Here is a 72089-nt window from a genome sequence, read left to right on the forward strand (position 1 = left end):
GAGCAGAACATAGATGTGGTTGAAGTTGCGGTTGTGGCAGCGCCGGTTTGAGATGCCGGTAGGGGGAGTGGCGAGGGAGGGGGGATACTGAGGGGAAGGGGATGTGGCTGGAGGAATAAATTCTGAAATCACATGCCTAATGAAAATTTCTGTGCGGAACTTGAAACTTCGGTGGGGGAAACACACAACGCAGACGAAGTGCATACAATACTTGTGTGCGAGAAAAAAGAAAATTGGCAGATCCCGTCTCCAAAAAAATGTACATGTGTACTTGATTTTTTCGGTCAATGGTATGCCTAGTTTATTTGGAAATATTGCAAAGATAACTGACTTATGGGTCATTAACGCAAAAAATGCAGATGGGTACTGAGGGAGTCCTGGATTAGGGGGTCTCTGGACAGCCGGACTATATCCTTTGGCCGAACTATTGGACTATGAAGATACAAGATTGAAGACTTCGTCTCGTGTCCGGATGGGACTCTACTTGGCGTGGAAGGAAAGCTAGGCAGTATGGATATGGATATCTCCTCCTTTGTGACCGACCTTGTGTAACCCTAACCCCCTCCAGTGTCTATATAAACCAGAGGGTTTTAGTCCGTAGGACAACATACAATCATACCATAGGCTAGCTTCTAGGGTTTAGCCTCTCCAATCTCGTGGTAGAACAACTCTTGTAATACTCATATCATCAAGAATAAATCAAGCAGGACATCGTGTCCCCTGCCTCCTGTTACCATCCGCCTTAGATGCACAGTTCGGGACCCCCTACCCGAGAACCGCCAGTTTTGACACCGACATTGGTGCTTTCATTGAGAGTTCCTCTATGTCGTTGCCGTTAGGCTTGATGGCTCCTACTATCATCGATAGCGATGCAGTCTAGGGTGAGACTTTTCTTCCTGGACAGATCTTTGTGATCGGTGGCTTCGCACTGCAGGCAAACTCACTTGGCCATCTGGAGCAGATCGAAAGTTACGCCCCTGGCCACCAGGTCAGGTTTGGAAGCTTAAACTACATGGCCGATATCCGCGGAGACTTGATCTTCGACGGATTCGATCCCCTGCCTTATGCGCCACGCGGTCAAGACGAGTATGATTTAGCTCTACCATCGGACAGTGTTCAAGAAATCGCACCGATAGCCGCTCCAACCCTTAATTCGGAGCCAGTTGCGCCATCCATGGACGGGCGGATAGACCCCGCCACGGAGGTCGTAACCTCAGTGGCGATCAAGCCGAATATCGACCTTACCCCTCACGAGAGCCGTGTTGCCAAACTGTCGGATCCTTCTCTGGCCACGGACTCCGAACCGCCTGCGCCCGTTCCTGTCGAATCCGATTGGGCGCCGATCATGGAGTTTACCTCCGCGGATATTTTTCAGCACTCGCCCTTCGGCGTCATATTGAACTCATTAAGGTCTCTCTCCTTGTCAGGACGGTCCTGGCCGAACTATGTCCGGCAGGATTGGGATGCGAATGACGAAGAAATTCGCCACCCATCCACCACCAACTTAGTAGCCACTGTCGATGACTTAACCGACATGCTCGACTTCGACTCTGAAGACATCGACGGTATGGACGACGATGCAGGAGATGAACAGGAACCAGTGCCCACAGGGCACTGGACGCCCACTTCATCACATGACGTATACATGGTGGACACACCCAAAGAAAACAACGACGAGGAACGGACGGGCGTAGGGAAGGGTTGTTCCCTCCAGAAGCAGTCAAAGCGGCGGTGTAAACGCCGCTCCAAATCCCGCCTCGACAGAAATAACGATCATATGGACCCAGCGATAGAGCAGGGTGAACCATCGCCCGACCAGGGCAACACGGGGAGTCAAACCGAACAACCCGACTCTGTCGAAGATAACAGTCCGGACGACACCACACCGGACAGGCGCCAGGAGCAACATAACGCCCACCAAAGGCTTGTTGCCACAGCAAGGAGCCTGAAAAAACAGAAGCAAAGGCTCAAGGCTGCACAAGACACACTCAAGATCAAATGGAGTGAAGTACTCAACACTACAGCGAAGTACGGTAGTAATCACCACACCAAGAGCTATCCGAAGCGAAAGTTGCTACCTGAATTTGATGAGGAGGCCTTAGATCCTCTACAATTAAAAAATAAAACGGCCATCCGGTCGGATAGACGACCACATAGCCAACATAAAGCGGCAAACGACGCCGCATATAAACCAGTACGCGATCCGCATAAGGGCTCGCATCAAAAAGGACGGCGCAACTAGATCCATCTATGGACCACGCAAGCGTGCTCCAACATACAATGCAACACAACAAACATCCGAACACCACGGTACACCCAAATATAGGGGTGCCGCACACCCTCTATGTTTCACCGACGAGGTGCTGGATCATGAATTTCCAGAGGGATTCAAACCCGTAAACATAGAGGCGTACGACGGAACAACAGACCCTAGGGTCTAGATTGAGGACTACATCCTCCATATCCATATGGCTCGAGGAGATGATCTCCACGCCATCAAGTACTTACACCTCAAGCTCAAAGGGCCAGCTCGGCACTGGCTTAAAAGCCTCCCCGAAAACTCCATCGAAAGCTGGGAAGAGCTCGAAGACGCCTTTCGGGAAAATTTTCAAGGGACATATGTCCGACCACCGGATGCAGAGGATTTAAGTCATATAGCTCAATAGCCCGGCGAGTTAGCCCGAAAACACTGGAACATGTTCCTCACTAAAAAGAACAAAATAGTCGACTGTCCGGACGCCGAAGCCTTAGCAACTTTCAAGCATAGCGTTCGAGAGGAATGGCTTGCCAGACACCTCGGTCATGAAAAGCCGAGAGCAATGGCAGCATTAACAAGCCTCATGACCTGTTTTTGCGCGGGCGAGGACAGCTGGTTAGCCCGATGCAGCACCAGCGACCCAAGTACATCTGAAGTCAGGGATGGAAACGGGAAATCACGATGCAGCAAGAATAAGCGCCGGAATAAGGAAGACAGCCCGAAGAGCACGGCGGTAAACGCCGGATTTAGAAGCTCTTGGCCAGGCCAATAGAAGCCGCCCTCCAAAGGCAACAAAGACGAACTATCCAGCCTAAACAAAATTTTGGACCAAATATGTCAGATCCATAGCACCCCTGATAAACCGGCAAATCATACCCACAGAGAATGTTGGGTCTTCAAACAGTCCGGCAAGCTCAACGCCGAACACAAGGGGCAGGATACACCAAGTGAAGACGAGGACGAGCCTCGCAAGCAAAGCATAGGGGAACAGAAGAAATTCCCACCAGAAGTCAAAACAGTGAACGTGTTACACGTGATAAAAGGGAGAAACAAAGCGGCACCTTTAGAGAAACATGCCCCAGGGCCTATCACCGCGGAGCTCCGCCACTGGTCGTCCCAACCGATCACCTTCGACCATCGGGATTACTCAGCAAGTATTCGGTGGGCAGGATGGGCTGCCTTGGTACTAGATCCAATAATTGATAGATACCACTTCACACGAGTCCTGATGGACAGCGGCAACAGTTTAAACCTGATATATCAGGACACAGTCTGCAAAATGGGGATAGACCCAACAAATATTTGCCGCAGCAATGCTACCTTTAAAGGAGTAACGCCAGGCCCGGAGGCTCATTGCAGGGGCTCCCTGCTACTAGAGGTTATATTCGGCTTCCCCGGTAACTTCCGCCGCGAAAATTTAACTTTCCACGTTGCTCCGTTCCAAAGTGGTTATCAAGCACTACTCGGACGCGAAGCTTTCGCTCGCTTTAACACAATACCGCATTACACTTCCCTCAAGATCAAGATGCCCGGTCCACGCGGCATCATTACAGTAAATGGAAATATTACAACGGACGGTGCGGCAGCCTTGGCCGCCGCACACTAAACGGCCTCACCAACTCAAGCATTTGACAGGTCGTTAAGACCACGGTCGCGGTTAGACGAGTCCGGCGTAGCTATACGTAATTAATACAGGTTTGATGGCTATACCCCTATTATAATACAAGGGGCTCAACGTGCGCGCAAAATTGGCAATAAGGCTCACCTTTACTCAATTTCAACTATATATTGTTTATTTAGTATAACTTATCTTTTGCACGGCAATTAAGTTCCTCTCTTTTTTAGATGACCATTGTGCTACACCTGTCTACGATACGGCACAACGGAGACACAGGCGTAGACGTGCAACAGGGACCCGTTCCAAGGATTCTTTATAGATTAAGACCCTGCGTAAACATTTTTTACTGTCTCTTGTTGATTTACATCCCTCGGTTTCTCAGTAAAATCGAGAAGGATACTGACGTCTTGGCATGTGGCCATGCTAGAATAATGCACGTACCTGGACACCAGGGGTTTATTACAAAGGGTACTGTTTAGACCCGGTTTACACCATAAAGACCGAGTACCTTAGGGAGTGTCCGGCGTCGGGAGTTTGGCCTTATATGCATCAGCTACGAATCATGTCTTTGGTCATATGTTGGGTTTGCCCGGCTCCTGTGTTTTTCTGCCTTACGTTCTGCTGCCTTACGTTCTGCTCTATCGGCTAAGGCGGCACCAGGAGAACTACTGCGATTGTTCCCTGGTTCATCCGGACGAGCACCTCAGTAGAGAAAGCCGAAAACTAACTGTCATGATATAACGTGAGACTGGTCAACCACTCGATGACCTCGGGATTCCTCTGCATTAAGGAAGGGCCGTTTCCCGGCCAGTCTTGTATGCACCCCGAATCTGGATGAGTGCGGAGCCACCAGGAGCTATATAGTAGCCCCACTGTCAAACTCCTTTGCTAAGTGAAAGTGTTAAAGCATTATAGTCCGGTTGCCTAGTTCTCTGCGCTATTACCTCCTTAATAGGACCAAGACATTAGATTAAGTGTGAATACGCGTCTTCTGCGAACACCCCCACATTATATGCGTGGGGGCTGAAGCCGACGACTGCAATCTTTCAGGTTATATACATGTATACATAAACGGCCGCACAGGAGGCATCACAATACTTTCGGGCAAAAGTATAAATACAGCCTTGATAAATTCAATAAAATATTGTTTTTACAATAGGAATACATATCACTCAAACATAACATTCTTCGAGCACTGGGCCTCTATCAAACGAGCGCCCTCAAGAACTTCTTCAAAATAGTGCTCGGCAACCACTCGGCCTATGGCCGAACCCTGCGCCGCGATAGTGGTGGCATCCATCTCCGCCCAGTATGTTTTGACATGGGCAAGGGCCATCCGCGAGCCTTCTATGCACGCCGACCTCTTCATCGCATTAATGTGTGGCACCACACCAAGGAACTGCTACACCAAGCTAAAATAGCTATTCAGATTTGGCCTTTCCAGCCACAGATGATCCACGACAGACCTCATGGTGAGTCCGGACAATCTATTGAGTTTGGCCCATTCGACAAGTTGATCAGTCAATGGAAGCGGGCGCTCTGGAACGTTAAATTGCGACCAGAACAGCTTGTCCACTTCACGATCTGTTTGATCTCGGAAGTATTCGGCCGCATCAACAGCGCTCGCCGCTAAGTCCAGATATGCGTCGGCCGAACTCCACAGCCGATCGAGAGGAGCATACCGTGGATCGCCGAACTTCCTCCGCAGCATAAAGAGCTTCCCAGCCACAATGTCCCCGGCTACGTGCAGTTCCTCCTTCTTCGCTCTCATTGCAGAGCATGTGTCTTTGGCCGCCATTGTGGCCTTTTCAAGGTCCGTATCCTCCGCCCGGTTTTCTTCTTCAAGAAACTAACAGCAGTCGGCAGTGTCTTTTAATTTCACAGCCATTTTGGCCATTTTGTCTTTGCTCTTGCTATGAGCAGCCTTCTCGGCCCTCAACTCTTCGGACGCCTTTAAAGCGGCCACATTACTACTCCTAGCTTGCTCCTTGGCTCGGGCAAGCTCCGCCCGCAAGGCCTCCACGGTGGCAGCTCCATCTACACTCACAACATATTAAAGATACTGGCATCGCGCTGCTCTTACTATGTGACATCCACTATAAAAATCACCTACCATGTGCCTCGTCAAGCCGCTTGTTAACAAGCTCGATGTCGGCATCCACCACATCCAGTTGCCGCTTTAGTTCGGCAACCCCATAAGTCCGGCTAGCCACTGGAGCTCCATCCACCTACACATAAAAGCGGATTGGTTATTACCTGGGACTACGATCCTCTGATCGCCGCCGTTCTCGACGACAACCAGAGTCTCAGGAATTACTATCTACACAGGGCACACCTAAAAATGTACGGTACCATCACAAATGTATATCATTTCACGTACCTCAAAGCCCGTCAGTAGACTCATAAAGGCTTCATGCAACCTACTTTCGGCGGGCGAAATCCTTTCAATCACAGTACACATTAATGTACGGTGCTCTTCTTGAGATAGTCGCTTGCTCTCGCAGATCCTTCAGTACGTCCGGCCGCATACCAGATGGTGCCGGACTCTTTTGATTGCTCTCTTTAAGAGCCGGATACTGAGGGCTTCGGGTGACCATGGGATTACCTTCTGGCCTTGCCAGATCCGGAGAAACTCTCCATGATGACACTTCGAGGTCGCCCGCTTCTTGAGCCGGGGGAGGCGTTTCGCTCTCCATCATCTCCGGAAGAAGATCCCCCGAAGACGAGCTCTGCCGAGAAAGGCTCAGATCCGGACTGCAAGATAAATGCTTCGGCTATCTTCCTCAGAAGTAAGGTAGTATATCTTCTCTATTAAGTACTTTTTGATTACTTACAGCTCATTAGAGGACTGATCCACGCATGGACTTTGTGCAGCAAGAGCACCCTCCGAGGCGGGACCCTCTAGTGGAGTTTTCTTCTCCTGTTTGGAAACCTTGGTTTCCGGATCATTAGAGGTAGTCCTCTTCCTCCCCTGGGGCGAGGGAATGTCAGATTCCTTCCCTTGGTTATCCTCCCTCACAGAGGCGCTCGTTCCCTCGGTTGGAATAGGTAGCGGTGGAGGCCCGCTTTCGCCCTCTTTATTCCCCCTTCACCTTCCTTTGAGGGCACCGGGCAAGGTGCTGGCTCGAGCATTTTTTCCAGCACTGGATTGTCCAAGCCTTTGGGAAGGAGGGCCGAACACCGGATCATCTTCGCCTTTGTTATCCAGTCCTGGTCAAAAAGCGATTCTTCAGAATGACGTCGTGATAAATGAAAGAAAGTGTGTTCGGCTAAAGGATTACTTACTTGGGCCGCGGTGCGGTTGCTGCTCAGGCCCACGTCCTCGGAGGTGTCCGGACAGTCTATTTGGGGTCCGAAGAACGACTTGTACATCTCCTCGTACGCCATGCCGAGGAAATTCTGAATAGCGAGCGGTCCTTCTGGGTTGAATTCCCACAAGCGGAGGGGCCGGCGTTTGCAAAGCTGGACTCGACGAACCAGCATGACTTGCACTACCATAAACAAACTAAAATCTCCCTTGAAGAGATCTCGGATGCGGCTCTGCAGTATGGGCACATCCTTGGCTGGAGCCCAGCTCAGCCCCCTGCTGATCCATGACATCAGTTGTGGTGGAGGGCCCGAGCGAAAGGCGGGGGAAGCTACCCACTTGGCACTTCTGGGAGCGGTGACGTAGAACAACTCCCGTTGCCATAATCCGGACATCTCTGGAAAGGAACCCTTTGGCCACGGAGCTCCAGCGATCTTGCCTATTAATGCCCCTCCGCACGCCGCATGTTGCCCCTCAACCGTCTTCGGCTTCACATCAAAGATCTTGAGCCACAGGCCGAAGTGAGGGGTAATGCGGAGGAAGGCCTCACATACGACAATAAATGCCGAGATGTGGAGAAAGGAATACGGGGCTAGATCGTGGAAATCAAACCCGTAATAGAACGTCAAACCCCTTACGAAGGGATCCAGAGTGAGGCCTAGTCCTTGGAGGAAGTGGGAGACGAACACGACGTCTTCATTGGGTTCAGGAGTAGGGACAACCTGCCCTCGGGCAAGCAGCCGATGCGAAACTTCGGCGGTCAGGTATCTTGCCTCCCTCAACTTCTTTATATCCTCTTACGTGACGGAGGAAGGCATCCACCGGCCCTAGAGGATGGATCTAGACATGATTGGAGATCCGAAGCACCTGACCTGGGCTTTGGGTGTTAGAACTCGTGGCGGGGAAGGATTCGATTGAGCACGGGAGGGCAAAAGTAAAAGCCTTGTCCCTTTATAAAGAGGGTGAATATCAAGAGTCCTCCTCGTAGCCGTTTGGGACTTGCCTAAAATCTAGGAGTCCTAGGAGCGGTTGGGTTACCCACGACCGTATTGATGAGAATCCCGTAATAAGGGGGACACGATCTCTGCTTTGACAAGACGTGTCAAGAAACTGCCTCGCGTTATGTGCGGGGCTAGTTAAAGAAAAACGGTCCGAATAATCGCCGAGCCATGGCATGATGTCATGTTGCCAAAACGTGTCAGTAGATTAGATTTGTGGACATATTATTCTCTCTACGGTGGTATGAGGAACTTATTTTGCATGGTCGGACACTATCCTTTCATTCAAACTCTTCTGTGGTGTATCCGAAGGAGGAACCCGCCTTGCAATGCCGAAGACAACACTGTGCGCCGGACTCATCATCATTGAAGCCTGGTTCAGGGGCTACTGAGGGAGTCCTGGATTAGGGGGTCTCCGGACAGCCGGACTATATCCTTTGGCCGGACTGTTGGACTGTGAAGATACAATATTGAAGACTTCGTCTCGTGTCCGGATGGGACTCTACTTGGCGTGGTAGGCAAGCTAGGCAGTACGGATATGGATATCTCCTCCTTTGTAACCGACCTCGTGTAACCCTAACCCCCTCCGGTTCTATAAACCGGAGGGTTTTAGTCCGTAGGACAACATACAATCATACCATAGTCTAGCTTCTAGGGTTTAGCCTCTCCGATCTCGTGGTAGATCAACTCTTGTAATACTCATATCATCAAGAATAAATCAAGCAGGACGTAGGGTTTTACCTCCATCAAGAGGGCCCGAACCTGGGTAAAACATCGTGTCCCCTGCCTCCTGTTACCATCCGCCTTAGACGCACAGTTCGGGACCCCCTACCCGAGATCTGCCGGTTTTGACACCGACAGGTACGACATAGAAACCGTTTGTTTTGTGATCTTCTAATGATTAACGCAAAAAAACGCATACGGGCACACATGCTAATCAACGCTCAAAGCCCTCAAAGGATGTTCTTACTGACATTGTATGTTAATACTACAAACTTAAAGTACTACTGGTAATTTTCTCTAATACTACGAACTTAAACTACTTCTTACATGCTGCCATTAGGGCATGTTGGCCAGACGCCAGCGTTCTCCTTCCCGGCCTTGTAGGCGGTAGCCCACCATCCTTCGATCTCCACCAAGCTCTCCTCACCACAGCGTGCGGCCTCTTTTTTCTTGAGGTGGCGGGACTCTCTTTTCTTGATTCTTTCTGCCTTTTTCGCTCCTTCTGTGTCCCTTTGTCCGCCTCTAGATCCACCACCCATTCGGCCATGGCAGCCTCAAAGTCCGCCCATGTAACTGTCTGGCCGCCGGCGGTGATGAACTTGGCACGGCGAGATGCCATCGCTTCCTTACCATGTGTGCGATCGCGAGTGGCGAGGAACGCGGCACGGCAGCATGCCATGGATTCTTTGCCAGTTACTGTGTGCCACGGTTCCATGGACGACGCCTGGAGAGAGCTCTGGGACGGAGGGGCCGAGCAGCCGTACAGTGCGGTGGTATTCCAGAGCTAAACGACAAACGATAACAGAAATTTGGCTACCCTTACAATTTTGCTCGTTCATTGCACATGGTTCATCTTCGTCGCTTTCGGAAACACTGTGCGCTTAGCCTATTGTGTGTTGCGTTATGATTGGACGGAACCCCAGCCACATAGATCACGCGTGTGCACCATTGTATGCGCCGCGATCGAATGACAATCCACGTCCCTCACATCACACCCATGCACCTGTAGCTGGAATGGATTTATATGTGCTAAATGCCTACAAAATGCACATAATCCCCTGAATATGGTAAATGAGCCCAGAAAAATGCCAAATTTGAACACGGTGATTTGCAGGGTGTATGTTTGTCGTAGGAAAAAACTCCAGGGCAAAGAACGAAAAAACTTGGATTCCCCTTCAATCTTCAGTATTTCTGTCTCGAAAGCATGGAACTTCCTAGGTGATGGTTCGATTTATGAAGGGCGTGCTTGACAACACAAGCCAAACCTTCTCAAATTTTTACCAGGGCATGGTGAGGTCATACCATGGCACCATGCCAGGCGTCATGTTTTTTAAGAATTTATTTCATTTTTTCTATAGTTGAAAACCCAACAAACAAACATTTGTGGTTCACTATTGCCACACATTTCATCGAAAAATCTGTCCATTCCTTGTAAAAGGCATGATAATTTACTAAATGGCACGAGTGATGCGGAGCATCCCACATTCATCCCCATGTACACTCCGACTACTCTCCAAGCCCCAAGAGGACATATGACGAGACCTCGAACATACGCATTGAACACAAGGTGAACTCGCTCCTCTCCAAACTTTCACTTCCTACATGTGAGACATGGCTACTACCTCCAACGTGTGTGCTATGCATGATTAGATACTTAGGGGGAAGCCACGGAGCCACCCATCCAACGGACGAGCTAGCGAGGACGCCAAGTACAAGGACCAAGAGAAGAAGCTGCTAGAAATCTACAACCACCGGACGACCGGTCTGGACCGAACGTCCGACGCATGGAGTCTTCACCAGCCAGCCCAATTCCCAGCCAGCGAGACCTACAGTGGTTGGACGACTGACGCTGACCGGACGTCCGGCATCCTTTAGCGCCCGAATGACCAGCCCCGTCCGAAAATCCGAGGATGGCTTTCCCGAGCCAAAACGCCGGACGTTCGACAAGTACCGGACGACCGGACCCTCATAAGCCACCGTACGCCCGATACCCATCGGATGTCCGACGCCTTCTGTGCATAGTGTATCGGGCCGAGCCCATGTATCTCTTCGCCCTCACTTACCCCTTTGTGGCCCTAGACTATATATACTCGTCCACCTCCACCATTTGAAGGTTAGCAAAGGATTAGCTCATATTTTGTGTGAGATCTTTGCTCATCCACTTGGTTACCTTCTCCTCGGAGATAGCGCCTCCTCGGAGAAGATCCCCCGAGCGGATTCAAGACCCCTTCACGGGAAGAACCTCAAGACCTCCTCACGGAGAAGAACCGGTTACCTCTTCTATAGTTTGTTGTTGACTTTGGATCTTGTATCTCCTCTCGTGTTCCGAGGATCTAGCACATGTGTGATCATACTTGTTGGTTTGAGTGTCTCTCTTGTGTTTTCCACGTGTTTTCACTCGTTTCCCTCTTCGTGTTCTTCATATTCATCGCGAGATCCGCTCCTTTCATGAAAGATCGGCCAATTAGGGTTCCTACCTACATCATCTTGGTATCATGAGCCACGTTGATCACGATTTCAGAGCCTCCCCTCGTTGTTTTGTACCCTAATTTCGTTGTGTTCTTCCCCAATTTCGAGAATCCCCATCAAAAATAGCCCCATTTTTTTTGTGATTTGTTGGTTTGAGGAAGTTTTGTTGATTTTGATCCATTGATTTGCTTGGTTTCGAGTGGATCTTGCATCTCCCCAATTTTCTCCACTTTCCATCCACGAACTCTCATCAATTTTGACCCCAAAATCATCATTTTCCGCCCAAAATCGCACCCCGGATCTCACATCTCGCGTTGTCCCTGACCCACCGGACGACCGGCCCTTTACGGACGTCCGGAGCCCCTGGACCGACCGGACGTCTGACCTATCGGATTTCGGGTTCCGGCAGACCCTTGAGGTTCGAACACTGGGGTTCGGACGGAGATTTCGCCTTCTACCTACCTGCACCCCTCCGCCTCGCTAAGATCTAAGCTATGGAAATAACAACACAAGAGACACAGGGTTTATACTGGTTCGGGCCACCGTTGTGGTGTAATACCCTACTCCAGTGTGTGGTGTGGTGGATTGCCTCTTGGGCTGATGATGATGAGCAATACAAGGAAGAACAGCCTCGCGAGGGTCTGTTCTTGGCTGGGGCGATGAACTGCTGGGAGGAGTTCAATCACCCTTCTCTCTCTCTCTCTCTCTCTCTCGATTCTCTCTCTGATTCGATCTCCTCCGATCGATCTTGAACCCCCCGGGTCTCTGACCCCCTACCCTGGGGGTGGCTAGTCCTATTTATAGGCAAAGGCCATGGGCCTCTTCCCAAATATTGAGCGGGAAGGGCGCCAATAATTGGCCATTTTGAAGGGGAACATCTAGTACACTTATCCTTACTAAAGTTGGTCCTCGCCTGCCAAAGACTCTGGTGGTGACGCTGGCTTGGGCTCCACAATGACTTCCTCGCTGCCGTTGGACTGGTCTTGGTCTCGTTGCATCGAAACAGGTGCCTTTGCTTGATGCTCTCGCCTGCGCTTGCTCCCTTTGCACCAAAGAGGAAAGGAGGACACTGCGCGGCTGGCGCCCGCCTGGCGCCTTTGGTCGTCATGGCTTGCGTCACGGGCACCTCGTGAGGTACCCCACCTTGATCTCTACGCCTCCTCGCGAGCCAGCCTGATGAGGCCGTGCCTAAGGAAGTTCCGTCTCGTCCGCCCCGCGAGGCTTGGCCCCTCGCGAGGGTCTTGAGTCTGTGTTGATGAAGATGGGCCGTGCTGGGCCCCCTTTCGAGCCACGCCGCAAGCCGCAGGCAGGCAAGTCTAGGGACCCCCGTTCCCAAAACGCCGACATGACCTTTTCCGAACGACCAGAACCCCTAATCCGAGCCAAATTTACGGATTTCCGAGCCCGCCCGGACGTTCGGTCCCCGGACATCCGACCACCTTCGGACGTCCGAAACATGTACATTCCCATTTCGGCTGGTTTTTGTTTTGTCCATAACTAATTCATCTGAACTCTGATTTTTGACGTTCTTTAGCTCGTTTTGAAGCTCTTGATATCCCTCTTCCCAAAAAAATACCACCAACATCTTTTGACACCATCAAATTTTGACATTTTTGGCATCTTTGCCTAGGGCTTCCACCACATCATCCGCTACACCACCACCGACTTCCGCAACCTAACCAATTTTGTTCCCCATCGCATTAGTGGTTGCTTGAGTAGTGATTTGAGTCTCCTAAGGTGTCTAGGCTACTTAGGGATGGTTGCTTCTTCATCAACCACCACCAACACCATTACTTCCGCATAGGCTTGCCCACCATACACTTCCGCCACCCCAACTTAACCCAATTTTGTTTGTGTTGTGAGTTCTGTCTCCTAAGGTGTTTCGGCTACATAGGGACCGTCCTTTCAACTCCGACACCCGTGTATAGTCCACCACCATACCCTCCATTTCCGCATTGCCTACTCGCACAACCCATCATTGCATTTCCCCAATCCCATTGAGCTTCCGCAACCACCACCGCATTCCCGCTACCACCATTTGACATTTGAGATTTCGAGTTTGCGGTTTATCCGTTTCCTAAGGTGTTTCGGCTACTTAAGGACGAGTCTCCATCATCTTGGTATCTCCATCAAGATCACCGCCACTCATCATCGACACGGACGATAACCTTCATATCATCTTGCTATCGTGGTATCCCTCCATTGTATATTCCCTTGCCATTGCATTGATAACCCCTAGCCATTTTGCGTCACTTGCCTATCAAGACTAGCCTTTGAGTATTGCCGGCAACGTTACTTGTGCACATTAGTGATCTACACATCCCATTGCATACATACCATACCATATCATATTGGTATCATATCATCCCTTGTGCCACAAGTTTGTTCCCGTATATACCCAATTGCTATCTTGGTTTGTGCATTGTGCAAAAGTGGATATACAAAAAAAGAATAAGATTTTAAGCAAAAGAGAAAGAGCAAAGAAGCTGGTAAGCAAGTGCCATAACATCATACCAAATTGCATATAAGATTGTCATATCCGATCATCTTGGATCATACCACCGGAACAACATACATATATAGCATACTTGGGATAGAAAGTCGATACATTTTGCATATCATAGGTTGTGCACAATTGTCGTATCCGTCTATATAGCAATCATGCTAGCGTCTCTCTTGAGTTGTGCAAGACGAGCATTTTCCGTGGATTCCACATTTTGTGCTCATTCCTTGGTTGCACGACCCCATTTAACTATCCGTGTGTGTGTTCCCGTGTTCCATTCTTTGCTATTGGTCTACTTGTTTGACTTGTGAATTTGTGAATCTCTTTCAACATTATTGACTCTTGCTAACTTCTTGCATAAAATTTTTGTGCCACTATCCTCACCGAGCCCCACTATAAGCCTTCCTTGTGTAGGTGTGAGAAACCGAAAAGAATTGGTACCAATTGTGCTATTTCCATGTTACACATTGGAGTGATCATTGATCCATCTTCAACTTCCTTCAAGGTACATTTGGTATTCGTTCTTCTCTTTCTCCCACTCATATTTGCTCGAGTATTGTGATGGATAGGCAAGGCATTTCATCTCCGGTCTTCCACAACAACGACAGCGTGAACAACTACATCACCAAAGTGTCAATCTTCGACCTACAACGACAAATGCAAGGCGCACAATCAAGATTGAGAGAGCGCATCGAGAACCTCTGCATTGACATTCGCCACTCCGAAGAGAGGAAAAGCAACTACATCGACAACAAGCTTTCCGCACAAAAGGAGGAGCAAGATGCAAGGATGGAGGAGATTCTGGCCTTGATCAAGTCTTCTTCCCCTTCATCATCCCGAGGGCGGGGATGAACAAGTCACAAGTCTTCGGAGCGCAAAAATGATGCAAGCGGAAGTCGTCCACGTCCACATCTCCATGGCAACCACCGTCACCTTCGTGATACACATCGTCATGAAGGGCAAGTCACCTCCAAGCATCTTGTGCACGACGACGACGAAGGACGTCTACTACGAGCTCAAGTGCGACAACACCAACATCATCATGACAATGCTCACCAAGTGCAAATGCACAAGTCCCAACAAGCCCTACTTTATGCCAAGTCCAAACTTCATGAGCACAAGAGAAGACCGCGAGACAAGCACCACCACGACGGAGCTATGGCTACACCAACCACTTCGGCATCTTCACCAAGTGTTCTCAAGGCATCTTCGCCTTTGAACATACGACATCTTTGCCCACTTCCCATGATTTCTCCTACATCGACATCTTCACCAACGAGGCGACCACCAACGAGCGGGGGCGACAGTTCCATCTTCGGAAGCCCCTCAAAGAAGATGGCCGAGCATGGGAATTTCCCTTCGGTCATGGAGAAGAGCCATGAGGTGCCACATCATATGGGCCTCCAACAATAATACGGCGACAAGACGGTCGAGCTAGGGCCATCCCCTTCGACCACGGCGACGAGCATGAACATCTTCAACAACATGAAGACGGTGCCCATATTGGACTCATACTCCGAGTTAAGCTACGAGACCGCATATGAGACCTTATCTCTGGTCTTAGAGGAGAGTGATGATGTGCCATCTTCGGCCTTCATCCACGGCTACAACTACGACATGATTGAGCATTGATACATTTGCACCAACATCTCTCTTACACCCACATATAAAGAGATGCCCCAATTCCCATGTCAGGAGAGCCACCCCACCATGAGTGATATGAATGGCTCCACATTTGTGACATTGAGTGCATTTCCTATGAGAGGATGAGTGTGACCACCACTAGCCCCACACTTGAGAGCATCCAAGAGGGAGTGAGTGAGCCATGACACTTAGTGAGTGAGGTAGTTGACACCGCACGTGAGGCCACTATGATTTCTAACAACTTAACCTCTACTCTGAGTGTGTTTTCTTCTTTGGTGCTAGGTTTCCTACATGACGACATGCCTATCCTCCACGAGTCCATATCTCCAATGGAGACAAATATGGCCATGGTGGAAGATGATGCACCCCCCACATGGTCCCATCAAGATGAAGATGATCACGACTTCGTCTTCGACACCTCACCTACAACAAATGAGCGATGCTCCAAAGGTAACATAGGTGACGGTGCTGCTCTTGTCCCACTAGTGGACTATTTTACAAATGATTGCTTGCATGATGTTGACACACCTATTCCCATGCTTCATGCTAGTGCGACTTCCTCATGTCATGACTTACCTATTTATGATGAATATGATGAGGAGCATGTTGAGTTTCCTAGTTGTGATGTTATGCTCCATAGGATATCATGTGAAAATTCTTTTGGTCACATCATGTTTGACAATCCATTAACCTTGTCATATGCTACGAGTGAGATATCCCATATTGCATCTTTCCAATCTCAACATAGTGACTATGCATGCCCAATTACAATAAATCCCATTTGCACTTATGGCATAGATGACGAGATGATGCTCATTGGCTTTTCTTTTTCATGTGATGATATTGCCATGCTTCCTTTACATGATTTGCGCAATTCATCTACTATGCCATGCCATGATCACATTGTTCTAAATATGCATTATTTTGGATGTTGTCAATATTCTTCGTGTGATGTTTCCATTAATACTCATGAGGAGACCCCCCTAGTTTCCTCATACATATTAGGAGATTTTGATGCATTCCATACTTTGCATGATTCCCATAATTTCTTGCACCATATGCATTCCACGAATAACAATGCTCTACATGTTGTGAGTGATGCATTACATCCTTTGAGTCTCCATTATGCTGTACATAACAACAAACCTATCATGATGGATGATATGTTTCTATATCACGCATCTCATTTAGTCGAGCATTGGATATTTTGTGCTAACCAACACAATCACGTGCGCATCATGATGGATGATGTGTACATCTACCACGCACACACAATTTTCCTTTTGTCTTTGTTTTGTGTAGGTACTCACGTATACTCGTCAACCTCTCAATCCCAAGAGTTGACGAAACGAGCTCCTGAGAGGAAAGATGACTTGGGATCCCGTGAACTATCCTTCCCACCGCTCTCTTCTCGCAATGACTACGCACATCTCTCTCACTTGGATCTCACACAGCTATGGGCTATATACCGCTTGTCGCTTCATGATCATTTTACCATGTTCACTTTGCATGCTATGCTTTCTTCTATGCCTTTGCCATGCAATTGTGACACTTGCTTGGATCTACCTATGATTCAACATTATTCTACTCCTATGTGTATTTGCATTCTTGGTGGAGATCCTTGTTGCTATTGCCATGTTTATCATGTGCCTCATGCTATTGATGCTTGTTGTGTTGGGAGAGTCATGATGTCCCATTGCTACTTACATATGGCCTCTCGCCAATACATTGATGATATTTTGCTCATATCTTGCCTTCATGCTTGTGATATGTCTTGTGCATTATTCATGACTACCATTTGCACACATGACATACTTGACATGATTCCTTCTAGTACGTTGCATCATCGCACTACTAGCTTGCTTGCCTTGATTTATATGATTTCTTGCTTTGTCGTATCACCCATGTTCCATTATTCCTTGCTTTCTTGGGTTGATGATGTATATGTTCATGCCTCTCACATGATATATTTTGTTCCTTGTCGCTTGCCTCCAATTGTTGCATCTATGCTTATTGATCGTGGAGACTTGGAAACTTTACTTGTGATGCATGCTTGCTTGATTGAGCCTATTGTATTTGGTTGTTCTCGCATCATATGCCTCCATACTATGAAATGCTCCCTTGTCCTTTCTTATGATGAGCATGATGCATACACTTGTTGGGTATCTTCCCACACGAATGATAGGTTTTGCACTACCGCTAACCTCATTTGTTTTTCTGATTGTTTGTCACGTTCTTTCATTTTGAAGGATTCACAAGGTGGTACCATCACGAGACAACTTGGTCATGTGAAGGCATACACGATGCGCGACACCAACATTTTTGACATTCTCATAAAGGTTAACTCCTTCCCTTTGAGCCATCCTCAAATATGCATATTGGATGGGTCACTCTTTCATTGTTGTCTCCTTCTTGTTGTCTACATGATACATCTCGCGAACAGTGGAGCAAGATGGGAGATTGGCTCTATGGACCTTCACATTGAGGAGCGCTCGAACTTATTGGATGTACCGTCGAACCGGCACTCATGCCACGACATAGAGCATTGGTACACCAACACCTCCATATTTGTTGATTGTGCTCACACATGTTATGCTAGATGGACATCTCACACACATTACAAATTTGCATCTTATGCATGGATTGACTCATATTATGATTGCCTTGTTGCATCTTGTATTCCCATGTCATCCATGATATATGAGCTTGTGCATTTCCTTAGCAAATTTGTTGTGATCTTTCTTGATGGCATATTCATACAACATGATCTTATTGCCTACCATCAATTGCATTATCACATCACATTGAGCATCCATTACCAGATTCATGCTATTGATAAACCGTCTCACTATGACATCATTTTGCACTGTGGTTGCATTGATCATATTCTTGCTTTTGCTCCCATGAATGTTGTGCTTACATTTCCATATCTTTTGGATAAGCTTCATGCACCTTGTCATGATCAATATTGTCGCACGGGCACATGTTTACTTGATGGACACTTTGTGTGCGCTAACCATTGTATTTCCAAGTGTACTTCGTGTTTTCTCATTTCGCACGTACCACATACTGGAGACACCTTGGAGTACTTGGATTGTGCCATTCCTTCAACTCCGTCCAACTACAAGTCCGTGCACGACAATCGTTTCCATGGTGATGAGGATCACGATCCGAGGTTGGATCTTCCCCAAGGGGGGGGGAGATGATGTGGAGCATCCCACGTTCATCCCCATGTACACTTCGACTACTCTCCAAGCCCCAAGAGGACATATGACGAGACCTCGAACATACGCCATTGGACACAAGGTGAACTCGCTCCTCTCTGAACTTTCACTTTCTACATGTGAGACATGGCTACTACCTCCAACGTGTGTGCTATGCATGATCATGTACTTAGAGGAAAGCCACGGAGCCACCACATCCAACGGACGAGCTAGCGAGGACGCCAAGTACAAGGACCAAGAGAAGAAGCTGCCAGAAATCTACAGCCACCGGACGACCGGTCTCGACCGGACGTCCGACGCATGGAGTCTTCACCAGCCAGCCCAAATCCCAGCCAGTGAGACCTACAGCGGTCGGACGACTGACGCTGACTGGACGTCCGACATCCTCCAGCGCCCGGACGACCAGCCCCGTCTGGAAATCCGACGATGGGTTTCCCGAGCCAAAACGCCGGACGACCAGACCCTCGCGAGCCACCGGACGTCTGATACCCATCGGACGACCGACGCCTGTCTATGCACAGTGTATCGGGTCGAGCCCATGTATCCCTTCGCCCTCACTTACCCCTTCGTCGCCCTAGACTATATATACTCGTCCACCTCCACCATTTGAGGGTTAGCAAAGGATTAGCTCATATTTTGTGTGAGAGATTTGCTCATCCACTTGGTTACCTTCTCCTCGGAGATAGCGCCTCCTCGAAGAAGATACCCCAAGCGGATTCAAGACCCCTTCACGGGAAGAACCTCAAGACCTCCCCACGGAGAAGAACTAGTTACCTCTTGTATCGTCCGTTGTTGACTTTGGATCTTGTATCTCCTCTCGAGTTCCGAGGATCTAGCACATGTGTGATCATACTTGTTGGTTTGAGTGTCTCGCTTGTGTTTTCCACGTGTTTTCCCTCGTTTCCCTCCTTGTGTTCTTCGTGTTCATCGCGGGTTCCGCTCCTTTCATGAAAGATTAGCCGATTAGGGTTCCTACCCTACATCAACGAGCATGGTTTTCTAGGCTATTCTTGTTGACCCTTTCATGCATGGATTGTTTGAACTTGAATTATGCACATTAATGCCTAGGAAATGCACATAAGCCCCTAAATATGTTAAATGAACCCAGAAAATTGCGAAATTTGGACACGGTGATTTGCAGGTTGTATGTTCATCGTAGAAAAAAACTCATGGACAAAGGACCAAGGAAAAATGAAATTTGGACCCCCCCCTTAATCTTGGTGATTTCCCCCTTGAAACCATGATAATTCCTCGGCGATGGTTCAATTTTTGAAAGGCGCCCATCACGACATAAGGAAAACATTCTCCAATTTTTACCATGGCATGGTGAGGCCATACCATGGCACCACGCTAGGCGTCATGTTTTCCATCCATGTGTTTCATTTTTAGTATAGTTGTTAACCGAGTAAACGACGTGTTTATGGTTGACTATTGCCACACATTTCCTTGAAATATCTGTCCATTCCTTGTAAAAGGCATGAGAATTTACTAAATAACACGAGCATGGTTTTCTAGACCGTTTTTGTACACCTTTTCATGCACCGATTGTTCGAATTTGAATTATGTCCATTAATGCCTAGAAAATGCACACAATCCCCTAAATATGGTAAATGAGCCTAGGAAAATGTCAAATTTGAACACGTTGCATTTGAGGCGGTATGTTGATCGTTGGAAAAAAACTGAATGACAAACTAGGACGGAAATTTGGATTCCCCTACAATCTCGGGGATTTTCCCTCTCGAAAGCATGGAACTTCCTCGGTGATGGTTCTCCTTCAATATTGGTGATTTCCCCTTGAAACCATGAAACTTCCTCTGTGATGGTTTGATTTATGTAAGGCGCGCATCACAACATAAGGAAAACATTCTACAATTTTTACTAGGGCATGGTGAGACCATACCATGGCACCACGCCACGTGTCATGTTTTCCATCCATGTGTTTCATTTTTTGTATAGTTGTTAAACGAGTAAATGACGCGTTTATGGTTGACTATTGCCACACATTTTCTTGAAATATCTGTCCATTCCTTGTAAAAGGCATGAGAATGTACTAAATAACACGAGCATGGTTTCCAGTCCGTTCTTGTGCACCTTTTCATGCACCGATTGTCGAATTTGAATTATGTCCATTAATTCCTGGAAAATGCACATAATCCCCTAAATATGGTAAATGAGCCCGGGAAAATGTCAAATTTGAACACGTTGCATTTGAGGTGGTGTGTTGATTGTTGGAAAAAAACTGAATGACAAACTAGGACGGAAATTTGGATTCCCCTTTGTCGGTGTCAAAACCGGCGGATCTCGGGTAGGAGGTCCCAAACTGTGCGTCTAGGCCGGATGGTAACAGGAGGCAGGGGACATGATGTTTTACCCAGGTTTGGGCCCTCTTGATGGAGGTAAAACCCTACGTCCTGCTTGATTAATATTGATGATATGGGTAGTACAAGAGTAGATCTACCACGAGATCAGAGAGGCTAAACCCTAGAAGCTAGCCTATGGTATGATTGTATGTTATGGTTGTTGTCCTACGGACTAAAACCCTTCGGTTTATATAGACACCAGAGAGGGTTAGGGTTACACAAGGTCGGTTACAACGGAGGAGATATCCATATATGTATTGCCTAGCTTGCCTTCCACGCCAAGTAGAGTCCCATCCGGACACAAGACGAAGTCTTCAATCTTGTATCTTCATAGTATAATAGTCCGGCCAATGGAGATAGTCTGGCTGTCCGGAGACCCCCTAATCTAGGACTCCCTCAGTAGCCGTTGAACCAGGCTTCAATGACGATGAGTCCGGCGCGCGGTATTGTGTTCGGCATTGCAAGGCGGGTTCCTTCTCCGAATACACCGCAGAAGAATTTGAATACGAGGATAGTGTCCGACCCTGCAAAACAAGTTCCACATTCCACCGTAGAGAGAATAATATTTTCGCAGATCTAATTTGCTGGCTTGTTTTGGCAGCATGACATTATGTCATGGCCCGGTGATTATTCGAACCGTTTCTTTTAACCAGCCCCGCACATAACGCAAGGCAGTTTTTCGACACGTCTTGTCAAAGCAGAGATCATGTCCCCTTATTACGGGATTCTCATCAATACGGGCGTGGGTAACCCAACCGCGCCATCAATTGCGGCACTTGGCGGATAAGCGAGTTTTACCAGGCAAGTGGAGATGCTTAGTTTCCTCCACCCATATAAAGGGATAAGGATTCACCTTTCTATCCACGCCTTCTTCCTCCCTTACCCATCCGTTTTCGCACACTCGAGCTCTAGCGCCCAAGTCCGCACTTACCACCTAGACATCAAGAAACTGAGGAGAGCCGGATACCTGCCCGACGACATCGCGCACCGGCTCCCAGAAGAGGGGCAGCTCATCCCCACCCCCAGGCCCCATGAGAGGGTAGTATTCCTCACCCATTTCCTCCGCGGACTGGGGTTCCCTCTCCAGCCCTTCGTCCGGGGGCTCATGTTTTATTACGGCCTGGATTTCCACGATCTGGCCCCGAACTTCATCCTCAACATCTCGGCGTTTATCATCGTGTGCGAGGCCTTCCTCCGCATCAAGCCCCACTTCGGCTTACGGCTGAAGAACTTCAATGTCAAGCCGAAGGTGGTGGGCGGCTGCCAGGCGGAGTGTGGAGGCGCCATGGTGGGCAAGATGCCCAACATAACATGGCTCGAGGGCTCCTTTGTGGAAACCATAAAGGGGTGGCAATCGGGGTGGTTCTATATCACCGAGCCGCGCGACCCTGCATGGGCAGCGGCCCCCGAGTTCCGATCTGGCATCCCCACTCGGCTCACCTCCTGGAAAGAGAAGGGCCTGTCCTGGGGTAGTTCGAAAGAGCTGACCGGACTCCAAACATGTATTCAAAACATGGTGGACAAGAAGCTCAAGCTTGTCAACATAGTCCAAGTTATGCTCATCCGCCGGATACTCCCGAGCCAACAACGGGAGTTCAACTTGTGGGAGTTCAATCCGGCGCAACACCGAATTCTGAACAAGCTCTTCGACACAACTCATGAAGACGCCTGGAGGGTGCTGTTCAAAAGTGCCGAGGTCCCCCCCCCTATTACTGAGGATCGCGGATTCAGCGCGAAGCGCCAAGCCAGTGCAATAAGCTGCTTTACCTTTCACAGGATACTTGTTTTTTATATAGATTGACTATATGCGGGATCTAAACTCCCGTACCTTTGACAGGACTGGCAGAAGATGGCCGGACAGATCAACTGTCCGGCTTCTTTGCCCGAAGGCCCCACAGACGCCCTTTTGGCAAAGATGCTGACTCCGGCCCCTTATAAGGTGCCAGAGAAGACCAAGAAGGCCAAGGGAACCCGAAAGAGTTCCCGACGCCAGGCGTCGTCGGACTCACCGTCTGATGACTCTGCGGCGCACTCTTCCCCCGAAGACGAGGAAGAAGAAGAAGAAGATGCTCCCCCACCGACTGGGGGAGACAAGAAAAGGAAGGCCGCCCCATCTAGGGAGGCCGGAGGGTCCAAGAAGGGAAGGACTCTACTTCCGGACAGTTCCACCGCCATCGATGAAGGCGAAGGAGAGTGGTTGCCCAGGGTCAAGCCCCCGGGGAGATCGTAAGTATTCGGATACCAGAGTAACTCCTAGGATTCCTTTGTCGCATTGCTTTCCCTAACGCCGAACGCAATTATGCAGGCCGCCACAAGCCAGTATCGATGTATCATCGGACGACTTCTTGGGCTCGTTGGACATGGATAGCGATCCAGTCCCGACCGCCACCTCCCCTAATCTTGCCGATGACGCCGAGGTGTTGTCTCAAGAGGCACCGGATCGAGGGGAGATAGTCCTGGAGGCACCTCAAGGCGACCTTCCGGACTCCGGGAGCCGCGGGGACGGGGCCCCCAAGAGCTCCGAGTTCGGCCCTCAACCGAACACCATGCCGGACCCTCCAGCTGTTCCGGGCTCGGGCAGGCGGCCTCCTTCTAAGGGGGGCAAGACGCCTGTGCTAGTGACCTCTGTCCATCCAGAGGCACCGGACAATCTACTGGAAGCGCTTCACAGCGCTTCCATCGGCGAGGAGCACCGTACTATCATGAGTGCGGTGATCCAGAAGGTTCAGTCCGCCAAGAGTAGATTGACTGAAGCCTGTGCCAGCCTTTTAACAGGCTTTGAGGTAAGTGTTTCAAAATGTAGTAGAAATATTACCGCATAGACAGTAGCCCCTGATGCTTTGTTCGGTGTTCACAAAGAAAAGCCAAACAGAGGATCAAATAATATCACAAGAGTCTAATATAAGTATGTCAATATGCATATGCAAGCTTCGCTGCTGGCGTCCGCCGCACTAACTGCGGAGGTCGCCGTACTGAAGCAGGACCTTGAGGGGTCCAAGAAAGAGCTCGGCCTTGCCAAGAGGCAGCTCGAGGAGAACAAGGGTAAGTAATACCCCGTCTATAGATATGTATATATAAAAAAGGACGCGATTGCAAAATGACAAGATCATTGTATGTTTGCCAGGGGCCACGACTGAGGTGGCGACCCTGAAGCAAGCGCTAACCAAGGCCGAAGGTACAGCGGCCAAGGAGCGCACCGAGCGAGAGAAGCACGAGGCTCAGGTGGGCGAGGTGCAGCAAGAGCTCCAGGCTCTTATGGCGAAGCACAAGGTGTTGGAGCTTGACTCCAAGACGCGGGAGTCTGAGCTTGCCACGGCCCTCGAGAGTGTAAAAAGTGCCAAGGCCGAAGCCCAAAAGGCCCTCCAAGAGATCGACGCGAAGAAGAAGATAGCGGCGGGTAAGGCTTTCTATATGCAAAGCAAGCATGTAAAAGTAAATTACCGATTACTTACCCGAATCTAGAGCTCTTTAGGAGCATTCACAGATTTGCCCCGCAGTGTGTCCGATGCCGCACAATTTTACCAGGCCGAGGACGGAAGCTCGACGGAGAAGCTATTCTGGTCTCAGTATGCTGAGGCCGAACATCCGGTGCCAATGAGCGACCAGCTGAAGCAGATGGTCGAGCTACATAAGGCGGCCGATCAGGCCATGAAGAGCTTTATAGTCCGGTTGTGGCCTAGCGACGCCCTTCCGAACAGCTTCTTCGGCCTAGTGAGGCGGCTCGTGGATGCCTGCCCACGGCTGGAGGTCGTCAAGCGATCTGTCTGCATTGAAGGTGCACGCCGGGCTTTTGCCCGCGTGAAATTGCAGTGGGTTAAGCTAGACGCCGTGAAGCTGATCAAGGAGGGGCCGCCAGAGGGCAAGGAGCACCGCCTCCCCGAGATGTACTATGAGGGTGTTCTGCAGGGCGCCCGTCTCATCACGGACGAGTGTTCGAAAGATGTAATATTTGAATGAGACTTGCTCGTTTTATCCTGTATGTATGAAAACTTGTTTCATATGCGCTATGCAACGCTTGTTGGAATTTAAAATATTACCTTCTGTTTGGCTGTTTATCCAATCTGAGAGAAAGCTAGTCCTCGGTTTCTGGCCCCCATGCCACGAGTGCTGGGGTGTTCGGGATAAACCTGAGCACTCTTGTTCCCATGTTTGGGTCCTTCGAGGGAGGTGCTCAGCACAACGAACAAGGCAACTGGACTAATAATGCTTTATCACTCTCACTTAGCCATAGAATTCTATAATTTTAAATTTCGGCGAAGCCCCTGGTATTCGGAAGGCCGAATTCAGGGCGCGATACACGCCTGTAAGCCGGACAGGGCCGGCCCCTCGCCCTAAGCGGCATAAGTCTTTAGGGACTCGAAAAACCTCGCCGAACAGCGACCAGTCTCTCGCCTTATCATGACAGTCAGTTTTAGCTTTATCTACTGAGGTGCTCAGCCCGGCAGAACCGGGGCACAATCGCAGTAGTTCTCCTAGCGCTACCTTAGATGATAGAGCGGAACGTAAGGTACCAAAACATAGGAGCCGGGCAAACCCAACATTTGACCAAAGACATGATTCGGAGCTGATGCATATAATGCTATAAGTTCGGGGTGCCGCACATGTGAAAGTGTTCGAACTTTTCACACCGCATTGTGGGGTACGTAAGCCCCTGGTGTATTGCCCGTACCAGAGTGTACGGTTGCAAGGTGTCATTAATGAACACATAGATATATATATAACAAGAATGCAATAATAGTCGTAATGTCATGCATTGTTTATTAAAAACTTGCGTTAAAGCGGAGTGATACAGATAGTGCGATAAGCAAAGAGTAGGACTATGTCCCTTCCAAGGGCAAGCTGAGGAATGATATGAAATCGAATATTTCGCTCGTTACTGTAATCAACCTGGGAATTCCATGGTATTACGTAGCTGTCTGCCTCCTTGGTTGCTGCATCATGTGTTCGGCAATAGTGCTGCTGGACAGTCTTTCCAGAGATTAAGATCCTGAAAGAAAAAGAAAAATAACCAAACAGGAAGCCCCTAGTGCGGTTTATTCCGTGTTTTGGGGCGTGCCACAGTTCTGCCCCCCTCCCCACCTGTGCCCATGGTATTTTTAATGAGTAATTATGTATGCTCGACACGAATATCGCCATTGGGCTGGGATTGGGGTGGCCGCCGTATTGCTATGCGAGCTCAGATCGCGCCAGGCGGTCTATTTGCCGATTGCCCCGAGCGCGCTTGAAGGTGTCCGGGCTTTGAAGCGCCGAACTAGTTGATTGCCTTGAGAGGCTGCTTTGCGCTTCTGTTGCGAGGGCCGCAGTGTGCAACTCTGTTCGGAGAGAGCGCTCTGTGTTTCCATTGACTGTAATAACTCCGCGAGGTCCTGGCATCTTGAGCTTGAGGTATGCATAATGCGGTACCGCATTGAATCTAGCGAATGTGGTTCGCCCAAGCAACGTGTGATAACCATTGCGAAACGGGACTATGTCGAAGATTAACTCTTCGCTTCGGAAATTGTCCGGGGATCCGAAGACCACTTCCAGTGTAATTGAGCCTGTGTAATGGGCCTCTACACCTGGAATGACGCCCTTAAAGGTCGTTTTTGTGGATTTGATCCTTGAGGGGTCTATACCCATTTTGTGCACTGTGTCCTGATAAAGCAGGTTTAGGCTGCCGCCGCCGTCCATAAGGACTCGAGTGAGGTGAAATCCGTCGATGATTGGGTCTAGTACCAGTGCGGAGAATCCGCCATGACGGATACTAGTGGGGTGGTCCCTGCGATCGTAGGTGATCGGACAGGAGGACCAAGGGTTGAACTTTGGGGCGACTTGCTCCAACACATATACGTCCCTGAGCGCACGCTTCCGCTCCCTCTTGGGAGTGTGGGTTGCGTATATCATGTACACCGTCCGCACTTGCGGGGGAAACCTCTTCTGTCCTCCAGTGTGCGGCTGCCGGGGCTCCTCCTCGTCATCGCTATGTGGCCCCTTGTCCTTGTTTTCGGCAATTAACTTGCCGGCCTGCTTGAACACCCAACAATCCTTGTTGGTGTGATTGGCTGGCTTGTCTGGGGTGCCATGTATTTGACACGAGCGATCGAGTATACGGTCCAAGCTGGACGGACCCGGCGTACTTTGTTTGAATGGCTTGTTCCGCTGACCGGGTTTAGAGCCTTTGAATCCGGCATTGACTGCCGTATCCTTAGTATTTTCGCTGTTAATGCGGCGCGTATACTTGTTGCGACGTGACCTGCTATTGCCGTCCTTGGTATCTGAGGTACCATGGTTCTTTGATATGTTATTACTGCGAGCCAGCCAGCTGTCTTCTCCCGCACAAAAGCGGGTCATCAGCGTTGTGAGAGCTGCCATAGATTTTGGCTTTTCCTGACCAAGGTGCTGGGCTAGCTACTCGTCTCGGATGTTGTGCTTGAAAGCCGCTAAGGCCTCCGCATCCGGACAGTCGACGATTTGATTTTTCTTTGTACGGAACCGAGTCCAAAATTGCCTGGCCGACTCTTCTGGCTGCTGAATTATGTGGCTCAAGTCATCGGCGTCTAGCAGTCGCACATAAGTGCCCTGAAAGTTGTCGAGGAATGCGGCTTCCAGATCTTCCCAACAGCTAATGGAGTCCACTGGCAAGCTGTTAAGCGAATGCCGCGCTGGTCCTTTGAGCTTTAGTGGGAGGTATTTGATGGCGTGTAAGTCATCACCGCGGGCCATGTGGATGTGGAGGAGGAAATCCTCATTCCATATTGCGGGATCTGTTGTGCCGTCGTATGATTCAATATTTACATGTTTGAAACCTTCTGGGAATTGATATTCCATTACTTTGTCTGTGAAGCATAAGGGGTGTGCGGCGCCTCTGTATTGGGCTATATCGCGACGCAGCTCGAATGGGTCTTGCCCGCTGTGTTCGGCCCGGCCGGATTTAATTTTACTGTATCCGGTGTGACGTTTGTCGTCTCGCAGAGTGGTGCGCCCTCGTGATTCGTAGATCGATCTTGAATGATTTTCCTTGTCCTCCAATATGTCTCACAGGTCTGGCGTATCTCCCCATGCCTTTTTATTTGAATGGCGTTGGGGTGGAGGCTGAACTTTTGGCTGGAATGCATCTCTATCGCGGCCAGTCAGCCGTATCATACGCTTCTTCCTCCAGTCGGGGTAGTAACCTGCGCCTTGGGTAACTCTTGGAGGGGCGCTCGAGTTTATATTCCTCGGCCGCGAGGACTTCAGTCCATTTGTAAGCTAGCAGATCTTGATCAGCTTGAACCTGCTGCTGCTTTTTCTTCAGGCTATTTGCCGTGGCCATAAGCCGGCGCTTGAAGCGCTCTTGTTCGACAGGATCCTCTGGTACGGCGAATTCATCATCGCCGAGGCTTGCCTCGTCTTCGGAGGGGGGCATGTGATTGTCATCCTCCTCTTCGTCTGCTGCTCTCTCAGGAGAGATGGCTTCTCCATCCTCCTGCTCTAAATCTTGCTGGAGGGGTTTGTTGTTTTCTTCGGCACTATTCGGAGTGTTATTATCTCCTATGCCGGTATCACCACTTTTGCTTTGGTGGGACTTAGAGCGGCGCCGCTGACGTCGGCGTTTGGGTTGCTTCTTGGAGGGGTCATCCTCTGCTATCCCGTCGCCATTGCCTTCTTTGGGTGTATCCACCATATATATGTCATATGATGAGGTGGCTTTCCAGTGCCCTATAGGTGCTGGTTCATGTTCGTCTCCTACATCGTCGTCCATACCGTTGATGTCTTCGGAGTCGAAGTCGAGCATGTCGGTTAAATCATCGACAGTGGCTACGAAGTGGGTGGTGGGTGGGCGTCGAATTTCTTCGTCGTCCGCATCCCAATCCTGTTGGCCATAATCCGGCTAGGGCTCTCCGGACAAAGAGAGAGACCTTTGTGAATTCAGAATGTCACCGAAGGGAGAGTGCTGAAAGATATCCGCGGCAGTGAATTCCATGACCGGCGCCCAATTGGATTCGATTGGCAGGGGCGCGGATGGTTCGGAGTCAGAAAAAGAGTCCGGCACCTTGGAGTCATGGGCTGCGCAGAGGATTATGCTGGTGTTTGGCTCGATCGCTGTTGAGACTGCAGCCCCTGAGGCGGTGTCTAACCACCCATCAATGATTGGTGTAGTTGGCTCCGAGCTAAGGGTCGGAGCTGATGCGGGCGCGACTTCTGGGGTACTGTTCGGCGGCAGAGCTAGGTCATACCCGTCGCGACAGTGCGGCGCGCCCGGCTGTGGCTCGAATACGTCGAAGATCAAGTCTCCGCGGATGTCGGCCGTGTAGTTCAAACTTCCAAATCTGACCTGATGGCCAGGGGCATAGCTTTCAATCTACTCCAGATGGCCAAGCGAATTAGCCCGCAGTGCAAAGCCACCGAATACGAAGATCTGTCCGGGCAGAAAAGTTTCACCCTGGACTGCATCGCTATCGATGATAGTAGGAGCCATCAAGCCTAACGGCGACGACACAGAGGAACTCTCAACGAAAGCACCAATGTCCGTGTCAAAACTGGCGGATCTCAGGTAGGGGGTCCCGAACTGTGCGTCTAGGTCGGATGGTAACAGGAGGCAGGGGACACAATGTTTTACCCAGGTTCGGGCCCTCTTGATGGAGGTAAAACCCTACGTCCTGCTTGATTAATATTGATGATATGGGTAGTACAAGAGTAGATCTACCATGAGATCAGAGAGGCTAAACCCTAGAAGCTAGCCTATGGTATGATTGTATGTTATGGTTGTTGTCCTACGAACTAAAACCCTTCGGTTTATATAGACACCGGAGAGGGTTAGGGTTACACAAGGTCGGTTAGAAAGGAGGAGATATCCATATACGTATTGCCTAGCTTGCCTTCCACGCCAAGTAGAGTCCCATCCGGACACGAGGCGAAGTCTTCAATCCTGTATCTTCATAGTCTAACAGTCCGGCCAATGGAGATAGTCCAGCTGTCCGCAGACCCCCTAATCCAGGACTCCCACACCCTTCAATCTTGGGGATTTTCCATCTCGAAAGCATGGAACTTCCTCGGTGATGGTTCGATTTATGAAGGGCGTGCATGACGACATAAGCCAAACCTTCGTAGATTTTTACCAGGGCATGGTGAGGTCATACGATGGCACCATGCCAGGCATCATGTTTTGAAGCATATATTTTATTGTTTCTATAGTTGAAAACCAGACAAACAAACATTTTTTGTTGACTATTGCTACACATTTCAACGAAATATCTATCCATTATTCCTTGTAAATGGCATGACAATTTGCTAAATGGCACGAGCATGGTTTTCCAGGCCGTTCTTGTGGACCCTTTCATGCACCGATTGTTTGAACTTGAATTATGTGCATTAATACCTAGGAAATGCACATAATCCCCTAAGTATGGAAAATGAACCCGGAAAAGTGCCAAATTTGAACACAGTGATTTGCAGGTTGTATGTTCATCATAGAAAAAAATTGTGGACAAAGGACAAAGGAAATTTGGACCCCCCTTAAATCTTGGTGATTTCCCCCTCGAAACCATGAAATTTCCTCGGTGATGGTTTGTTTTATGAAAGACGTGCATGACAACATTTTTACCAGGGCACAGTGAGGTCATACCATGGCACCACACTAGGCATCATGTGTTTTACAAGCATGTATTTCATTTTTGTATAGTTGTTAACCCAGTAAACGATGCGTTTGTGGTTGACTATTGCCACACATTTCCTTGAAATGTCTACTCATTCCTTGTAGAAAGCATGAGAATGTACTAAATAGCACGAGCATGGTTTTCCGGACCGTTCTTGTGCACCCTTTCATGCACTGATTGTTTGAATTTGAATTATGTGCATTAATGCCTACAAAATGCACATAATCCCCTAAATTTTGTAAATGAACCCGAAAAAGTGTCAAATTTGAACACAGTGTTTAGCAGGGTTTATGTTAATCGTAGAAAAAAAACTCATGGATGAAGGACAAAGGAAATTTGGATTCCCATTCAATATCGATGATTTACTATCGCACACGATTCATCTCCGTCGCCTCTACGAACCGTGTGTGTTCATGATGAGGACATTAATACCATTGTTACACCCACAACCCCTGCTGCTATACATACTGGACCAATTACTAGAGCTCGTGCACGCCAATTAAATTACCAGGTACTTTCGTTTCTTGGTAACGATTCTAATGTTCATGAGAATCTGATGCTGCCTAAATTGGATACATTTGTTTTGTTTACAAATGAAGGGCCTAGCTTGCACAAGAAAGATGAACCTTGGAGCAAGTTCAAGCATGGAGATGATGGCGTGCGCAAGGGGAACACGAACGGAGTTGCAAGTGATGATTCCAGGACTTTGAAGCCAACATAATGAGTGCATGAAGCCTTGGATGAAATATACAAGATGCCACTTCATAAATTTCATCCAGAGGCTATCCTAGGTGCTGCGTCACCTTATTTTTGGGCCAGGCCCATGTAATTTCGAAATACTTGGTTATAGGTTGTTTTTAGAGTCCGTGCATGTGGGGAAACAAGAGTTAGGGTTGGTTTCGGACCCCTCCTCCAAGGGCCACGAAATTCCCCCCTCTCTCCTCCATATATACAGCCCTTAAGGCATCGTTTAGACTTGGGTTTTGCTTAGATTAAAGTTCGCCATAGGTGCAACTTTGCATCCTTCGTTTGTGTTCAACGACCAGACAAAGGCGTCACAGAACCCCACCTTGATCAATAAAGTTTTCCTCTTCTATTCGCTATATCCAGATTGCAATCTTAGTTTCTTGCTTGTTCTTCGTTTGCCTACAGGAAACAGACCTTCGTGGTCAGGTTGATCGTGCTCCGGCATGGTCAATAACCTCTCGGAGTTGGTTTAGCGATTGCTAAGGTGTGACGTTCTCGCACGTTCGTAGTCTATCTGCACCGACATTCTACACTCTGGTCGAGTGGGGTTTTCTGGTCGACTAGGATTTCGCCTCCACCGCTTTCTGCCGCCTATCTGCACCAACATTCACAACTGGGCAAATCAACATGCTCATCATCATATTCATCATAAATTGGTAAGTCATGACATGAAGAATTCACACTATCATGAAGCATGGGAATAGGTGGATCAACATCATGCAAGCAATCATTGGTGATATAGTCCACTAGTGGGACAAGAGGAGCACCATCACCTATATTACCTTTAGAGCATCGCTCATGTGTTGTAGGTGAGGTGTCGAAGACCAAGTCATGGTCATCTTCATCTTGATGGAACCATGTGGGGGGTGCATCATCGTCCACCATGGCCATCATCGTTGTTGGAGGTATGGACTTGTCGAGGGTAGGCATGTCGTCATGTAGGAGACCTAGCACAAAGGAAGAAAACACACTCGGAGTAGAGGTTAAGTCATTAGCAATCATAGTGGCCTCACATGCCGTGTCAACTACCTCACTCACTATTGTGGCTCACTCACTCCCTCTTGGATGCTCTCACTCATATGGTTGGTGGAGTCACTCAAATGTGATGCGGAGCATCCTACGGACATCACCATGTCAAGAGTCCATTTGGCAAGTGACACGTTCGTCATCCACTTCACATACACAAAGATGAATCATCTCCTTTACGCGTGTTCACTTGACCCCTTCGAGGATGGTATACTACTTGACACTCCACTCGTGTTCATGCATAGGTATTGTCGGAACGCTGCGGACGACGAGGAGGAGTGCGAGCGCAAGTGTACAACTACACCATCCGCGAGGGAAGCGTGGAAACGAAGATGCAAGAAGAAGAGATGCCGAAGAAGCTCTAGCGAGCGGACGTCCGGACGACACTGGACGACCGGCCCCTCCCGGTGAACGGACGTCCGGCCCCCACCGGACGACCGACACATTTACACCCGAGCCAAATCTGCGAAAGACCGACAACACCGGACGACCGGCGACCAGACGACCGCCAGCTACCGGATGTCCAGTGCCACCTCAACCGAGCCAAAGTGAGAGGAAGTCCGGCGACTACCGGACGTCCGTAAGCGCATGAGCCACTCGACGACCGGTCCCCAGCGGACGTCGGTACCTGTCAGCATGCAGAGATCGGGCCCGAGGCCCATGTATCCCTCTCCCACTTACCCCTTCGTGGACCTAGACTATATATACTCCTCCACCTCCACCTAGTTAGGGTTAGCGTTGTGTTAGCTCATTTGTGAGATAGAGCTTCGCTCATCCATATCGGATCTACTCCTTGAGAGAGACCGCGACCCCTCTTCGGAGAAGATCCACCTTGGATTCAAGACCCCTTTACGGGAAGATGCCCTTGTGGATTCAAGACCACCTCACCAGAAGAACCGACTACCCTTGTATCGTCCCTTGTTGGATTTGGATCGTGTATCTCTTTGTGTTTCGAGAATCTAGCATATGTGTGACCATATGTTGTTGGTTTTAGTGTTTCTCTCGTCTGACCATATTTTGTCTCGGCCATAACTAATTCATCTGAACTTTGATTTTTGACATTGTTTAGCTCGTTTCGAAGCTCTTGACATCCCCCTTCCCATAAAAATAACACTAACATCTTTTGACTCCATCAAATTTTGTGAATTTTGGCATCTTTTCCTAGGGCTTCCACCACATCATCCGCTACACTACCACTGACTTCCGCAACCTAACCAATTTTGTTCCCCATCGCATTAGTGGTTGCTTGATGAGTGATTTGAGTCTCCTAAGGTGTCTAGGCTACCTAAGGACGGTTGCTTCTTCATCAACCACCACCACCTCTACCACATAGGCTTACCCACCATACACTTCCACCCCGACTTAACCCAATTTTGTTTGTGTTGTGAGTTGTGTCTCCTAAGGTGTTTCGGCTACTTAGGGACCGTGCTTCCAACTCCGACACCGTGTATAGTCCACCATGATGCGGAGCATCCTATGATCATCCCCATGTACACTCAAGCATATGCCTTTGGACCTAAGGTGAACTCAATCATTTCCGAATCGTCCCTTTCCGCATGTAAGACATGGATGCTACTTCAAGCGCGGACCTTGTGCATACGCAGGTACACCCGAGGAGACCAGGGAGAGCCCAAGGACCAAGGCCAAGCGTAGATGGAAGTGAAGGACGAAGAAAGAAGAACGGCAGTTGCTATAGCGGACAGACATCCGACTCCTGCCCGGACATCCGGCCCGACCCCCGGAAATCGGGCCTCGGCCATCCAGAGAGCATCGCAAAGGCCCTGCGCAGCCCGGACATCTGGCCATCACCCCGGACATCCAGCTCCTCCTGAAGCCCCGGACATCCGGCCCCTCCAGCCCGGAAATCCAGCCCCTCCATCAGCGAATGCGTCTGGAACCGACCCCGCCAGCCCGGACATCCGGCCCCTCCAGCCCGGACATCCGGCCCGTCGCGAAGCCCCGGACATCCGGCCCCCAGCCCGGACATCCGGCGCCTGTCTGCGCACAGTGAACGGGCCAAGGGCCCATGTATCCCTCTTTACCACTTATCCCTTCGTGGCCTATACTATATATACTCCCCCACCGCCTTCTAGTTAGGGTTAGCGTTGTGTAAGCTCATATTAGAGATAGAGCATCTCTCATCCATATCGGATCTACTCCACGAGAGAGATTGCGGCCCCTCTTCAGAGAAGATCCACTTAGATTCAAGACCTCCTCACGGAGAAGACCATCAAGACCTCCTCATGGAGAAGAACGGTTACCATTTGTATCGTCCCTTATTGACTTTGGATCTTGTATCTCCTGTGGCACCCCGGCTCAGAGAAACCGGAACGCCCCGTATTCCAGCCCAGAGATCAAGGAAAAGTATCTGGAATACGACACTGCTTGAGATAGAACAAATCAACTCTTATTACAAGAATAATAATACAAGGGTCTGATGTTACAAAGAAGCACATCAGCACGGCGACGCTACGCCTGCGATACTACACTTGCTCTATGCTAGCAGCGAAACAACTTGTAGCAGCAGAACAACGACGGAGGTGGTGAACTCCACTCCGCAGGGACTCTGGCTGGGACACGATCTAGCTTATATGCACGGCAACCTCGACAAGTAATCAAGCAATCATGGCATCACCCGCAAGCTGGCATGACATGTCAGGTCAGTACACTGAATGTACTTGCAAGCTCAGAACAACCATAAACATCAAGGCAAGACAATAATATAGCATTAACATGTTAATTCATTAACAACTACCATGATGAGCAACTATTAAGCATGGTATGAAACTGATACAGTACTGATAAATCACCATCTCATATCTCCATAACAATATCTCCCTTGGCTAACCGGCCAAGCAATATACCATCTCGATCACCTCGTGATCAAAACCAAACGGTGATCTTTCCAGCGATCACAACCATGACCAACACTTGGTCCCAAACGGTGATCTTTCCGGCGATCACTACCATGACCAACAGTTGGTCTCCAACATCATCATCAACATTCTGCCAATCTATACTGCTCAAAATATCAACATATAAATCACCTATAAGTCATTCCGTCATGTGAGTGCTGATCGAACGGTGTGGGCTAGTACGAACCCATGCCCATGACCGAGGACGCGACTATCGATAGTTTAAACAAACACACTCTACAGAGGTAGCACACTTTACCCACACCACGGAGCCGATGGCCTCGCACTCCCACTCGGGTGGACCAACGGCGTTCTGACAAAACCGATCTACTGCCATGGCACTCTCCCGGCCACTCCGACTCACTCCCCACTGGGCTAGTCCTGGGAGGCCCCTATGTCTACTAAAGACACAATGACCACCGTCGTGGACAAAACATAAATTCTCCCAACAGGGGACACACCCGTGCAAAATCAACCTACGGGCACACAAGACTTATGGCCGCCTACCTGATTAGGGTAGCGCACGCCCATAACCTTCCCTCGTTGGAGGCACCGGTGAGAGGCACGACAATAGCATCGCATTAGGGCCTTCCCATAAAGGCAAATGTGGTTGCACTAGAGAAAGCCCGGTTTGGTGGCACATGACCAACTTAATGATGGCATCTATCCCCAAAAATGTAACTATAATGACTGATACTCCAATATCATCTATCAACCTATAATCCAAGTCATAGCATACACAACAAATAATCCAAGCATCATAACATCATACCAAGATACTCCGAGGATATTGTACTACTATCAGGATGAAACCAAGAACGATAAGACTACTACTCAAATATCAAGAACTAACTATCCAACTATGATCAACATGCAAGCATCATCTCCCATATCATACTTCAAAACATAATATCATCTAGCATCATGATGGAAATACCACTAGCCACTAAGAATCCAAAGGAAACATGATATCCAGAGTAATACACCAAAACATAATTCCATCATGAACATAATCATAATAGCCACTAAGAATCCAAAGGCAACATGTTATCCATAGAATCATCAAAATATAAGTCCTAGAACTCCAAGCAATATCATGGCAACAACAACATCAAAGCAACACTCCGAGAAATGCCATGACCAAATCATACCTAGCAACTGCAATATTTTAAACAAGTTCAAATGAATAAACCATGTCACTGCATTGCAATCATGCAAATGGAGGGTGTGGCTTGCCTGGGGTGGAAGAAATCACCGGGACAAAGTGCGAGATGCTCGCGAAAAGAATCACTGGAAAACGTTCATTCTTGGAGGGGGCTGATTAACGGCAGGGGCAAAATGGTCATTTTAAAAATGTCAAAACATGGTGAAATTGATTCCATTGGAACGGGATCGACGAAACGAAGAAGTGGGCTTTGGAATCACCTGATTTGGAGCTATGGGTAAAAATATATGAATGTTTTTCTGCCAGGGACCTATCTGTAAAGAAATCATCACAAACAGGCCATTGGCTGGAAAAACAGAACGCGCCATTCTTAGAAGACGCTTTCCCGAGAGGAAAATGCATTCCTGCCTGACGAAGAAACGAAATGCGCCTTTGATAAGGGAAAGCATACTCATAGGAGTACGACTCCACTTTTCCATGTTGGCAAGCATGGGGTCGGGGCTTGGGTCACCGACGCGTGGGGCCCGCCACGCTTTCTCTCTCTTGCCTGGCCTTCTCCTTCCTCCTCCTCCCGCTGGCCCAACCGAAGCAGAGGAGGGAACAGGGGAGGGACGACGCCGGCGACTGCCCCGGCGGCTCTGGCAGTCCCTGTCTGCGCCGAGACCACCGGCGAGACCAGCGAGTAGCATCGCGTCCATCTGGGCATGCTGCGGGTGCCGTGGAGGGATGGGGTGGCGGCGACTCACAGAGGCCGAGAGCCTGCGGCGGCGACTGAATCTTGGGATCGCGGTCTGAGGCACTCCTGCGAGAGGGTAGGGTGGTGAAGTGGTTCGCCGGAGCACGGGGAAGACTCTGGTGAGGTCAGTGGGTGGACGAGGGGACCAGATGGCTCGGATTTAAGCTGAGCTTCATGGCGGCCATGGTGGACGAAGGACGAGCAGAGGGGCTCCGGTTCTCGGGGAAATGGTTGGGGAGGGATAGTGGAGTGAGGCAATGACGATGGTGTGGTCGAGAGGCCTCGGGGTGGGCTTATATAGCCGCGGGGCGAGGAGGCCGAGCTGTCGTCACCGCGGACGTATGTGCACGTGCATGAGCTCGCTGGTAGACGATGGGGGAGGAGCAGTGGAGATTCTCACGGGGTAGAGGAGGCCAACAGAGCACAGGGAGGAAGACGACGGCAATGAACCAAGCCAAAACGCCACTGTACGTCCGTGGGCACGGCGGTTTGCGTCGGTGAGGAAGCTGCCAGAGGGGGAGAGGGGTCCAGGGGGACGACGATGATGAGGTGAAGCCAAGGGACACGCTCACGCGCCCTAAGACGACGAGAAGGGAGCAGACGAAGCAGAAACGGCGCCCTGGACGTGGCCACTTCTCACAGAGCGTGCGCACAGGCTTGCCATCATCGTAGTCACCATGTGAATCGGGCCATTCAATGCTCTACATCACCCAAAACGTTGTCTAGGTGATAGTTCATCCAGGGGAGGTTGCAACTACGGTGGTATGTCGGTGAAAAAGGCTCTGGTTAAATGGTAATCACCGCCTGAAGTTTACTGCAGTAAACTTGGCTGTGCACTAGTGAACAATAGGGATTTTACTGGCGCCAAAGAGTTTGTCTGGGGTGATCAGATTAGGAAGGACTATAATCCTGGAGGTTTTGGGGCATAATGGAGCACAAACTAATATAGTTGTTGTGTAACCCCCAAAATTGGTCCAGAATCAAGATCATGATGGTTCACTCACATAGAGTAACCACTTGAGATAAAATTTGGTAGGGCTTGGTGAATTGGCCAAATAAAGGTGCTGTAAAAATTTCATGCCAATTGGTTTTACCAAAATGGTACTTCCTTCACAGCTATTCCCTGTGTCCAGAAACTTGCAAAAATTCTAGAGAAATATTGGCTAGGTGAACTGGTGCCAAATTTGGTCGAGAGAAGTTATTTGGGTAGGAGAACAGTCTGGTAATTTATCAGGATTTTTGAAGCAATATAAATTATACTTGCTTCAGAACCTGAAAATATTGGCAGAATCAAAGATTTGGTCCTATGCTCACATAGATGATTGGATGGGGCTGAATTTAGGAGGAGTGGGATAATATGAGCACATGAAGGAGTGTGCAAAATTTTAACTCATTTGGATAAACCTAGCTAGCACTTCCTTCACAAAGGCTTCCCTCAGACAGGAACTTTGAAAAATCATGGAGGAAGTTTGGCTAGGCAAATAAAGTTGAATTTTGGCACAGGTCAATTATTTGGATGATTATCCTGCCCAAAAAGTTTGGGGGCAAATGGGTAAAAATAAATAGCACTTGCTTCACAATGTGCCATTTAGGACAGAATAGGAAATGAATTTATTGAGCATGATGAGAAATATGGCCAATGAAATATTCTGCCATATTTGAGGGAGATATGACCCAAACGATTTGTAAAAATTATTTTGGGGATTTTTGGATGGGCAGAAATATGGGTTGATTCACAACCTAGGGCAGATAGGGTTATTCCTTTAATAGAAAAAGGAATTTTCCCTAGAAAAGAAATTAGGGTTTGGTCAAGCAATGGAGTGACATGATCTTGGCAAAGTTTTTAGGATGTTGAGCCACTTGGGAGAGGAAATGAAGATGATTTCCCAGGTGGCAAGGCCACAGAACCACTCCAAAAAAGAAAACAGAGCAAAAACCAAATAAATCGAAGAAAAAAGAAAGGGCCAAAATCCAGGCTGTTACAACTCTTACCGCCTTAAAGAAATCTCGTCCTCGAGATTTAGCTGCTCAGGGAACTAGTATGACTTGAGGACACTGTTTCCTACTCGGGTATCCATTTCCTTTGTATATTGTTCCCCCAAGAATTTCAGATGATCCGATTATCTTTGCTTAGGGTGGTTTGCTTCACCTTTCCCCAAATTTGGACGGGTTTTTGCGCACACCCAAATCCTTTTGCTAATGTTGATTCTTCCATATCTGCAGTGATATCCAATGGATATTAGCATAAATTTTCCTTTGGTCATGAAAACCTTTTTACTTCTGTCAGGGGGTTGCTTCAAATAAATGCAGGCCTTCTGGTTTCAATAAATGCTAAGAATTGATCATGGCAATCTTGTGACAGGATCTGACTGCTCATAGGTGGTACTGATTTTGATTTATTTCTTTGGCTCGAGCGTGAGATATGTACCAAACATCTGACTGCCTTTTGTCAGGAGCAATATAATGGGGTATGGAGTTATAGCTGTGTCATACCTCAAATATTTACATCTTGAGACTGGCCCGACAGCGGGCTGACGGACAAATGCTTTTCCTGACAGACTGACCATGTACTTGATTTCATCTGTGAGTATACCAGGTCTGAGCTGATTGTTCGGCTTTTGATTTTTTCATTTTGTCGGTATACCTATTTGGATTTTTCCACACAAACCATTCCCAGCGGGTCAGCGGGACATGAAATCCTTATAGAACAGAGTAATCCTCTGAGGATATGCCTTTGTAGATCCATATCGAAATTATGGCCTCCAACTGACTTGGGTATCCGAACCTTGATGGTCGCGCAAAAATCATCATACCTTTGCTATCAGTCTCACCCTTTAATGGTCCCAATTTTCTTTGTTAAGATTCCTTACTGAAATAATTTGGCCACACCTGTCCTTGATTCTTCGGATGACCATGATTGCAATATTTTTGACATTATTTCCTGTTCCTGTGTTCTGACCTGGGTCCGCACACACATGACATATACCCGTGGTTTGTAGCTGTATGGAGCTCATTTCTGAGGCCAATCATACAAGAAGGTGACAAGGTTTTAAGACATCTCCTCGTCAGTTGCGGGAATAATGACCTTCATGGCCATTGTCAAGGTTGTTGATTCTGTGATGTCATCTCCAGATCTTGTCGATCCTTGTATTATAAGAAATGTATCTCTGCTCATTTTCCTTTGCCTGACTCATGAGGTTGTGGGATCCTTACTTTCCTTAGGTATATCTGTTGGATCCTTGCCGCATCTCGTATGAGTGACTGATGAGACTGGGCATGCCCACTATATATAAAAATCATATGCAACCAAACACTTGATTCTTGCGGTAGGCATATGTTTTGACTGCATTGTACCTCTGACAAAATTATTGCAAATATGACCCTTGAACTGCAGAGAAAAGCCATTCGTGTAGCATGCCGAGGAAGGCTCGTTAGCTTCTGCTCGAAGCTTTTGTCTAGGTAGCGTGCAGAAGAAGCCTCGATAGCTTACACATGAAGCTTGAACTGAGTATTGTGTAGGAGAAGCCGGTTTCCGTACTTGACAAGCTTCTCCTCGGGTTGATTGTCGAGAAGGATTCATTTTTTTGTCTGTCAGAAGCTTTTACTGAGGTATCCTACTGTGTAAGACCAAGTATCTTGGATCGGAAAATGTGCACATATCAGGCTGAGGAAAATCAAGGAGCCTTGCATCATAAATTTCTTCCGACAACGTGTGAAAGAATACTGAGTTTCTTACATCCAGATCTTCATACTAATATGCAGACTGAAATCTACACACACGCCCATAATATTCTATAGCTGATTATTTGCATGAGAAAATTTGTTTGACTGTCTTCCTTGAGAATATCACCTGCTGACTTTATTTCGGATGATCACATATTTCAAACATCATGCATTGTTTAGACAAAATTTCATATATGCTCCATACCTTTGACTGAAAGTATACCGTTGATCTTGTACCTGACTTGTCTTGCTGCTGATCATTACTGCTGTGAGGATTTTATACTGATACATGCTTCAGTTATCAGTACTGTTGTGAGGAGTGCACACTAATGCAAAATTGATTATCATCCTCAAAATCAGATATTCCCCATTTCACTGCAGTCGGCTGAGAATTCCATTCTATTTAGCTGAGTTTCCAAATATTTGAACCCTTGCTGATTCTTCAGGTTCGGTGTCGGTTGATTAGGAACTCTTTATAGGGGAGAAATAATGTAACACCGGGGCCCAAAAGAAAGAAGAAAAAGAAAACTCAACTAAACAAAAGCACACAACAATCAATTCACACACAAACAAGGTCACATATTACTGCTAATCACACAATATGCATGCCTACTTAAGCACACAAATCTCGCGGAATCTCCGATTCTACGATCTAGCATGCTATGACGATGTGCACGAGGAAGCATAAATGTGTGGAAGAATTGGTGTAAACAGTGCTACACCAAGTGCTACCTTAGCCAGGTAGCAACCTGGACTAGCTCCGAGGCGAGGACGTACTTGGTAACCATGTAGCAAGACACAAATGTCGTTGCCACATTATTATCAAGCGGACGGAAAATATCCGTACTCGTCCAAGAAATAAGGATAGCGGGGAAACTGAGTCTATTGGTATTGCCCTTTCTTGATTACTAAGACCATTAAGGGTTGCCAACATGACAAGAAAAAGGACGGTCCGGGGTAGAAGCATGTCTACCACCGAAACAAAAATGGGGCTGAAGGAAGGAATACGGCGCGATACTTGAGCACCATTTTTGCAAACAGTGTCGGGATCACATGGCATCACTCTGTTGGGACATAAATGACGCCAAACACCGAAGAACGAGCAAGAAAAGAAAACTAGCGAAATGCAAAGGCTGAGCTGTAGTGGATCCGAGCTGATACCAGCTACACTCTCCAGATAAATTGTTAGCAGCAAATAATAAAGCTATATGCATGTTGTGCAACAAACAAATGCACCAACCAAATGCAATAAACAAGCCAAACTTTAAACTACGAATTTCTACCGGTTTCAACCGCTCGCACTGACTAGGGCATCCTACAGCCAAGACTGCTCTGATACCAAGCGTTGTGGCACCCCGGCTCAGAGAAACCAGAACGCCTGGTATTCTAGCCCAGAGATCGAGGAAAAGTCTCCGGAATATGGCACTGCTTGACATTGAACAAATCAGCTCTTATTACAAGAATAATAATACAAGGGTCTGATGTTACAAAAAAGCACATCAGCACGGCGACACTACGCCTGCGATACTACACTTGCTCTATGCTAGCAGCGGAACAACTCGTAGCAGCGGAACAACGACGAAGGTGGTGAACTCCACTCCGCAGGGAATTTGGCTGGGACACGATCTAGCTCATACGCACGGCAACCTCGACAAGCAATCAAGCAATCATGGCATCACCTGCAAGCTAGCATGACATGCCAGTTTAGTACATTGAATGTACTTGCAAGCTCACAACAACCATAAACATCAATGCAAGACAATAACAAGCATTAACAGGTTAATTAATTAACAACTACCATGATGAGCAACTATTAAGCATGGTATGAAACTGATACAATACTGATAAATCACTATCTTAGATCTCCATAACCATATCTCCCTTGGCTACCCGGCCAAGCAATATACCATCTCGATCACCTCATGATCAAAACCAAATGGTGATCTTTCCGGCGATCACAACCATGAGCAACACTTGGTCCCAAACGGTGATCTTTCCGGCGATCACTACCATGACCAACACTTGGTCTCCAACATCATCATCAACATCCTGCCGATTTGTACTGCTCAAAATATCAACATATAGATCACCTATAAGTCATTCCTTCATGTGAGTGTTGATCAAATGATGTGACCTAGTACGAACCCATGCCCATGACCAAGGATGCGGCTATCAATAGTTTAAACAAACACACTCTGCAGAGGTAGCGCATGTTACCCACAGCACAGATGGCTTTGCACTCCCATTCTGGTGGACCAACGGCGTTCCGGCAAAACCGTCTACTGCCATGGCACTCTCCCGGCCACTCCGACTCACTTCCCACTGGGCTAGTCCTGGGTGGCCCCTGTGTCTACCAGAGACACAACGACCACCATCGTGGCCAAAACATAAACTGTCCCACCCGGGGACACACGAGTGAAAAATCCAACTACGGGCACACAAGGCTTATGTCCACCTACCTGATCAGGGTAGCGCGCCCCATAACCTTCCCACGTTGGAGGCACCGTCGAGAGGCACGACAATAGCATCGCATTAGGGCCTTCCCATAAAGGCAAATGTGGTTGCACTAGAGAAAGCTAGGTTCGGTGGCACCTGACCACTTAATGACAGAATTTAACCCCAAAAATATAACTATAATGACTGATACTCCGATATCATTTATCAACCTATAATCCAAGTCATAGCATACCCAACAAATAATCCAAGCATCATAACATCATACCAAGATACTCCGAGGATATTGTACTACTATCACGATGAATCCAAGAACGATAATACTACTACTCAAATATCAAGAACTAACTATCCAACTATGATCCACATGCAAGCATCATCTCCCATATCATACTTCGAAACATAATATCATCTAGCATCATGATGGAAATACCACTAGCCACTAAGAATCCAAAGGCAACATGATATCAAGAGTAATACTCCAAAACATAATGCCATCATGAACATAATCATAAAAGCCACTAAGAAACCAAAGGCAACATGTTATCCACATAATTATCAAAATATATGTCCTAGAACTCCAAACAATATCATGGCAACATTAACATCAAAGCAATACTCCGAGAAATGCCATGAACAAATCATACCTAGCTGCTGCAATATTTTAAACAAGTTCAAATGAATAAAAAATGTCACTTCATTGCAATCATGCAAATGGAGGGTGTGGCTTGCCTGGGGTGGAAGAAATCACCGGGACAAAGTGCGAGAAGCTCGCGAAAAGAATCGCCGGAAAACGTTCATTATTGGATAGGGCTGATTAACGGCAAGGGAAAAATGGTCATTTTCATAATGTCAAAACATGGAGAAAATGATTCCATCGGAACGGCCTCGATGAAGCGAAGAAGTGGGCTTTGGAATCACCTGATTTGGAGCTATGGGTAAAAAGATATGAATGTTTTTCTGCCAGGGACCTATCTGTAAAGAAATCATCACAAATAGGCCCTCGGTTGGAAAAACAGAACGTGCCTTTCTCATAAATACGCTTTCCAGAGAGGAAAATGCATTCTTGCCCGACGAAGAAATGAAATACGCTTTCGATAAGAGAAAGCGTACTCACAGGAGTACGTCTCCACTTATCCATGCTGGCAAGCGCGGGGCCGGGGCTTGGGTCGCCGACGCGTGGGGCCCACCACACTTTCTCTCTCCTACCTTGCCTTCTCCTTCCTCCTCCTCCCGCTGGCCCGACAGAAGCAGAGGAGGGAACAGGGGAGGGACGACGCCGGCGACAACCCCGGTGGCTCCGGCAGTCCCCGGCTGCGTCAAGACCACCAACGAGACCGGCGAGTAGCACCGCGTCTCATCTGGGCATGCTGCGGGCGCCATGGAGGGACGGGGTGGTGGCGACTCGCTGAGGCCGAGAGCCTGCAGCGGCGGCCGAATCTTGGGGTCGTGGTCTGAGGCACTCCGGCAAGAGGGTAGGGTGGTGAAGAGGTTCGTCGAAGCACGGGGAAGACTCTGGTGAGGTCAGTGGGTGGACGAGGGGACCAGATGGCTCGGATTTAAGACGAGCTTCACAGCGGCCATGGTGGATGGAGGACAAGCAGAGGGGCTCCGGTGCTCAGGAAAAAGTTTGGGGAGGGATAGTGGAGTGAGGCAAAGATGATGGTGAGGTCGAGAGGCCTTAGGGTGGGCTTATATAGTCGCGGGGCGAGGAGGCCGAGCTGTCATCACCACGGACGCGTGCCCAGCGCCGCGGACGCGCATAAGCTCGCTGGTAGACGACGGGGGAGGAGCAATGGAGGTTCTCATGAGGTAGAGGAGGCCAACGAAGCACAGGGAGGAAGACAACGGCGATGAACCGAGCCAAAACGCCACTGTACGTCTGTGGGCACACGGCGGTTTGCGTCAGTGACGAAGCTGCCGGAGGGGGAGAGGGTCCAGGGCAACGTCGACAATGAGGTGAAGCCAAGGGACATGCTCACGCGCCCTAAGACGACGAGAAGGGAGCCAACGAAGCAGAAACGGCGCCCTAGACGCGGCCACTGCGCACAGAGCGTGCGCACAGGCTTGCCATCATCGTAGTCAACATGTGAACCGGGGCATTCAATGCTCTACAACACCCAAAACGTAGTCTAGTTGATAGTTCATCCAGGGGAGGTTGCCACTGTGGTGGTAACTCGGTGAAAAAGGCTCTGGTTAAATGGTAATCACCGCCTGAAGTTTACTGCAGTAAACTTGGCCGTGCACTGGTGAACAGCAGGGATTTTACTGGCGCCAAAGAGTTTGTCTGGGGTGATCAGATTAGGAAGGAATATAATCCTGGAGGTTTTGGGGCATAATGCAGCACAGACTAATATAGTTGCTATGTAACCCCCAAAATTGGTCCAGAATCAAGATAAAATTTGGCAGGGCTTGGTGATTTGGCCAGATAAAGGTGCTGTAAAAATTTCATACCAATTGGTTTTCCCAAAATGGTACTTCCTTCACAGCTATTCCCTCTGTTTAGAAACTTGCAAAAATTCTATAGAAGTATTGGCTAGGTGAACTGGTGCCAAATTTGGTGGAGAGAAGTTATTTGGTTAGGAGAACAGTCTGGTAATTTATCGGCATTTTTGAATCAATATAAATTATACTTGCTTCACAACCTGAAAATATTGCCAGAATTAAAGATTTGGTTTTGTGCTCACATAGAAGGCTGGATGGGGCTGAATTTTGGAGGAGTTGGATAATATGAGCACATGAAGGAGTGTGCAAAATTTCAACTCATTTGGATAACCCTAGCTAGCACTTCCTTCACAAAGGCTTCCCTTAGACAAGAACTTTGAAAAATCACTGAGGAAGTTTGGCTAGGCAAATGAAGTTGAATTTTGGCACAGGTCAATTATTTGGATGATATATCCTGCCCAAAACGTTTGGGGGCAAATCGGCAAAGATAAATAGCACTTGCTTCACAATGTGCCATTTAGGACAGAATAGGAAATGAATTTATTGAGCATGATGAGAAATATGGCCAATGAAATATTTTGCCATATTTGAGGGAGATATGACCCAAAAAATTGTAAAAATTATTTTGGGGATTTTTGGATGGGCAGAAATATGGGTTGCTTCACAACCTAGGGAAGATAGGGTTATTCCTTTAATAGAAAAAGGAATTTTCCCTAGAAAAGAAATTAGGGTTTGGTAAAGCAGTGGACTGACATGATCTTAGCAAAGTTTTTAGGATGTTGAGCCACTTGGGAGAGGAAATGAAGATGATTTCCTAGGTGGCAAGGCCACAGAACCACTCCAAAAAAGAAAAACAGAGCAAAAACCAAATAAATCAAAAGAAAAAAAGAAAGGGCCAAAATCTAGGCTGTTACATCTCCTCTCGTGTTTCGAGGATCTAGCACATGTGTGACTTAATCTTGTTGGTTTGAGCGTTTCTCTTTGTGCCCCTTTGTGATTTCCCCTCGTGTTTCCCCTCGTGTTCATTGCGGGATCCGCTCCTTTCGTGAAAGATCGGCCATCTAGGGTTCCTACCCTACATCATCTTGGTATCTAGAGCCATGTTGATCACGATTTCAGAGCCTCCCCTCTTCGTTTTCTAGCTTGATTTTGTTGTGTTCTTCCCTAATTTCGAAAATCCCCACCAAAATAGCCCCAAATTTTTTTTGTGATTTATTTGTGAGATGAAGTTTTATTGGATTTGATCGATGAATTTGCTTGGTTTTAAGTGGATCCAGCATATCCCCAAATTTCCCCACTTCCCATAAACGAAATCTCCGCAATTTTGCCCCAAAATCATCTATTTCCGCCCCCAAATCGAGTTTTGAAGTCCAAATCCCGATCTGGAATCGTCGGGCCGGACATTCGGGCCCCAAGCCAGACATCTGGCTCTTGGAGCGCAATTTGCGTGCGGTTCTGGACATGAGGTCCCGGATTTCCGGCCCCTGTAACTTCAGCCTTTCACGTTTCACCGTTTTGTCCATAACTAATTCATCCGGAGTCCGATTTTCACATTCTTTAGCTCGTCGAAAAGCTCTAGACATCCCCCTTCCCACAAAAATACTATCATCACCATTTGAATCCATCAAATTTTTGGAACTTTGGAATCTTTGCCTAGGGCTTCCACCACAACCTCCGCATAACCACCACCGACTTCTGCAACCTAACCAATTTTGTTCCTTATAGCATTTGAGGTTGTTTGAGTTGTGATTTGAGTCTCCTAAGGTGTTTAGGATACTTAGGGATGATTGCTTCTTCATCAACCACCACCACCACCATAACTTCCGCATAGACTTGCCCACAATATACTTCCGCCACCCCAACTTAACCCAATTTTTTAAGTGTTGTGAGTTGTGTCTCCTAAGGTGTTTCGGCTACTTAGGGACCGTCCTACCAACTCCGACACCGTGTCTAGTACACCACCTTACCCTCCACTTCCGTATTGCGTCTCAAATCCCATCATTGCATTTCCGCATCCCGCTACTACCATTTGACATTTGAGATTTTGAGTTCGCGGTTTTTCCGTTTCCTAAGGTGTTTCGGCTACTTAGGGACGAGTCTCCATCATCTTGGTATCTCCATCAAGATGACCGTCACCCATCATCACCACGGACGGTAACCTCCATATCATCTTGCTATCGTGGTATCCCTCCATTGTATATCCCCTTGCCATTGCATTGATAACCCCTAGCCCATTTTGCGTCACTTGCCTATCGAGACTAGCCATTTGAGTATTGCCGGCAACGTTACTTGTGCACATTAGTGATCTACACCATACATTGCATACATACCATATCATATTGGTATCATTGCATCCCTTGTGTCACAAGATTGTTCCCGTATATACCCAATTGCTATCTTGGTTTATGCATTTCGCATTGTGGCCATATGAAAAAAATAGAATAAGCTTTTAAGCAAAAGAGAAAGAACAAAGAAGCTTGTAAGCAAGTGCCATAGCATCATACCACATTGCATATAAGATTGTCATATCCGATCATCTTGGATCATACCACCAGAACATCATATAAATAGCATACTTGGGACAGAAGTCGTTGCATTTTTGTCTCCTATAGGTTGTGCACAAGTGTCATATCCGCCTATTGAGCAATTGTGCTAGGGTCTCTCTAGACTTGTGCAACAAGAGCATTTTCCGTGGATTCCACATTTTGAGCTCATTCCTTGGTTGCATGACCCCATTTATCTATCCGTGTGTGTATTTCCGTGTGCCACATATTGCTATTGGTCTACTTGTTTCACTTGCGAATTTGTGAATGTTTTTCAACATTATTGACTCTTGCTAACATTTTGCATCAAATTTTTGTGCCACTGTCCTCACCAAGCTCCACCATGAGGCTTATTTGTGTAGGTGTGAGAAACCGACAAGAATTGGTACCAATTGTGCTATTTCCTTGTTACATCATTGAGTGATCATTGATCCATCGTCAACATCGGTCAAGGTACATTTGGTATAGTTCTTCAACTTTCTCCACTCATATTTGCTCTAGTATTGTGATGGATAGGCATGGCGTTTCATCTCCGGTCTTCCACAACAACAACGGCATGAACAACTACATCACCAAAGCGTCAATCTTCAATCTACAACGACAAATGCAAGGCGCACAATCAAGATTGCGAGAGCGCATCAAGAACCTCTCCATCGACATTTGTCACTCCGAAGCAAGGAAAAGGGACTACATCGACAACAAGCTTTCCGCACAAAAGGAGGAGCAAGAAGCAAGGATGGAGGAGATTCAGACCTTGTTGATCAACCGTTCTTCCCCTTCATGATCCTCAAGGCGGTGACGTTGAAGTCACAAGTCTTCGGAGCGCAAAAATGATGCAAGCGCAAGTCATCCATGTCCACATCTCCATGGCGACCACCATCACGTTCGTGATACACATCGTCATGAAGGGCAAGTCACCTCCAAGCAACATGTGCACGACGACGATGAACAACATCTACTATGAGCTCAAGCACGACAATGACACCATCATCATGAAGATGCTCTAGAAGCGCAAATGCACAAGTCCCGACAATCCCTACTTCACGCCAAGGCCAAGCTCCATGAGAACCACCAAGACGGCGCTATGGCTACAACAAGCACTTCGGCATCTTCGCCAAGTGTTCTCAAGGAATCTTCGCCTTCGGACATACGACATCTTTGCCTACTTCCCATGAGTTCTCCTACATCGACATCTTCACCAATGAGGCGACCACCAACGAGCGTGGGTGACAGTTCCATTTTCAGAAGCCCCTCAAAGAAGATGGCCGAGCATGGGAATTTCCCTTCGGTCATGGAGACGAGCCACGAGGTGCCACATCATATGGGCCTCCAACAACAAGATGGTGACAAGAAGGTCGAGCAAGGGCCACCCCCTTCGACCATGGCAACGAGCATGAACCTCTTCAACTACATGAAGACGGCGCCCCAAAAGGACTCGTTCTCCGAGTCAAGCTACGAGACCGCAAATGAGACCTTATCTTTAGTCTTAGAGGTGAGTGATTATGTGCCATCTTTGGCCTTCATCCATGGCTACGACTACGACATGATTGAGCATCGAGACATTTGCACCTACATCTCTCCGACACCCACATATGAAGAGATGCCCGAATTGCCATGTGAGGAGAGCCACCACCACATGAGTGACTCCACCATACGTGACATTGAGAGCATTTCCTATGAGAGGATGAGTGTGATCAACACTAGCCCCACACTTGAGAGCATGCCACACATCATATGTGAGGTTGAGAGCCATTTGAGTGACTCCACCTACCATATGAGTGAGAGCATCTGAGAGGGACTGAGCCACAACACTTAGTGAGTGACGTAGTCGACACAACATGTGAGGCCACTTTGATTTCTAACGACTTAACATCTACTCTGAGTATGTTTTCTTCTATGCCTACCCTCGACGTGTCCATACCTACAACGACGATGATGGCCATGGTGGACGATGATGCACCACCACATGGTTCTATCAAGATGAAGATGACAACAACTTGGTCTTCAACACCTCACCTACAACACATGAGCGATGCTCCAAAGGTAACATAGGTGATGGTGCTTATCTTATCCCACTAGTGGACTATCTCACCAATGATTGCTTGCATGATGTTGATCCACCTATTCCCATGCTTCATGCTAGTGCAACTTCTTCATGTCATGACTTACCTATTTATGATGAATATGATGATGAGCATGTTGATTTGCCTAGTTGTGATGCTATGCTCCATAGGATATCATTTGAAAATTCTATTGGTCACATCATGTTTGATAATCCTTTGAACTTGTCATATGCTATGACTGAGATCTCCCATATTGCATCATTCCAATCTCAACATAGTAGCTATGCATGCCCCATCAAAATAAATCCCATTTGCACTTATGGCATAGATGACGAGATAATGGTCATTGGCTTTTGTTTTTCATGCGATGATATTGCTATGCTTCCTTTACATGATTTGCGCAATTCATCTCCTATACCATGCCATGATCACATTGCTCCAAATATGCTTTATTTTGGATGTTGTCAATATTCTCCATGTGATGTTTCCATTAATGCTCATGAGGAGACCCCCATAGTTTCCTCATACATATTAGGAGATTTTGATGCATTCCATACTTTGCATGATTCCCATAATTGCTTGCACCATATACATTCCATGAATAACAATTCTCTACATATTTCCCATGATGCATTACACAATTTGGGTCTCCATTATGCTATACATAACAACAAACCTATCTTGATGGATGACATGTTTCTCTATCATGCATCACATTTATTTGCGCATTGGATATTTTGTGCTAGAAAACACATGCACGTGCGCACCATGATGGATGATGTGTACATCTACCACGCACACACAATTTTCCCTTTGTCTTTGTTTTGTGTAGGTACTCACGTATACTCGTCAACCTCTCAATCCCAAGAGTTGACGAAAGGAGCTCTTGAGAGCAAAGATGACTTGGAATCCCGTGAACTATCCTTCCCACCGCTCTCTTCGCGCAACGACTACGCGCATCTCTCTCAGTTGGCTCTCACACGGCTATGGGCTATATACTGCTTGTCGATTCATGCTCATTTTACCGTGTTCACTTTGCATGCTATGCTTCCTTCTATGCTTTTGCCATGAAATTGTGACCCTTGCGTGCATCTACCCATGATTCACCATTATGCTACTCCTATGTGTATTTGAATGCTTGGTGGAGATCCTTGTTGCTATTGCCGTGTTTATCATGTGCGTCATGCTATTGTTGATTCTTGTGTTGGGATACTCATGATGTTCCATTGCTATTTACATAGGACTTCTTGCCAATACATTTCTCATATGTTGCTCTCATGCCTTTGATATGTCATGTGCAGTATCCGTGACTACCATTTGCGCACATGACATACTTGACATGATTCCTTCTAGTACGTTACATCTTCGTACTACTAGCTTTCTTGCCTTGATTCATATGATTGCTTGCTTTGTCGCATCACCCATGTTCCATTATTACTTGCTTTCTTGGGTTGATGACATATATGTTCATGCCTCTCACTTGATTTGTCTTGATCATTGTCTCTTGTCTCCATTAGTGTCATCTCTCACATACCCTTTTATTAAGTGCCAACTTTCTATGCTTATTGATCGTGGAGACTTGTACATATTACTCGTGATGCATGATTGTTTGGTTGAATCTATTGCATTTGGTTGTTCTCGCATCATATGCCTTCATACTATGAAATGCTCCCTTGTCCTTTCTTATGATGAGCATGATGCATACACTTGTTGGGTATCTTACCACATGAATGATAGGTTTTGCACTTCCGCTAACCTCATTTGTTTTTCCTAGTGTTTGTCTTGTTCTTTCATTTTGAAGGATTCACAAGGTGATACCGTCAAGAGACAATTTGGTCATGTGAAGGCATACACGATGTGCAACACCAACATTTGCAAGAATCTCCTAAAGGTGAACTCCTTCCCTTTGAGCCATCCTCAAATATGCATATTGGATGGTTCACTCTTTCATTATTATTTCCTTCTTGTTGTCTACATGGTACATCTCGCGAACGAAGGAGCGACATTGAAGATTGGCTCTATGGACCTTCACATTGGGGAGCGCTCGGACTTATTGGATGCACCTTCAAACCTCCACTCATGCCACGACATCGAGCATTGGTACACCAACACTTCCATATTTGTTGATTGTGTTCACGCATGTCATGCTCGATGGACATATCATACACATGACAAATTTGCACCTTATGCATGGATTGACTCACATTATGATTGCCTTGTTGCATCTATTTCCATGTCATCCATGATATATGAGCTTGTGCACTTTCTTAGCAAATTTGTTGTGATCTTTCTTGATGGCATATATATTGCCCATCATCAATTGCATAATCACATACTCATATTGAGCATCCATTGCCATATTCATGCTATTGATAAACCGTCTCTCCATGACATCATTTTACACCGTGGTTGCATTGATCACATTCACAATACATTAGTGTGCACAATGAATGCTTTTGCTCCCATGAATGCTTTACATATCATTCCATATCATCTTGCTAAGCTTCATGTGGTTTGTCACGAACATTCTTGCCGCACGGACTCATACCTCATTTATGGACACTTTGTGTGCACCAACCATTGTATTTCCGAGTGTCATTTGTGTTTGCTCCTTTTGCATGTATACCACTCCGGCGACACCTTGGAGTCCTTGGATTGCGCAATGTCTTCAACTCCGTCCAACTACAAGTCCTTCCACAACAACCGTTTTCATGGTGATGAGGATCACGATCCGAGGTCGGATATTTCCCAAGGGAGGGGAGATGATGCGGATCATCCTACGATCATCCCCATGTACACTCAAGCATACGCCTTTGGACCTAAGGTGAAATCGCTCCTTTCCGAATCTTCCCTTTCCACATGTAAGACATGGATGCTACTTCAAGCGCGGACCATGTGCATACTCAGGTGCACCCGAGGAGACCATGGAGAGCCCAAGGACCAAGGCCAAGCGTGCACGGAAGTGAAGGAAGAAGGGCCAGTTGCTACAGTGGATGGACATCGGGCCCCAGCCCGGACATCCGGTCCGACCCCCGGAAATCCGGCATCGGCCATCCAGAGAGCACCGCAAAATGCCCAGCGTAGCCCGGACATCCGGCCATCACCTCGGACATCCCTCTCCTCCCGAAGCCCCGGACATCCGGCCCCTCCAACCTGGAAATCCGGCCCCTCCATCACAGAATGCGTCTGGAACCGACCCCGCCAGCTCGGACATCCGGCCCGTCGCGAAGCCCCGGACATCCGGCCCCCAACCCGGGTATCCGGCGCCTGTCTGCGCACAGTGAACGGGCCAAGGGCCCATGTATCCCTCTTTCCCACTTACCCCTTCGTGGCTTAGACTATATATACTCCCCCACCTCCTTCTATTTAGGGTTAGCATTGTGTAAGCTCATATTAGAGATAGAGCATCGCTCATCCATATCGGATCTACTCCACGAGAGAGACCGAGGCCCCTCTTCGGAGAAGATCCACTTGGATTCAAGACCTCCTCACAGAGAAGACCGGTTACCATTTGTATCATCCGTTGTTGACTTTGGATCTTGTATCTCCTCTCGTGTTTCTAGGATCTAGCACATGTGTGACTTAATCTTGTTGGTCTGAGTGTTTCTCTTTGTGCCCCTTTGTGATTTCCCCTCGTGTTTCCCCTCATGTTCTTCATGTTCATCGCAGGATCCGCTCCTTTCATGAAAGATTGGCCATCTAGGATTCCTACCCTACATCACACCGCCTTACACTCCATTTCTGCATTGCGTCTCAAAACCCATCATTGCATTTCTGCAATCCCATTGAGCTTCCGTAACCACCACTGCATCCTGCTACCAGCATTTGACATTTGAGATTTTGAGTTCGCGGTTTTCCCGTTTCCTAAGGTGTTTCGGCTACTTAGGGACGAGTCTCATCATCTAGGTATCTACATCAAGAACATCGCCAAGGACGGTAACCTCCATATCATGTTGGTATCGTGGTATCCCTCCATTGTATATTCCCTTGCCATTGTATTAATAACCCCTAGCCCATTTTGCGTCACTTGCCTATCGAGACTAGCCATTTGAGTAATGCCTGCAACGTTACTTGTGCACATTAGTGATCTATACCATACATTGCATACATACCATATCATATTGGTATCATATCATCCCTTGTGTCACAAGATTGTTCCCGTATATTACCAATTGCTATCTTGGTTTGTGCATTCCGCATTTTGGCCATATACAAAAAATAAAGCTTTTAAGAAGAGAAAGAGCAAATAAGCTTGTAAGAAAGTGCCATAGCATCATACCACATTGCATATAAGATTGTTATATCCGATCATCTTGGATCATACAACCGGAACACTATACATATATAGCATACTTGGGATAGAAAGCTCATACATTTTGCATCTTATAGGTTGTGCACAAGTGTCGTATCCGCCTATTGAGCAATCGTGCTAGCGTCTCTCTTGAGTTGTGCAAGATGAGCGTTTTCCGTGGAATCCACATTTTGAGATCATTTCTTGGTTGCACGACCCCATTTATCTATCCATGTGTGTGTTTCCGTGTACCACATATTGCTATTGGTCTACTTGTTTCACTTACGAATTTGTGAATCTCTTTCAACTTTATTGACTATTGCTAACATTTTTTATTAAATTTTTTGTGCCGCTATCCTCACTGAGCTCCACCATAAGCCTTATTTGTAGGTGTGAGAAATCGACAAGATTGGTACCAATTGTGCTATTTCCTTGTTACATCATTGAGTGATCATTGATCCATCTTCAACATCGGTCAAGGTACATTTGGTATAGTTCTTCTCTTTCCCCCACTCATATTTGCTCGAGTCTTGTGATGGATAGACAAGGCATTGCATCTTCGGTCTACAACAACAACGACGAGTTCGATGCCACGAACAACTCCAACGACGCTAAGATGCAAGATGAAATGGAGGAGATCAAAGCCCTCATCAAGTCCTACAAGCGATCTTCCTCATCTTCGAGAAGACGCTCAAGAGCACATGCCTCCAAGCTACCATCTGTGGCTAAATCACATAAGCATCGAGACCATCACCAACAAGGACATGAAGGTCAAGAGCTCAACACCAACAACCGATCAACGACTTCACCATCTCCCTTGGCATCTTCGCCAAGCGACTTCAAGGCATCTTTTCCTGCGGATATATGACATCTTCGCCAACAAGCACCTCAAGACTACGCTCAAGAGAAGCTCCTCAAGCTCAAGTCTACGACTTCCATGAGCTACTACGAACTCGACACCGACCATGAGATTCCTTTCTATGGGACTCTAGAACGCGAGGAGTATCTTGAGTTGGAGCGTTTGATGGACGACTACCTCAAGCTACATCAAGTTCCTCCCGAAGATCAAGTGAAGTGCGCCACAAGGAACTTCCACAACTACGCGTCCACATGGTGGCTTCACGCATCTTCGGAGACCTACAACATGAGTTGGCCCAAGACGAAGAGAGCTTTGCAACGCGAGTTCGTTCCTCCAACCTACATGGAACAACTTCTACGCCAATTGGAGAACACCACCCAAGGATCCAAGTCCATCGACAAGTACTTCAAGGAGATGAAGAAAGCCTTGCGACGAGCCGGCATGGACGACCCCATTTCAATGAAGTTCCACTTCACGATGGGATTGCACAACGACGTCTGCAAGACGATCTTCCTCGAGAATACAAGTCCCTCGACGACAACTACATTGGTGCTCTCAAGGCGGAACAAGAACTCATGAAGGCCAAGTATTCTCAACCCCAAGCACACTTCTCTAAGACCAAGCTCCAAGACGACGAGCATGAGGCTAGTACCACCATGATGTCTAAGCCCGACGATCTCCAAGACGATGCTCCCAAGTTCGACTTCACCACCATCCGCCTTTTTGGTATTGATGGTGCCGAGTCTACTTCGACTCTTTTTCAAGATGGTGCGGCGATGAGTACCACTACGGAGACCCTCAAGGACCAATTTTTGGAGGCGAGCGACAAGGTGGCGAGCAAGGATGATGCTTCCATCTTAGGAGGCGAGAGTGATGATGTGCCATCTTCGGCCTTCATCCATGGCGACGGTGATGAGATGGTTGAGCATGGGATTTTCCCTTCGACCATGACGACGTATGATGACTTGAGTGACTTTTGCCACCATATTGAGAGTGAGAGTGACTTCACCACTATCCCCATATATGATGTGTTACCACAATTCCCATGTGAGGAGAGCCACAACCCCCACCACTTGAGTGAGATGAGTGACTCCACCATACGTTAGATTGAGTGCACCTACCTTGAGGGAGTAAGTGAACCACCGCATAGAGAGAGTGTGATAGTTGATAGGGCATGTGAGGCCATTTGCATTTCTAACAACTTGACCTCTACCTCTATTGTGTCTTCCCATTTGGTGCTAGGTCCCATATATGATGACGTGCCGATTCGCGATGACTACGTCCTCCCTTTAGACAAGACGATGGCCATGGTGGAATATGATTCACCCCCACATGGTTCCATCAAGATCAAGATGACCACCATTTGGTCTTTCCCACCTCACCTACACCACATGAGTGGAATGACAAGGTAACATAGGTGAAGGTGATGCTCTAGTCCCACTAGTGGACATTCTTGACATTGATTGCTTGCATGATGTCGATCAACCTATTACCATGCTTCATGCTAGTGCGATTTCCCCGTGCGATGATTTACCCATTTATGATGAGTATGATGATTGCCATGTGGAGTCTCTTAGTTGTGATGCCATGTTACATAGGATTTCTTGTGACAATTCTTTAGGTTACATCATGTTTGACAACCCTCTTGACTTGTCATATGCTATGCATCAGATCAATCATATGTCATATTTGCAATCTCTTCATAATGACTATGCATATGCTATTGAAATAAACCCAATTTGCACATATGGCATAGAAGACAAGGCCATGGTTATTGGAATTTGTTTTTCTTGTGATGATATTGATATGCTTCCTTTGCATCATTTATCTCATATGCCATGCCATGAACACCTAGCTTCGGATATGCATTGTTTTGGATATTGTCCACTTTCTCTGTATCATGTTTCCAATATTGCTCATGAGGAGACCCCATAGTTTCCTCATACATTTTAGGAGATTTTGATCACTCCCATCCATTGCATGATCCCAATACTTGTGTGCACAATATGCTCCCCATGAATAAAATGCTATTGTTGTGCCTTATACTTGTATGCTCAATTTGCATCCCCATCGTGTTATACACAATAACTATTCTGTCATGATGGATGACATGTTATTATACCATGCATCAAATTTCTTTGAGTGATGCTTATCTTGTGCTAACTCTCACGTGCACATACATATCATGATGGATGATGTGTACATTTACCACACACACAATTTCTTTCGTTTGTGTCTCTTTTGTGTAGGTACCCATGAATACTTGTCAACCTCGCAATCCCACGAGTTGACAAAACGAGCTCTATAGAGCAATGATGACTTGGGATCCCATGGATTATCTTTCCCACCGCTCTCTTCGCGCAAAGACTTCACACATTTCTTCTACATGGCCCTCACTTGGCTATGGGTTATTGTCCATTATATATCATTTGCCCATCTTGCCATGTTCACTTTGCATGATATGCGCATTACTATACATTTGCCATGAATTTGTGACCCATGCTTTGCATTACACATGATGATTGATTCTATTACTTGTATGTGTATTTGCATGCTTGGTGGAGATATTGCTTACTATTGCCATGTTTGCTTTGTACCCCATGCCTATGATGATACTATGATCTTGCTTTGTGTTCGTGCTTGCGATATGTCATGTGCATTGCCTATGCCTATTATTTTCTCTCATGACATGATTGCCATGATTTACTCTAGTATGTTGCATCTTCGTACTACTAGCTTGCACGACTTGATTCCTAAGATTGCTTGCCTTGTTGCATCACCGATGATTCATACTTTCTCATTTCATGTGGTTGATGACAACCATCTACATGCTTTGCACATGATTGTTATTGCGTGTCGTCATATATATCCATATGTTGCCTCTCTCATGCTAGATGATTTTCCATGTATTGAGCGCAACAATGCTTTTAGTCTTTCTAATGAGATTGCCCCCATAGCATTCTCACATATATTTGGAGATTTTGACATTTTTCTTGTGAAGCAAGCTTGTCTTGCCTCTTTGCACCATATAACTAGTGCCATGAATATAGCCATTGTTGCATCATATTATTCATGCACTTGTGCTGCTAATGGTTATGTGCAAGAGAGGAGAACCATCATGATGGATGATGTGTTTATCTACCATGTGCATATGTTCTTTGTTTCGTTGTGTGCATGTGTAGGATACTTGGACTTCGTCTCGACTTCCACTTCACGTGAGTTAACCGTTCAAGCTCTTGAGAGCGAACCACCTTCTCCCACGACGATTCTACATCGCACTTGCTTGTGCTTCGGCATTGTGAAGAATGCACAAGGACACGCCTTCAAGGTGACATCTTTCTTGAGCATGGATATTGAGGATCATACTACTTGTGTTGCTTGCACCATGAGACTTATTGTTCATCTTGGATCACTTGATTGCACACATGTTAGAGATCTTGATTCGACTTGTCACTTTCACGATTGCATGCATCATGATATATATGCCTTGTGTGTTGCATCCAATTCTTGGATTACATGGTCCTATCACAGGTTTGCTTGCAACAATGTCATTCCTTCACATATGCCATGTCCCATTGATTGCTACATGCTTGCCTTGATTGCCTCACACATGATGAACACTTGCCCTTTCTATTGTGTTGAGTGCCATACTATCTTCATTACACCCTATGCATGTTATGCTTGGATTGTCTTGCACTTGGCACATGTGTTTGGACACTTCATTTTATTTGGTATTGTGAATGCTTCTTATGGCTACCATCGACCTTTCATTGGGCACTTTGCCCATGCTTCTATAACCTTGAGGTAGATTCTTCTTCTCTTGTCACACATATTTGCATCACTACCTCACATTAACATGCTTGTCTCCATGATTTCTTTCCTTGTGCTTGATTGATATGCTTACATGCCATGTCACAATACTTTGTCATACCATATGCTTTGCATGATGACGACACTTGTTTGGTGAATAACCTCTTGAATGCTTGGTTTTGCACTAACGCTAACCACATTTGTTTTTCCAAGTGTTTGTTGTCCTTACTCCTTTTGAAGGAATCACAAGACGGTGCGACATTGGAGAGTGCCCGTTTCGAGCTTCAAGATGACAAGAACTTGGTGAACGTCCACTTCTACACAGTGAAGCCATCTCTTTCCCATGGTGATTTGGTTTTCGATCCGACGTCGAATCTTTCCCAAGGGAGGGGAGATGATGCAGAGCATCCTGCGGACATCACCATGTCAAGAGTCCGTTTGGCAAGTGACACGTTTGACATCCACTTCAAATACACAAAGGTGAATCATCTCCTTTACGCGTGTTCACTTGAACCCTTCGAGGATGGTATACTACTTGACACTCCACTCGTGTGCATGCATAGGTATTGTTGGAACGCTACGTATGACGAGGAGGAGTGCGGGCGCAACTGTACAACTGCACCATCCGCGAGGGAAGCATAGAAATGAAGACGCAAGAAGAAGAGCTGCCGAAGAAGCTCCAGGGAGCGGACGTCCGGATGACACCGGACGACCGGCCCCTCCTAGCGAGTGGACATCTGGCCCCCACCGGATGACCGGCACATCTACACCCGAGCGAAATCTCCGGAAGACCGACGACACCGGACGACCGGCAGCTATCGGACGTCCGGTGCCTCCTCAAACGAGCCAAAGTGAGCGGAAGTCCGGCGACTACCGATGTCCGGAAGCCCACGAGCCACCCGAGGACCGGTCCCCAGCGGATGTCCGGTACTTGTGTGCGTACAGAGATCGGTCCCGAGGCCCATGTATCCCTCTCCCACTTACCCCTTCGTGGACCTAGACTATATATACTCCTCCACCTCCTCCTAGTTAGGGTTAGTGTTGTGTAAGCTCATTTGTGAGATAGAGCTTCGCTCATCCATATCGGATCTACTCCTTGAGAGAGACCGCGACACCTCTTTGGAGAAGATCCACCTTGGATTCAAGACCCCTTTACGGGAAGATCCCCTTGTGGATTCATGACCTCCTGACAGAGAAGAACCGGCTACCCTTTGTATCATCCCTTGTTGGATTTGGATCATGTATCTCTTTGTGTTTTGAGGATCTAGCATATGTGTGACCATATCTTGTTGGTTTTAGTGTTTCTCTCGTGTTTCCCCTCGTGATTCCCCTTGTTTTCCCCCTCGTGTTCTTCGTGTTCTTCGTGGGATCCACTCCTTTCGTGAAAGATCGGCCACATAGGGTTCTACCCTACATCAACTTTGCTTTCATCTCTATATATACATGTGGATCTGTTCTATCAGTTAGTCCCATATTTGCATCTTGCTCTGTTATTTCAATATATATAATTTACGATCTTAATTTTCTTTTCAAGAAGTGCATCCCTTGCTTTGCAAGAATAGGAGTAGAAGGAAATATTGGGCTTTACTTTGCTGATGACTCCGAGGATGTCATATTGACAACGCAACAAGGATTTACAATGAAGGTTAGCGTAAAACATGATAAAGATGGTCACTCCTATTTTAATGCAGACCTTTGGAGAAAAATGCCTAAGTGTTGTGAACTGAAAGCTGGCAATAAAATTGTAGTGCGTGCACCATAGCCTGGTGTAATTAACATGGATGTTTACTTCCCCAACGTCATCAGCCGATCAAAGTCTGATGGAGGTTAGTGTCCTTTCAACTTTCTCCTTGCTGTCATATTACTATTTAACCAACCAATTGATCACTATTTAAGCAACCAACTGTGATATCATATTCTGACTCCGTTTCTACGCAGTAACAAATTCTATTTACCAATTTATGCGCACTATATATTCTTCTACCATGTTCTAAATAAGTAATACCTTTCCACCTTTTAAGCAGGATATGTTGGATGCATAGTGAACGATCTATATGTTACTTAGCGTACCAAATTTCACTGGAAAGACTTGAAGCATGTCATAAACTTTGTTGATAATCTGACAGAGATAGCACAGCGTATGAACAATGTATTTTGGCTGGGACTATTTAGACCTATGGTGCACACATTGAACAAGACCAATTGTGTGCACAAAACACTCGTAAAAAGTCTTATTTAATGTTGATGCTCATAAACTATATATATATATATATATCTTCAACGATATGTTACAATTGTTTTTATTCTACATGTCAACCGAAATTGCCCCCTATAGCAGTTCCTGGATCGATTTCCCGGCGTGGTCGAATTACACTTGTGCCTGCTAATAACGCCAAAGTGATTGCAAGGTACTGCATTTCCCGCACAAATGGAACCATTCAAATTAACAAGTTCTCGCTTCTCGTGGCAATGCATCCATATTAGAAAATTGGAGACACTGTTCTACTCATGATCTACCAAGGCACGGGAGGGCTCTTCCTTTTCATTGACGAGATGTCGAGTCGCCATGATCAAGCTGCTTCCAGTGGATAGTTGTGGTTGTTGGCCCTCAACCTCTTAAAATGTGCTAGCTGTTACTATATATGTTAAGTATGTAGATATGGACCATATGGTTATTGGCCCTTAGCCTCTTAAAATGTGATAGTTGTTACTGTGTTAAGTATGTAGATATGGACCATATGGTTGTCAAAACCGTGTTACAAAGATCCTCCTTTTGTCGAATAGTGTAACCACTATATATATGTTACTCAAATGCTATTACCCAAGTTCATTAATTTTCATGGAAAGTATTAGTATCGTACAAAGTTCATTGAGTCTAAGCGTGTGCCCAATGACTAGAAGGCATTTGCAGATTAACTGTCCATATTGCAAATTCACACACATGTTAACATAAGGAAACGTATGTGTAACATACTAACCATTGCACACGACTACTCGCAGATGCATCATATGCGATACTCCACCACCTCAAGCAACTAGTTTGCATTTTTCAAAGTTTTTTGTACACACGGAATCGCACACGAAGTAACTACATTGACCGTCTGTGTTATAATTTCTCATCGCAAACAGTTCATCCGAGTCGGCTATTTGCCACGTATCACACACATCTTGTTTACACGACTCGTTTGTGTTCTTTTGGCTCATCGCAAACAGTTCATCCATGTGAACTGTATGCCGCATATCACACACATCTTGTTAAGTTGAACTGTTTCTGTTGTGTTCCCTAATCGAGAACAGTTCATCCGAGTTAACCGTATGCCATATATCGAACACACATTGATATAGCTGCCCGTTTCTGTTGTTTTACCTCATTGCAAAAATTTCGAATGGATTAACCGTGTGTCCTGCATCGCACACACATTGTTATGGCTGCCCATTTCTGTTGTTCTGCCTCATCGCAGACAATTTGAATGGATTAACCGTGTGTCCTGCATCGCACACGCAAATAAAATCGAAACCGTGTTTGATGCATCCTCCATCGCAAACGTTTTTGATAGAGGCAAAGGTGTCCTGTCTCTTGATGAGATGGTGATTATCGTTTCGGAGGAGTAGACTTTGACGATCCGACTATGAACGTGCGAAGACGTCGCGCCTTAGCAATTGCTAAACCAACTCCGAGAGGTTATTGACCACACCGGAGCATGATCAACCTGACCACAAACGTCTATTTCCTGCAAGCAAACGAAGAACAAGCAAGGTGGGGTTTATCGCGAATATAAGAGGAAAGCTTTATTGATCAAGGTGGGGTTTTGTGACGCCTTTGTCTGATTGTTGAATGCAAACGAAGTATGCGAAGTTGCAGCTATGGCGAACTTTTAATCTAAACAAAACCCAAAGTCTACACGATGCCCTAAGACATGTATATATGGAGGAGAGATGGGGGAATTTCGTGGCCCTTGGAGGAGGGGTCCGAAACCAACCCTAACTGTTGTTTCCCCACACATACGGACTCTAAAAACAGCCTATAATCAAGTATTTCAAAATTACATGGGCCTGGCCCAAAAATAAGGTGACGCAGCACCTAGAATAGCCTTTGGACGAAATTTATGAAATGGCGTCTTGTATATTTCGTACAAGGCTTCATGCACTCATTATGGTGGCTTGAAAGTCGTGGAATCATCACTTGTAACTCCGTTCTTGTTCCCCTTGCGCACGCCAGCATCTATATGCTTGAACTTGCTCCAAGGTTCATCTTTCTTGTCCAAGCTAGGCCCTTCATTTGTAAGCAAAACATATGTACCCAATTTAGGCAGCATCATATTCTCATGAACATTAGAATCGTTAGCAAGAAACGAAAGTACCTGGTAATTTAATTAGCGTGCTCGAGCTCTAGTAATTGGTCCAGTATGTATAGCAGAAGGGGCTGTGGGTGTAACAATGGTATTGATGTCCTCCATTTTTAAAATCAATTCAGCACATTCTTTAGCATCAAAATTAACCTTCTCCGAAGATGGAAGAGGCAACAAATCAATAGGTGCATGAGGTAGGAAACCATACACAATTTCAGAAGGGCACATCTTAGTAGTAGAATGTAATGAACGATTATAAGCAAATTCAGTATGAGGCAAGCATTCTTCCCACATTTTCTTATTATTCTTCAAAACAGCCCTAAGCATAGTAGACAATGTTCTATTGACTACTTCAGTTTGTCCATCAGTTTGGCGGTGACAAGTAGTACTAAAAAGCAGTTTAATCCCCAACTTAGCCCATAAACATCTCGAAAAGTGGCTAAGAAATTTAGTATCATGATCTGAAACAATAGTATTTGGCACACCATGCAAGTGAATAATTTCACGAAAGAACATCAGCAACATTAACAACATCGTCGCTTTTATGACATGGTATAAAGTGTGCCATTTTCGAGAATCTGTCCCCGACAACAAATATGCTATCCCTCCCCTTCTTTGTTCGAGGTAAACCTAAAACAAAATCCATAGATATATCCTCCCAAGGAAAACTAGGTACAGGCAAAGGCATATATAAACCATAAGGATTGAGTCGTGAGTTAGCTTTTTGACATGTAGTGCAGCGAGCAATGAAACGCTCAACATCCCATCTCATCTTTGGCCAAAAGAAATGTGTAGCAAGTTTGTCCTCCGTTTTCTTCACGCCAAAGTGTCCCATTAATCCTCCTCCATGCGCCTCCTGCAACAACAAAAGATGAATGAAGCTAGCTAGAATGCATAGCTTGTTAGCACGAAACACAAATCCATCATTAATGACAAACTTGTTGTAACACCCCGGATATAACTTTCCCTATTTGTACTTCAACTCTTGCCGTTTTCGGCGTTAAGTTAATTTATTTCCTCAGGTTCGGGTCTTTGTCTCCGTGTGTTGTTATCGTTGTCATGCATCTCATATCATGTCATCATGTGCATTGCATTTGCATACGTGTTCGTCTCTTGCATTCGAGCATTTTCCCCGTTGTCCGTTTTGCATTCCGCGCTTCGTTCTCCTCCGGTGGTCATTTCTAGCTTTCTTTCGTGTGTGGGGATTAAACATTTCTGGATTGGACCGAGACTTGCCAAGCGGCCTTGGTTTACTACCGGTAGACCTCCTGTCAAGTTTCGTATCATTTGGACTTCGTTTGATACTCCAACGGTTAACCGAGGGACCGAAAAGGCCTCGTGTGTGTTGCAGCCCAACACCCCTCCAATTTGGCCCAAAACCCACCTAAGTCTTTTCCATCATCTAGATCGTTCGATCACGATCGCGTGGCCAAAAACCGCACCTCATTTGGACTCTCCTAGCTCCCTCTATGCCTATTTAAAGCCCCCCCCCCCCCGATATTTCAGATCTCCTTCTCCCCCGAAACCCTAAAATCCACCTCGCGCGCACCGGACATGTCCGCCGCCGCCGGACGAATCCCGCCGCCGCGCCCCAGCCAATAGGCGCACGCCACGTGTCCCCGCCGCCGCCTCCATCCCGGCCGGCGCGCGCCGCCGCCCCGCCACTGCCGCATCGCCGCCACGCCGCCGCAGCTCGCCCGCCGCCCGGTCGCCGCCGCGCCTCCTCCCGGCCACCGTCCACGCCGGTGAGCTCACCACCGTCCGCGCCTCCTCCGCCGGCCCCGGATCCGGCGTCCTCCACCTCTTCCCGATGCTCTCCGGCGACCTCAAGTCTTCCGGCGATTCTCAGAGGCCGCGCCCCTACAGTGACCCGTCGGATCCAGATCTGGAATTTTAGGGTTGACCCCGTTTATTTTTTTCCTAAGTCCCTAAATATTCAGTTCAAGTGCCCCTGTTCTTAGCCCCGTAACTTTGCACCCGTAGCTCGGATTCATGCATATAGCATATCAAAATGTTCATCTCCGAGAGCACATCATTTCATTCCATTACATCATTTTAATTTGAGTTCATATTGATGCCCGAAATGCTGTTAGAAGAGGGCTACTTGAGTTAATTGTCAGATCTGCTTCTTCATTTAGGTTTTTGTCATTTTTGCCATGATTAATGTGTGCTTGATATGCCCTGATGCTCTACATGTGTTTTGTTAAGGGTTTTGTCATCTTTCTAGAGGTGCAACTCATGTATTTTTGTGATGTGGTGACTAGTGCAATCTTGCAAAGTGGTGCACTTGTTAATTCTGTTTTCAGGGACTTAGCATTTCCACCAAGTCCTTGATCTGTTTATCTCATGATGCCATATGTTCATGTTGTTTCCTAGTGATCCGTGCCTCTTTTGAGGATGATCAGTAAGGATGTTTTGTTAATCTTGTAGTGATCTATCCATCCATGTCTTTGTTTGCAATTATGGAGCACCCTAGCTTGAGTCAATCGAGCTCTACTTTTGCTACTTTGTGAATCTGGGCAGATTGTCAACTTGTTTGCAATTTTGCCGGTGATGTTGTAGTTGATCCGTGCATACTATGTTATTATTCTTGCCATGTATAGATTGCATTTTGTGCCTTCTTGATAGATGTATGCTTGTCTTGCCATGACTTGCACCATCGTGAGTGCATCGAGCTCGTGAACATGCCTACTTGAGTTATATTTCAGCATGTGCCAGTTTTCTCTAAGTCTAAAAACTGATTATGTTTTTGCCATGTTCACATGCTTGCAATTGTATTTTCTGATCTCTTTTGGCTCAAGGTCACTAAGGGACTTTTGTTAAGATCTTTGATTAGCTCCATGCCATGCTTTACTTTGCCATGATCAGGTCCAGTAGCATGTAGTTTTGTTGCTCCGAAGAGGGCTACCTGATCTGAAATTCCAGACAAGTGTTGATTTCACTAAGTCTGAGATCTGTTTGTCATATGCACTTTTGCCATGCTTGTTTGAACCTGTTAATGTATGAATTGGCCGTAGCTCAGTGCTAGACTTTTGTTAAGCATCTTGAATGCATCCCTGCCATGTATTTTTTTGTCATGTTTGGGTGCTATAGCATGTTTATTTCGTTGCATTTAGATGGCTACTTGCTGTAAATCGCAGACCGGTGTCATTTTTGAATCGCTTGCCATTTCCAAACCGTAACTCCGATTCCGGTGTTCTTTATATCGTTTTCAAGCGATTTCGTCTCATCTTTCCAGTGGCACACTTGTATTTCCATGTTGAGGCCAGGTTCTTGCATTTCCTGTCATATCTTGCATTTTGCATCCCGCATCGCATCCCGCATAGCATATCATCTTTGCATCGTGTTGTTCGAGTTTGCACGTGGTTGATTGTATCCTTGTTACTTGTTTGTCTTGTTTGGGTAGAGCCGGGAGACGAGTTCGCTAATGAGGAGCCCGTTGAGTTTGCTTTTGAGGATCCAGTCAACTCTGACAACTGTGCAGGCAAGATGATCATACCCTCGAAATCACTACTATCTTTGCTATGCTAGTTTGCTCGCTCTTTTGCTATGCCATTGCTACGATGCCTACCACATGCTTTCAAGCCTCCCAAATTGCCATGTCAAACCTCTAACCCACCATTGTCCTAGCAAACCGTTGATTGGCTATGTTACCGCTTTGCTCATCCCCTCTTATAGCGTTGCTAGTTGCAGGTGAAGATTGAAGGCGTTCCTTGTTGGAACAATTATTTACTTGTTGGGATATCATTATATTATCTTGCTATCTTAATGCATCTATATACTTGGTAAAGGGTGGAAGGCTCGGCCTCTCGCCTAGTGTTTTGTTCCACTCTTGCCGCCCTAGTTTCCGTCATATCGGTGTTATGTTCCCGGATTTTGCGTTCCTTACGCGGTTGGGTTATAATGGGAACCCCTTGATAGTTCGCCTTGATTAAAGCTTTTCCAGCAATGCCCAACCTTGGTTTTACCATTTGCCACCTAGCCTTTTCTTTCCCTTGGGTTCTGCAGACTCAAGGGTCATCATTATTTTAACCCCCCCCCCCCCCCCGGGCCAGTGCTCCTCTGAGTGTTGGTCCACCTGTCAGCTGCCGGTGGCCACCAGGGGCAACTCTGGGCTGGCCTACCCGTACCTAAGACAATCTGAGTGTGCCCTGAGAAAGAGATATGTGCAGCTCCTATCGGGATTTGTCGGCACATTCGGGCGGTGTTGCTGGTCTTGTTTTAACCTGTCGAAATGTCTTGAGTAACCGAGATACCGAGTCTGATCGGAACGTCTTGGGAGGAGGTCTATTCCTTTGTTGACCGTAAGAGCTTGTCATGGGCTAAGTTGGGACTCCCCTGTAGGGATTTGAACTTTCGAAAGCCGTGCCCACGGTTATGGGCAGATGGGAATTTGTTAATATCCGGTTGTAGATAACTTGAACTTTAACTTAATTAAAATGAATCAACCGAGTGTGTTACCGTGATGGCCTCTTCTCGGCGGAGTCTGGGAAGTGGACACGGTGTTGGAGTAATGTTTGCGCAGGTTGCTCTCTAGTTTCTCTCTCGCGCTTTGCCTCCTCTTCTCGCTCTCTTTTGCGAATAAGTTAGCCACCATATATGCTAGTCACTTGCTGCAGCTCCACATATATTTATCTTACCTTACCTATAAGCTTAAATAGTCTTGATCGCGAGGGTGCGAGATTGCTGAGTCCCTGTGGCTCACAGATTACTATTACACCAGATGCAGGGCCCGATGATTCCGCTCCCGGAGACGCGTATGAGCTCAAGTGGGAGTTCGACGAAGACTCTCAACGTTACTATGTTTCCTTTCCCGATGATCAGTAGTGGTGCCCAGTTGGGGGTGATTGGGACCGTGTCGCATGTTGGGTTCTCTTTTATTTTGGCGCCGTAGTCGGGCCATGAGTGTTTGGATGATGTAATGTTATTTGTGCACTTGATTGACGTGGCGAGTGTAAGCCAACTATTGTTATCTCCCCTTTATTATTCATATTACATGGGATGTTATGAAGATTGCCTAACTTGCGACATATGCCTTCAATGCGATTATGCATCTAAGTCGTGCCTCGACACGTGGGAGATATAGTCGCATCGAGGGTGTTACAAGTTGGTAATCAGAGCCTTCCCCGACCTTAGGAGCCCCATTGCTTGATCGTTTTTAGCGGACGAGTTGTGTCTAGAGAAATGTTTTGAGTCTTTTAGGAATTATATATCGGAGAGATTAGGAATTCTTTTTACTTCCCAGTCTTCTCATCGCTCTGGTAAGGCATCCTGACGTAGAGTTTTGAATCTTCTCTTCTCAAATTTCACTAAAAAAAATTTAGGATCACGCGGGTATCTTGGAATCGTTCCGATGGTTTTATGATGAGAACATTGTCTTGGTGCCTCCTGTCAGGGGTTTAGTGGAAGTGTCCCGGGGAGTTGAGCTCTGAGGTGTTGTCATCATAATTTTATCGTTGCAATTCTGGAATACCTGAGTTTAGTACGCCAACATCGAAAATCTCTTTTATGCAGTTCGTTGGTGAGATAACCTCGACGCCACCTAGTACTGGGGCGGGAGTTCGGGAGTATCGCCATAACTTGTATAACGGATGCTTTTCGAAGGTTGAGGTAGATGGTTTCCGAAGGTTTCTTGGTTATGTGTTGAAGGATGGATACAGCTGGATGTAGGATTTGCTAGTTTGGGTGAGATATTATGCTTCCCCTGTATCCCCAACACCGGATTGCATAACCGGAAAGGTTCGGGAGTTTCATAGGTGGGAATTCATGTAGCTCTAGTTCTTCTTCCATGGATATTGGTTTGAGATTGGGATTTCTTACCGATTATTCGTTCTTGATCCGTACCTTGTTGATTTATTTCTCTACCTTAATTCTACGTGGCTTCTCAATTTATGGATATGTGACCATTTCAAGAGGAATGCATTCGTTCATTTTGTTCGGATGTGAAGACTATATGTTGCAATTTTTCATTCCGTTGGATTCAGCTTCAATATCTGTCTATCAATATGCTAATGGTGGTCAACCTCTTCAGGATGGCTCCTCCAACGCGCACGACTCCGAATCCTGATCCGCCACCACCTCCACCTCCTCCAGAGGCATGGCAAGCTGTGATGGCCGCAACCAATGCAAACACACAGTTGATCATGCAAATTCTTCAAGACCGCAATTAAGGCAACCAAGGGAATCAAGGCAACAATCAGAATCACTTTGCTACACTCAACCAGTTCCTTGCTAACGGGCCAACGACTTTCAGCAATTGTGTTGAGGCAACTGATGCTGACGATTGGCTTGTGGATCTGTGCAAGCATTTCGAGTGCAGTAACGTCAGGCCTGAGGACTTTGTGAAGTTCGCTTCCTTCCAACTCAAATATCAAGCTGCAGAACGGTTCCAGCGGTACAAGGATTCCAGAGGTGGACGTGTTATCACTTGGGATGATTTCCGTCAAGGTTTCCGAGCTCATCATATTCCGCAGAGTGTGGTTGAAAGCAAGCGTGAGGAATTCCACAACCTGAAGCAAGGCTCTTTGTCTGTCTATGACTACAACAAGTTGTTTCAGAAGCTCGCCCGCTTTGCCAAGCAGGACGTCCCTGATGAGAAGAGCATGATATACCAGTTCAGGGGTGGTCTCAGAGAAGAAATTCAGCTAGCTCTTGTTTTCTTCGAGCCCTTGAGATACGATGAGTTCTACAACATGGCACTGAAGCAAGAGGCTGCTCAGTTGAGGTGTGATGCTTCCAAGAAGCGAGTCAGAGATGTTACTCCTTCTTCCTCTACTCAAGTGGCCAAGCAACAGAAGTATTGGCTTCCTCCTCCCCCGTTTCGTCAGCCGTATCAGCAGAAGAGCAAAGGTGGCAGTGGTTCTTCCCACCCACCCAACCCTGGCTTTCAGAACAAGACTTCGTCTCAAGCTCCAAGATCGAGTGCTCCGTATCACCGTCCGCTTTCAGAGGTCACGTGCAACAAGTGCCAATAGAAGGGTCACTATGCCAACAAGTGTCTCAACCAGAGGCACCTTCCTCCTCCTCCTCCTGTCAGATCAGCAAGTACAGCTGTGGTCAAGCATAACCCCAAGCATGCCAAGGTCAATTTGATGAATGCAGCTCAGGCAGAGGACTCGTCAGATGTGATCATGGGTAACCTTCCTGTTAATGATATTCCTGCAAAAGTTCTTTTCGACACGGGTGCATCGCATTGTTTCATCTTGAGACCGTTTTCATCTAAGCATGGTTTGCCTTTGCAAATTTTGCCTAGTCCATTAGCAGTTCTCTCTCCCGGTAAGCGCGTGCATGCTAACTCCATTGCTCCGGATGTTACTATCACCTTGGGAGACTACAAGTTTCTATCTTCTCCTACGGTTCTTGGCAACTCGGATATTGATCTTATTCTCAGAATGGATTGGCTTTCTAAGCACAAGGCTCAGCTTGATTGTGCTGCCAGGCAGATTCAATTGACTCATTCGTTTGAGGATGTAATCGTCTTTGCTGCTCGTGATGATACCATCCGTCTGTTTTCTCTCAATGAGATGAGTGAATTGGATGCTATTTTGCAAATTCCAGTCGTTTGCGAATATCAAGACGTCTTTCCAGAAGAGCTTCCAAGAATGTCTCCGCACCGGCCAGTTGAATTCATTATTGATCTTGAGCCTGGCACGGAACCTATGTGCAAACGTCCTTACAAGCTCGGACCTGAAGAGTTGAAGGAGCTGAAGAAGCAACTCGATATTCAAGAGAAAATGGGTCTCATCTGGCCTAGTTTTTCTCCGTGGGGTTGTGGTGTTCTTTTTGTGAAGAAGAAGGATGGAACGGACCGACTTTGTGTTGATTACCGTCCAGTGAACAAGAAGACCATCAAGAACAAATACCCACTTCCCAACATCAATGAGCTGTTCGAACAACTCAAAGGTGCCCAAGTATTCTCCAAGCTTGATCTCCGTATGGGTTATCATCAGATTCGAATCCGTGAGCAAGATATTCCCAAGACGGCTTTCAGGACAAGCTTTGGTTCTTATGGATACACTGTCATGTCTTTTGGCCTCGTCAACGCTCCTCCGACGTTCTCTCGCATGATGAACTTCATCTTCAACGCCTACACCAATGACTTCGTTTTGGTCTATCTCGACGACATTCTGGTTTTCTCGAAGAACAAGGAAGATCATGCCAAGCACTTGCATTTGGTTCTTGATAAGCTCAGGGAACATCAGTTCTACGCCAAGTTCTCCAAGTGTGAATTTTGGCTCGATGAGGTT

Source organism: Triticum urartu, chromosome 5A (assembly GCF_056163025.1).
Source record: "Triticum urartu cultivar PI428250 chromosome 5A, HENAU_Tu73, whole genome shotgun sequence".
Taxonomy (NCBI): domain Eukaryota; kingdom Viridiplantae; phylum Streptophyta; class Magnoliopsida; order Poales; family Poaceae; genus Triticum; species Triticum urartu.